Raw genomic sequence first — 70,984 nt, 5'->3', positions numbered from 1 at the left:
CATTTTTGGAGTCTCTTGCTATTACGAGAGACATAACTTCCAGGCCAAAGAATATATGAAAGAAAATAAAAACTTGCGGACAGGTTATACAGTTTCTGGAGAATTGTGACCAGTGTGGTGCCTTTCACCATGTTTTGAACTTTAACCTGGAAATTGAAGGAGTGATCTGCATGTTAGAGCCCAAGGAGAACAAAGTAGAGATACTTTCAATCTTTTCTCAAAAAACCGAAAAGAGAGTCTAATGTCTTCATCTTCTCTGGAATTGGCTTCCATTTATTGAGAACTCAAGTTCCTTACACCAAAGAGTGGAGAAAATGTCTGGACACAGAAAGCTTAGAGAGTGTTAAGAAATTCTGATTTCATTAACCCCCAGCTGACAGTGGATATTACTTCTACTGTGTTCTCTCATTTCTCTGAATAGTCTCTTGAAAATTCAGTCCTCTTTCTTTAGCCTAACATGTAAATTAGCACGAGTTGAGATGGTGGACATGTACAGAGTTTTGAGATGCAAATGGGCAAAGGACATGAATAGATACTTGACTAAAGGGGACATTCAATTTGCAAAGATACACATACAAATATGTTAATTCCCATTACTCATTGGTGGTGTTATTGTTTATTTGGTTGACTTTGTTTTTGAGATCTTTTCTTGGAATGGTTACAGAATACCTGGCCATATTTTCTGGAAAACATTTTAAGCACTTTCACGGAATATTTTTTCTAAAACATATATGTTTAATACAACCTGTAGTGTGGTTTGTTTGTTTTTTCCATGAATTTTCATTGTGCATCACAGTAATACAGAATCATTGAAAGCTGTAGTAGTTTCTCTGTGCAACACGCTGTTCTGAGCAAATAACCTGAGAAGCTGTACTAACTGAAAACTATGACATCAAGATTGAAGGAAGCCAGGTTCATAATCCGGCACATGCAAATGACATAAAACTACATGTTGCAAGACAATATGACTTGTAGAACTTACTGATAAAGAGCAGGGATTACTGCCTTCACTTTAGATTAAAATTCAATGTAAAGAAAATTAAACTCCCTAATATGGGACCAATGGAAAGTATCAGGATAAATGGGGATAATATTGAAATTTGGAAGAAGTTCATCTCTCTTGGATCTACAATCAATATTCATGGAAGCTTGACTCAATCAACTGCTGCATTTAGTTGAGGAAACCTGCTGCACAGACCTCGTCAAAGGTGAAGAGCAAGGAAGTCTCTTTGAAGACTCAGATGTACCTGGCCCAAATTATGAGGTTTCCAATTGTCTCATGTGCATGTCAAAGTCGGACAATGAATGAAAAGGATGAAAGATCAAACGATGTACCTGAATTATGGTACTGGAGAATAATTTGATGGTAGGATGGACCACCAGAAGAACAAACAATTGTATATTGAATGATGTGCAATGCTTAATAGAAAGAAGGGAGGAGGTGATTACTTCATCTCAAGTACTTCGGACATTTGTTAGGAAAATCAGAACTTGGATAAGGACCTAATGCTTTATGAAACATAAGGTTATTAAAAAAGGTAACCTTTAACAAGCTAGATTGGCACAGTAACTGCAAAAAAGGCCTCATACATCACAACTGTGAGAATGAAGCAAGACCTACGCTTCATTCTGTTTTCTCTAGTGTTGCTGTGGGTCCAAATTTATTTGATAGGACTTAAAACAGCAAAATGCAAGGTCAATGACAAACATTGAACTCAATGCAGAGTAAGTGAAGGCATTCACCTTTCAAATTGGAATCAGATAAGGCTATCATTAAATACCAATCTTAATTCGTATTGTGCTGAAACTGTGGTAGTTAAATAATCTGGTGTCAGCTTGAGAATATTGAAAGTGAAGGGGTGGAATTTAGCCTGTCAATCGGGTCACAGCTTGATGACCTCATTTGGTAATGCTATGGAAATAAATAGCTTGCTGGAGGAGGGATACACACTCACTCTAGTTGTGGGATACAAAATGCCCCCCAGCTTTGTCTCACACAAATTTCTGACAAACAGAGGTTATTTGAAAGCTCATGGTGGGAGGTCAGATGCTTAGACATATTCCTCCTGCAGGCATCTGTTCCACTCTAGGTGGGGTACCCACCCAACTGTTAATGGTTTCCATGGAGAGCCAGGAAACAGGTCAAACCTGCTTGGTGACATACAAAGTTAGGCTGCCATCCTGAATCTAGGATCCACCCATCTTATCACATGTAAACCCTTAATCCCTCCTCTTCCTATAGTGTATGTACCCCTATATCACCCCCCCCCGTACCACTACTGTATTACCTATTCCACAACCCTTTTCTCTGATGTATGTCTTTACCTGTAATTCGGGGGCTTACATGCCCCACCCAAAAGAAGATATATAAGCCTGGGTTAACAATATAAAGCCCTCTCCCCTCACTCTCCCTGGCTCTCAGCTCTCCCTTCATCTCCCTCCATCCTTGCTCCCCTGTTCCCTTTCCCATTGTCCTCCTTCCTCTCCCCCTCTCTCCTGCCCTCCTGTCTCCCATCTCCACGTGGACCACCAAGTGGGGCTGAGGTGAGCATGCTACCAGGAAATGTGTCTGACTCCATTATTTCAATCTCTCTTCTAATCTCTCCGTATTCTCTAGGACTTTATTATAATCTTTATATATCTCAACTGTACTATTGTGCCTATCAAACCTGCAATTAGTTGTGGGAGGCTGACCTTTACCTCACACTCCCTGTGACACGTTCCTGCTGATAAGACACATGGAGCTACACTAGATTCCTGCAGCTGGAGGATCCTGTAGAGACCCCTGCCAGCATTGAGAGTTTCCATTGCCTCTGGATCCACAAGTCTTTCCACCTACTGGCCTGCGATCTTCCTGTATCCAGGGTCATTGCATGTGTTGCATGAGTCTGAAGCGGTATTTTTAGATTGGTATTGGACATATGGGTTAATATAGGACGTATGGACTTGGATAGGATGTTTTCTCAATATACAATTGCTCTTTTATGTAAAGGTCTTTCTTAAACAGATTTGAGTGTCTATGAGTTTGTTTCTCTAGTCCACCCTGACTAACACAAACTTTGAACAATAGCTATCAGTCAACAAATGAAAACCAAATGCATCCTAAATGGCAACAAAGAGGTAAAACTCTCTATAATTGCTGATGACAACTCTCTGTAATTGCTGATGATTTTCTAAACATAGAAAATCCAAAAGCCCTAGAAGAAAATTGTTGAAAGCTCTGAAAAGGAAATCAGAAAATAATATCATTTACAATAGCTACCTAAAAGATAAAATAAATGGAATAAACCTAAGAGAACCAAAGTCTTGTAGAAAGAAGTCTATAAGAAAAACACTACTCCAAGTTACCAAAAGAAATGCAAATAATGAGACTAATGGACCATGTTCATGAAGCAGAAGGCTCAGCTTTGTGAAAATAACACACTCTAAGCAATCTATAATTATAATGCAATTACCATTATAATTAACTTCTGACCAAGATCCCAGTGTCTATCTTCAAGGACATGGAAATTACTGACCATATTTTAAAAGAAATGGGAGGAGATGAGTCACTCAGGGTTCAGTGTAGCAACAATGAAAATCAAAACCTTCCTCTAGTGCTTGAACGCTTCCTCCCCTCAATTCTCATGATCCCAATTCTGCCTTGGGGACCTGGTTAGACCAGAGGATGCACAGCGGTGCAGTAAGGATCTGGAAACAGGGAATCTAGGACGGATGAACCCCTTAGGACCAGCGGTGAGAGTGGCGACACCTGGAGGGAAGGGGGTATAGAAAGGGAGAACCGATCTAGGGGATCTACATGTAACCTCCTCTCTGGGTGATGGGAAACGGGAAGGAAGGTGAGGGGAGAGACCGGACAGTATAAGATAAGATAAAATAATAATTTATAAACTATTAAGGGTTCATGGGGGAGGGGGGAGAAAAGAGGGAGGGGTAGGGGAAAAAGGAAAATGAGATGATTCCAGGAACCCAAGTGGAAGGCGAATTTTGAGAATGATGAGGGCAATGAATGTATAAGGATGCTTTACTCAATTGATGTATGTATGGATTGTGATAAGAGTTGTATGAGCCCCAATAAACTGATTTATTAAAAATTACTCTTCAACTTAAAAAAATGAAACAAATCCATCATAAAAAGGCCAAAACTACACAGACACTCCATACCTAGGAGATCCAGTGGTGTTGTAGATTACAAAATAGACTACTATTTGCAAGTTCTGCAGTTCAAGACCATCATCTAATCCTCAGGAGAAAGACAAAGCTTTCTGATCATGGAAGGTTTTACAGTCTCAGAAATCCAAAGGGGCAATGATGGTTTGTCCTGTACAGTTTCTATGAATCTTAATTGATTCAACAGCAGTTAAGTTGGGTGTTTGGGGGTGGGGGGACAATCCCTATAACTGCACCTGAGATTGACCTATGGGAAAACGGACAATCACAGTTTAAGTGGATCATCGCTAGACTTGTCTCTGAGTCCCTAAGACAGTCTTCTCTGGAAATGTCCACCTGGAAAAAAAATCACTCACTTGTGTCTCAGGTATTCTGGATGTGAATTAGCTAGTTTCTAGAGAATATACTAGAACAGATTGATCCATATATAAAGCCAAGGGTCACACAGCAGAATATGTTTCACAAATCCAGGCAGATGAACTACCTCAAGAAATGATTTCAAAATACTTTCCCTATGCAAATGAATGGATTGAAATTGAGGACACAACCTTGTATGAGTGTGCAAGATAAAAACAAATTTTAAAAAAATGTCCCCAAACAAAGCAACACACTCAGGGAATTAAAATAGAGATAAAATGACTCCAGGTGGGAATACACAGTTAAAATGGAGTCGGCATAAGTCTAAACATAGGACAAGCTACTAGAAACTTCTTCAGAGGAAACAGAAATTTACCTTTGGGCAATAAATAAGCAGGAGCAGCTCCCACACTCCCCCGGCTTTGTAAAAATTAAAGAAACAACGCAAAATTCTTGAAGAGTGTATGTGGGAAGGGAGATCTTCCGTACTTGGCTCTTGCCCTTCTATCGAGACCAATACGCTTTCCCAAAGAAAGACTGGCCTTCACTTTGGCTGAGTTCCTGCTCACTGAACCCCATCTTTGTACAGCTGGGCCTGTCTCTTTCTCCTTTTACTTGCCACCTGCCAGACTGTTGACTGATAGCCACCAACCTGGGTCACCTCGCTTGAGGCCTCCAGTCCTGGAAGGACTTAGCCCAGCTACCTGGGAATGCCAATCATGTCTCAGTGCGCCGTGCGTGCGCTGGAATATCACTTCAACAACCTCAAGGGTGGGTGTACTCCCCGCAGACACCCTACTGGCTGGCAAGGAGCCAGGGCATTTCCAGACCTGGGTTCTCCCCCCGCCCCGCTCCCCGGGGAAAGTTACTGCACAGGTCACAACATTGGGCAAACCTCAGGAGGAAGCCCTAACGTTCTGTGCACCAGCTGCAACCACTCGCTTCCTGAATAGCGTTCACTTCTTCATAGCGAGAGAAGAAAGGGACCCGGGGCTCATCTTTGAGCTGAAGATGTTCCAGGAGTCTCGGGGAGGTGGCACACTGTATGGAGACAATGCAGGGGGCTTAGGAGAGACCTGCAAAGCGACTAATCGGGAACACAGACGCCCAAAGCCAGTCTGGGATCCCCCTTTCTCCAACAGGTTTCTCGCAAGGAATTCCAACCAATCCCCAAACAGGGGGATGGGACCAGTCTCTGGGACACCCTCCCACATCTCACCGTACAAGGGGAGAGGTACTGGATAAGAGGAGGTGAGGGGAGAAGGGTGCTTGCACCCGAGCCAGGCTGCTGTGTGCGGCAAGGTCACCCCAACTGGTCACCAACACGACCCCAACGTGGGCGCGCCGACTACACAGAGCTCAGGCTGCAACACTTCTCTGGCTCCACACCGTGCACAGCAAGTAGGAACCTAGCTATGACCCTCACTTCCGGCTAGGACACTGCCACTTCTGTCCTGTCTCAGCGTGACCCGGAATAGGAGAAGCATAGTCATGGGTGTGATTGGGAAACACATAAGTGAAAATTCAGTCAGGACAGACTTCATTAAGCACAGATATTCAGGAAAATATGGATGTGGTAGAGGTTAATATGGATGTGGCAGAGACATCAAAAACAGTAGTTCCTGGTGCTTAAATTCCCACCAACGTATCTGAAAGTTTGTTCTTCATAACACTGACCATACAGGAAATAATTCAGATGAGTTGGAAATAATGCAATGTGTAGGTCTTAGTGGGGAAAACCCCCCCACCAGATTCTTATCCTGAAAAACGGTTAGATTAGTATTACATGTATGATCAAAGTCACATATCCCATACAGCACTGAGCTAAAAGCACCAACCTGTGACATTCAGTATCCACATCGGAAAAGGTGACGCCTGAGTCACTGTGATAGTGGGTCAGGATGTCATTCTCTTACAACCAGAATCTCACAGCTGTGCTCAGGGCCTCATAAAACAATTAACAATACACTTCTACCATATCGACACAGTTGTATACAAAATAAACTGAATATGTTCTTCAGCTCTTGGATAGTCGAGTACATTTTAACTTCCAGGTGGTGCTTATACATGTCTGAGACTGAGAAAATCAACCACTGCATCACCTGTCTAGTTTTGGACTATTGTCTATAAGGACACTACTTGCTGTGGTAAAGATGAAACATGTTCTATAAAATGTAAAACACAAAAGCCTAAGGAGCTGTTTCTCTGCTCTCTGTGGTTCTATGAGTCAGAATTCACACAACAGCTCTGACTTTATTGTTCTTTTAAATGTGTTTTCTTATTCCATATATGTAAAACCTTTAGAGTTTTGTGTATTTGCAAACCGGAGGCAAAAACAAGAGGTATATCACTTCAACCATGGAGCTTGGTAAACAAGAGGAAAACTTTTTAGATTGAAAGAGGCTGAGACAATGGGCTCAAATATAAGAACAATTATGAGGACGGTTTAGGGCAAGCCAGTGTTTCTCCCTGTGGTGATATGGTCACTATGATTTGGAACTAACTTAGTGACACCTAACAACAACCTCTCTTGTACAGGGACTGTATGTACAATAAGTACTGAAATGTTAGAGTGTTTCTTTTTAAAATAAGCAATAAAGTAATAATCATTCCAGAATCTTGTTGAAAAAAATATAATCATGGTTTTAATATGTATACCTGCAATATGAATCAATAGTAAAGGACAAAATTGAATAAATATAGATTTGTACAAGAAACCTTTTTATTAATGCATGAGAAACTTTAAAAGAAAATTTTATGACTACAGAGAATATGGGGTAAAATTATTTATAAAATACACTCTACAACAGAATATATTATACTAATATTTTAACAATAAAGGAACATATTTGATGATTACATAACTATTGGTTTAGGTGAGTGAGTAGATCATACATCAGACCAGTTTATCTTTACATTTGTGGAAATGGGATGGATTGAGTTAGAGAGCGCCTATCCCTGACTTTGAGTTCATATTTCAACTTGATTAAGTGGGATTATTACCAGGGATACAAGAATGTTTCGATATTAGAAAAAATTAATGTAACCAACCACATAAATAGGACAAATAATAAGAACCATATCATATTAGTAGATGCGTAAAAGGCATTTGACAATATCTACTACCTATTCCTGATAAAAACCCTCAATAACATAGAAATAGAAAGGAGAGACCTCAACACATGAAATATATTAAAGGAAACATTCTGTGTAGGACAATTAGTTGACTGTAACTTGGTCGAAATAGACACTTGTTCACATAGAAAGGTTTCATAAAAACCTATGTAAACATAAGAACCCACAGATTGGGGGGAAATAAATCTTAAGCAGTGCGGGGAGAGAGAGAGAGCAAGGGAGGAGAAGAAGACAACAGGATAACTGGCATTTTCAGGGATTCCCCATCTTGATGCTCACCTGATCATACACAGGGAGCAGAGCCTGAAGCACAGGGAGCAGAGCCTGAAATCAGTGTCTGAGTTTCAGAGGCGTCCAGGTGAAAAGCAGGAGAGATGTGGTCAGGTGGAGCAGATGGCAGCAGATGCTGTCAAGTGTGTGTCTCTGTGGCCCTAGCTGCTGGAGTGTCTCTTGGGGAAATTCCCACTTGGGAAGCATGCCTTCCACCCATCACTTTTCTTTCAGTTTGTCTTTGTGCCTGGACTTGTGTGGTGTTGGGATTCAAATGCAAACGCTTTTCAAATGCAAGCTGGGCCACCCAAAGTGCTCAGATTTCAGCAGGGCTTCCAGACTAAGAAGAAACTACTAAGAATGAATCCTTTGCCTTGCCAGGCCCTGAGCCTCACCTCCAGGAACCTCCCTCCACGACACCCTCATTACCTCCAGGCCCTGCCCCTTCCCACAGAGACCACCCCACCCCCTCCCCAGGTGATAGTTTCCTGCTGAACCCATTTCCTCTGAGTGAGAAGGATCCAAGAGTGCGGCCCAAGAGCTTCTGTGGGTGAGTTTCTGTGTTTCTGTGCTGATCCCTGGCGCGGAATCCCCTGCAGGCCTGGAGTCCCAGCTGTGTCCGGGTTCCCGTGGACGTTACACTTCCCGCACCCCATACAACAGTGTTCCAGGTCGCCGCGACCCCCTGGGACATTTCCAGTTAAATCCTTATTGAATTGGTTGCAGGCCTTTGCCTTCGGGCGCGGGAATACTCTGGCCGCTTTTTCTGCTCAGAGCTCCTCCGTCCAGAAAGGCGCGATTGCGTGTTTTTTTTTTTTTTTTTGGGGGGGGGTTGCCTGGGGCCTGTCCCTTCGTGTCAGGTCGCGGGCATGAGAGCATGGGGACCCCAGAGTGGCCTTTACTGAAAGGAGAGGCAGCCTTGCAGTCATCAGGCCACCCCACTGATGACCGAGGTCTGTATTAGAGCTTAACTTCTCAGCACCCTGCTTTGCAAAGGGGTACCAGAGCAGTGACAGCCCCAAATCCCCGCACAGATCTGGTCCTTGCATAGATTGCAGAGCCCCACATGGAGTGAGCCTCTATTGAGTGGTTTCTGCCCAGGAACCAAGGTAGTAGGTAATCTGGCCCTCAGGCTTTGCAGGGTGGCTTTGCTTCACCTCTGCAGGCAGCCCATGGAGAAGCAGTTTCTCTTGGAGGTTTGCCTGAGTGTGTGTCCTTGATGGAGGTCACCAAACTGGAGACAGTCCAGGGGACTCCTAGTCAGGAGCCACTTGCTTTTAGCCTTTCCCTGACTGCATTGGTCAGGAGGCCCTGGACCCATTTTGTAAGCCTGCTATCTAAGGATGGAATGTCTGCCATTGAGATGCATGCTTTTGTGAGTTTCCTTTGCCCCGCCCCTCCCCCACACCCTCTTTGGCTCACATCTCAGTTGTGAACCTTGGAAGCCATTTCCACCTCCTGTTGGTGGCTTCCTTCATTCAGATGATGTGTTTGTGCCCTTGTGCTGTCTTTGTCTCATAAGATTTAATAGATGTTCTCTTTAAACTATATTTAAAACGCGGTCTCCTTTTTACTCTACTGCATGTTCTTAACCATTTCTGCCCATCAAAAACTAGCTTGTGCTCTGATTTGGACTACAAAAGGAACTCCAATCTCAAATATAATTTACGGAGAACATTTATTAATTATTAAAAGAGACAAAGAGAATACAAAGACACGGACCCATCACCGGATGGAGATCATAGTGCAGTTCAGGGAAACAGTCAAGTCGGGAATCGAATGAAATAAGATTGCAACAGAGGAAACGGTCACACGTTTCTGATTGGTGGAGCATCAGTACAGCATGTTATAAATGGGACTACAGAAGCAGGGACAGGACTGTAACTGAGCCACCTTCATTGCCAGATAGAGCATTTTACAAGATTGTTCCAAGTCCTTCTGACCCAGGCAGTCAGGGCTCAACTGCTAAGGCATTTTGGGCTCCTGACTATAGGACCCTCTGCATTACCTGGAGATCAGTGAATGGTGTTCACCTTCCCAGTTCCTCTGTCCCTGGGCCAATTTAATCTATTTCCTTGCTTGATGATCAGAAAGAATTCAATGGAGGCTTAATCTACAGCCATCTATCCTATAGCGCTTTACTCACTGGAGTGCTAAGACTTTAATCTCTAATACAGCTCCTGAGATTTGTGTCTGCGGATGCTGGACTTTTCCACTTGGAGTGTGAAGAGCCCCAGGGGGGGATGTTTCCCCTATAAGCCTCATCTCAGAGATTGGTTGCATTGATGGCTCATCTCTCTTTAAACTGCCACTTTCCCCCCTGCCGCCACCCTCTTATGATCCTTCTTGGCTCTTAGAGCTTGCTGGCCCAGATTTAATATCCACTCATATTTTTAATAGGGAGTTTTGGTTTCCTTTTACATCCTTTTGATTTGCAGGACCCAGCAATTATTTTACTTACTTATTTTCAAGTCATTTTATATATTAATGTGGAGAAATAATAGGTCTTCCCCTGTAGTGTTTCAGTTTTGAAAATCCACAGGGCAGTTCTACTCTGTCCTCGGGGGTCACTGTGAGTCAGAATTGATGTAAGTTAGTGGCACATGTGGTCAAGGTCAGCACTTTTTGGTAATTTCAGTTATTTTATTTTCACAGTGACATAGATTGAAATCCATCATTTATCCTACTGGATACAGAAAGCGTTTGAAATATCCTGATGTTTATTAATTAACCAGATGAATTTAGCTTCTATATTTTCCAGCTTATGCTTGAGTTGGTCCCCATCCTCCCCAACCCCCTCTCCCCACATGATTTATTTTGAAATCATTAATAGTGGACATACATCCACATCCTAATGGCTGCATACTGTGACTGAACGACCCTAAGTCTCATTTGCTAACCTGCTGACACTCGCCTCTATATTTCCATTGCTTAAGCTTGCTATTTCTGCATTGGTCCCCGGACCCACCAGATTCAAAATGTTAGTGGGCTGCTGCCCATGCCCATGTTGGATATCAGCAGGAAGTTCCCTAGCTGCTCCACCCCCCTTAGTCAGCGTGTACAGTTGTGATCGGAGGAGAAAAGTATTCCCGACCGTTCGTGGTTTCTTGCTGTATAAACCAGAGTTCAAGTAGTGCGCTTGGGGCCCGATGGATTGAGCGCCAGCTGTTTCCTGGCGGCCAGCTCCAGTGAAGCTTTGCATTTGATCCTTTTCCCTGTGGCCCTGATTAATCTTTTGATTTACTTTTTTTTCATATGTTAGCTCTTCAATTTGTTTGCATTTGCTGTTCAAGAACAGAGTCCTACTAATAGCTCCTCCTTTTAAAATTTGTGTCATGATTATTTCTAATAGAAGGCAACCTCCAGATATATAACTGTTATATATAGTAAGATAGCATGTTATTTTCTCTGTGCCCCACTGCATGGTAATGCTTGAATGTTCTAGCCTTTTATCCACGCGTTCTTGATAAGAGGCTTGTTTTGTCCACTGCGCTACAGTGGATTCTGTGAGTGATGTCACAGCACCTTCCACTCCTCGTTGGGGTTTCTAGGCTATAATCATGCGTTACCAGATGGCCACTTCATGGAGCTGCCAGTCCTTTAACCACTGGAGCAGTGGGGCTTCTTCACGGACTAATTTAGATGGGCCACACTGACATGTTATTCATTGCAGACATGGTGATTCTTAATGGGAATTATATTTGTTTTTGATTTAGTCATAATTTCAATGTAATATCCATGTGTATACATAGACAAGAATATGTGATCATGTTCAATTTCCTCTTTGGTTAGGTGTCATGGAGTTAGTTCCATCTCATGGCTATGTCATGTGTTATAGAGCAGAACTGTTCCATAGTTTTTCTGGAGCATCATGTTTGTGGAAGCAGATCTCCTGTTCTTCCACAGTAATGCGGGCTGTTTACCCCCATCAAGCCTCAGGGGAACAGTCTAGTGCAAGCTGTTTGTGCCACCTAGAAACTTTGTCCCACCCCCCAAAACAAACTCACTGCCACACAGTCAATTCTGACTCATAGTGTTCCTCCATAGGTATCTGATAACAAAATCTATACAGAAGCAACCAGCCTCATTTTCCTTTTGCAGATGTGCTGGTGAGGTTGAACTGCCAGCCTGCAGAGTAGCAAATGATACCAGAATTCATTTTTCCCCCAAAGGAATGAACCAAATCAAGCATCTGCCATCAAACCCACACCAACTCCTGGGGACTCCATGTGAGTCAGAGTGCAGGGATGTTGCCGAGGGGTTTCAGTGACTGGTTTCTCAAGTGCATCACCCAGGCTTTCTTCCCTGGAGACTGAGTAGACACAAACTTCCAGCCTTTCCATGAACACCTATCCATGGTAACCATTATCATGCTCAGGGACATAAAAAACTAAGCAAGACACACATGTGTGTATGTACACACATGCCAGAACCTATGAAACCTGGCAATCTATCAAAGAAGGAAAATTCAAAACTACAAGGAGATTGAGTTTCTAACTATAACATGAAAAACCACACAGTTGAATTTGTAAAATTTGCAGGACCCAGAAAAATAAAGTCATTCTGTAAATTTTCAGCTCTCAAGTTTTTATGTGTATCGTACATATATACGGTAACCTAACTGGTCTCTTTACCATAGATAGAGAATAAAATTAATATCAGCTTTAATAGATCTTTAAGAGAGATGCTATATGTAAATAGCTTAGTATTCTTTCTGAATTATCATGGAAGATGAACAGGGATCCTAAATACTTTAAAGATGTACAATATTTGAGGAATTTAAAAAGATTTATGACATTATTCTATTTAGCATAATTTTGCACTGTTTAGCATAATCTATTAGGAAAAGATATGCAGTAGCTTCCAAATGGAAAAATTCCATTATTTTTATTCCATTTTCCCATGGCCTTTTTCAAAAACCCCTTGTGCATTCATGGCATGAAGGATTGGCTACCAATGAGCTCCTTGTATCTCAATTAAGTAATACTTGTTAAATATCAATCATTTTGCCTACCATTGGGTTCCATATGGTGACCGTATGTGGTTTCAGAGTAAAACTATGCTCCGTAAGATTTTCATTGGCTAACTTCAGAAGTTGTTGATTTCTTCTAAGGTTGCCTTCAGTCTCTAATCATTTGTTTGGTAGCTGAGCACTCTGTTGCTCACACTACTCAGGGACTCCATTTAGGGACCTGCATCTTGAAGTGTGAGTGCTTGCAGGCAGAGCCCTGTGTAGCCTGATGTGTCAGGAATTAGCTTCCCTTACAAATTGGTGGGCCTTTCTGGAGCTGCTTTTCTTTTTCTGTAGGTCTTTCATGAGTTCCTGTAATGATACTTTATTGTATGTGGGACACGTGAACAAAGGAGTCCTTTTGTCCAGTGGGTTAAATATTGGGCTGCTGACTGCAAGGGCAGCTGTGCACACTCACCAGAAATGTGCAGAGAAGATGAGTCTGCCTGCTCCACTAAAGATGTGCAGGCGTGGGAGTCCTACAGGGAGTTCTGCTCTGTGATAGCTCTGCTGTGAGTTGGACCAGATGTGGTGGCAGGGAGTTATGTGCGGACAATGCCAACCCTTGTTCTTGACCCCTTATTAGCTATTTGAGGCTAAATGCAATTTGATTCACATTTTTTGTGGACTCTTGTGAAGTGCAAAAAATAGAATATTTTTTGTTGACAGTTTTGGGAACTGATATATTAGTGGAGGAGAGTTTTTTGGAACATGCTATTTTTTTTAATCATTTACGTTGGGCTCAGACAACTCTTATCACTATCCATACATCCATCCACTGTGTCCGATGTCTCCCTTCACCCACTTTTCTGTTGTTCATCCCCCATTTGTCTTTAGTGATCTTATAGGGAAAGTGAGCACACAATGGTATGAAATTTTGGAACATGCTACTTTTTTATTGATTTCAATCTTTTTGCATTTCTTCATTGAAATCCCAACGACACACCTTTCTGACTTCCTTTATCCTTATAAAAATGTATTTGTTCAACCTGGGCTTTGACTATCCTTAAAACATAGCAAGTACATTTCTTCCTAATACCCTGTGGTCTGGTATTTTCTCCTCTAGGAACAAACTCTTTTGGACTACCCATTAGTTAATCCCATCACATCCTTCAAATCACTGTTTTCAATGAATGCAATTGATTAGACTACTAAGGGCAGATAAGGAAAACCACTTGTAAACAAAAGGGCCCCATAGGCAGGTACACAGAATGATTTCACAATGAAATCAGCTGAGAGAGTACCTGTTTTCACCGCCCCTCTGTATTGAGGACAGATGTTTGCTCTGGGTCCTAACTAGAGTAATTAATTAGAGGCATTTAAAAGGATGCTTTTCTTGTTGTTAGTTACCATCTAGTTTTCTCCAATTTATTACAACACTGCACCCATGGTGATGTAGTGTGCTATGCGTTGGGTTGGTACCCACATGTTCAGCCATTCAAAACTGCTCACTGGTCCACAGTAGAAGATGAGGCTTTCTACTCCCTTAAAGAGTTGCAGTTTCAGAAACGCGCAGGCCCTGTTCTACTCTGCTCTGTGGGGATGCTTTGAGTCAGAATTGACTCAATGACAGTAATTTTTTAAAAAAATGTACACCAGAAAGAAAAACATGCCCTGTGACCTCCGTACTCTGACTTCAACATGGTCAGCTTTTATCTCTGAGACTGGAATGGTGACTTTGAGCTCTTCACATATTGGTCATAAACCTGAACGTCCTCATTTGCATTTCTTTTAACTATTGCCTCTTTTGTTTTACTTTCTTGCTGGTGCTTCTTCATGCTCCACTTATTTTCCAGTGTGGGAAGTTCCATGAATGCTTATTGCTAACGAGCTTTTCATTTAGTGGCTGACCATGGAGCTTCCCTCTCCGGCCCCTGAAGACCTGGGTGCTCTTTGACTCCTTAGCCTGTATGTTTGAGAAACGGAAATCGAACTGAGCATTTGCAAATTCATCACAGAACCTTCCCATGTTGTTAGAATTTCCTTATCATGCCAGGGTTCTCTGGCTAGTGTTTCCTAAAGTGATCATTTTATTTCTCCCTACACTAGCTCACGAAATGTAAATATGTATGTGTTAATGCTTAGACTCCACCTCTGTTGCATTTCTCATAAGAGTTATTATCATTTGGCCTTGTGCTTTTGTTCTTGTTTTTTACTGTGGAGTGTTTTCAACTCATAGCCACCTCATGTGTCCAGGGTTGAACTGTTGGTTTTGGAATGGTGTGCCCTCTCAGAACACATTGGTCTGGTTTTGTTCTGATTTGCTCAATGGTTTTTTATTTGCTCAATCAATCTAATAATTTCTTATATGCAAGAGCCAGTTGTACGGCCCTGAGGTAAGCAGTATTGTCTGAGGGTCCTGGCTTTTCCAGGACAATGCGTTCCAGTTATCTGAATTGAATAGATTGTTTTCTTCGTCTCCTCTTTGTACTACACAGAAGATCCAGATCATCTCTGTAACTGATGACTGACAGAATAAAAAGCTCTGGGCATATGAACAGAAATGTAATTGCCAGGCATTTAGTTGTACACACATGGACCTGCATGCTGACCTGGTTCAACAAGTTTTCATTTGAGCAATACTGAAATTGTGAGTAATGTTGGTGACTTCAGCTCTATCCCATTGGGAGCAACATCTGCTTAAAAGTGAGTGACAAGAGGACTAAATGAGCCAATGTGGCCAAATCTTTTTGGAAATTGCCTCAGAATCGTGGTTGCTGAATAAATGCAGTGTTTTATCATGAACATGTTGTGTGAAAGAGGCCCTAGTGGTTCACTGGTTTAATCGATGCCGCTGGCCAGACCCTTTGTGGCTCCAGCATTCCAGGCCCATCAAGGGAGGCCAAGGAGGCTGCATGGGCCCGTGAAGATTTACAGACTTGGAAACACTAGCGAGCAGTTCCACTCCCTGTTTTATGGTCAAAATGAGTTAAAATGTACTTGACCGCAGTCCATTTGGTTTTGGTTCATCATGAAGGAATGGGAAGGCTTTAAAACCCGGCACCCGATGCACTGCTGTGGATGAGATTTTGAAAGGCTTATTGGATCGACACTAGGTTACACTGTTGTAGCAGAATTGTGGAGTGACCGTGATAGCTCATGCGACTTTATGCCATAGCTAGTTGGCCATGCTGTGAAATCTTAGCATAAAGTGCAACCTTTTCTATGTTGTTGTTAGGTGGCTTCGTGTCCATTCCAGCCCCTAAAGCCCTCTATGTAACAGCGCGACACACTGCCCTGTCCTGCACCATCCTCACATGTTCCCACGTTGGAGCCATTGCGACAGCCCCTGTGTCGATCCATGTTGGCGAAGGCCTTTCTCTTCTTTGCCTCTCTCTCCCTCACCAAGCACCATGTCCTTCTCCAGGGACTGGTCTCTCCTGAAAAGATGCGGGAACAAAAGTATGACAAGTCATGGAGGCCAGTCCCACAGCTGAGAGAATGCTAGTGGTCATCATGTTCAGCTAGTCGTCCTTCCATGATCTGCAAATGTGAAAAAATCTTTAAAAATCTAAAATGTGAAAAACATCTCAAAGCCTGGTATGTAAGTCCTAGTATCCTAACAGTTTAACATTGAAATGCACTGAAGTTCAGTCAACTTATAAGAAAATTGGAACCTAAGTACATTTTCCCAATCAGCAAAAAGGACATGCTATTATGATACTGAATATATTGTGCTCTTTTGTCAGTATATCCTATGAGCTTAGTGTGTATTGATGTGCGTATCCAGTATTTTTTGAGGGGAGCAGTCCATAATAATTACATGACAGTAGCTTTGTCTCAGTGGGAAAATTTTCAAGATATCTGCATATATTCTTTTTTTTAATCATTATATTACAACTCATCACAATCCATACATCAATTGTGTAAAGCACATTTGCACATTCATTTCCATTATCAATATCAAAGCATTTGCACTTCACTTAAGCCCCTGGCATCAGCTCCTCATTTTTGCCCCTCCCTCCCCACTACCCCCTCCCTTATGAACCCTTGATAACTTATAAATTATTATTTTGTCATATCTTATACTGTCCAAAATGTCCCTTCACCCACTTTTCTGTTGTCAATCCCCCAGGGAGGAGGTTATATGTAGATCCTTGTAATCAGTTCGCTCTTTCCACCCCACCCTCCCTCCATCCTCCTGGTATCGCCACTCTCACCACTGGACCTGAATGGATCATCCACCTTGGATTCCTTGTTTCCATGTTCCTATCTGTACCAGTGTACAGAGGGTATCTATATTCTATTGTTACCTTTCACTCTTGCCCGGTTTCCCTTTTCAATAGCTTGTCCTATCTCATTGAAAATACAAAATACACAAGCGTGCAACTGCAGAGTGACTGGAAAGTAGGCGAGTAACATAGACACTCTATAGAAAATTTCATAATTCCCCAAATAATCATCTCTATCACCAGGTAACACGTCAGCTCTTGATCACGTAGAATTCTCCAAGAGGATACCATGACTCCAGGGCTTTGGGTCCCTACTTTGTTAGTTCATACCAGCAGCTCTCCAATGGCTAAGGAGGGGCGACAGGGAGAAGCACAAATTCTGCAGTGTTTCCTAGTTGTCATCTTCCTTTCACCCTGTGCTTCCTGTTCTGATAAATATTCTAATTTCAATCCTCCCTCCAATGGAAGAGAGGATATGAATTTGGAATCGAGGCTTTTATTTTTGATCATTCATCTGATTTATGTGTTCTGACTGTTCTCTATTCTGAAACAGCTAGATAGAAATAAGGCTGCAGTTGGTCACAGACAAACTGTACAGAGATAAACTCATTATGCTAGAAGCATGCAGTCCTTGGGATAACATGTAATTAGTGAGGGAGTGTGTCTAGTGCAGTGGTTCTCAACCTTCCTAATGCTGCAACCCTTTAATACAGTTCCTCATGTGTGCTCACCCCCCAACCAAAAAATTATTTTCATTACTGTAATTTTGCTACTGTTATGAACGGGAGAACCCTTTGAGAGGGTTGTTCAACCCCCAAAGGAGTTGCAACCCACAGGTTCAGAACAGCTGATCTAGTGGGTGAAGTGGGTTAGCTAAACCCTGATGGAAATCCTTAGAGCAAGACCCCTGTGTCTAATGCCCATGTGAAGTCTCTGTTTCCCCAGGACTGTCTTCTTCATCCTTTCACATAGTGGAATGCATGGTACCTTGCCAAGCCAGAATATACGGGATGTTTTAGGACACTGTGGCTGTTGAGGAGGTGGCTCTGAATTTCTCCGAGGAAGAATGGGCATTGCTGGACCTTTCTGAGAGGAAACTATAGAGACACGGGATGATGGAAACTTTTAGAAACCTGGCCTCAGTAGGTATGAATATTTTCATTAAAAACGGAAAGATGTGTGCGTGCGTGTGTATATGTATATTTGTGTATGTTTCATACTCAGTGATGCTATTGCAGTATGTGAGCTGAGTAATGGGAATACTTTGTTATATAAACAAGTGTAGTACTTTCCTCTCAGGAGCATGATGTCATGTTTCCCCATGAATATAAGGCTCTTAGTGTTATACTGATTTCTTATAGCAAGTGTGACTATGAGTCTACTAAGTTTCCTTACGTGTTATAAATGTGAGTGTTGACCTTTGGTGCAGAGAGGCTATGTGTGCATTGTGCCTTGTAAGAGCTCTGTGTTTTTTCAAGGTTAACATGATAGCTTTATCTATTTATTATCTATTTATCCATTGTGTGTCAAGCACAGTTGTACATGTGTTACCTCATCATCCTCAAAACATTTGCTTTCTACTTGAGCCCTTGGTATCAGCTCCTCAATTTCCCCCCTCCCTGCTCACTGCCTCTCCATCATGAACCCTTGATAATTTATAAATTATTATTTTTTCATCCTTACACTGTCCGATGTCTCCCTTCACCCACTTTTCTGTTGTCCATCCCCCAGGGAGGGGGTTTTATGTAGATCCTTGTAATGGGTCCCCCCTTTCTGCCCCACCTTCCTTTCACCCTCATGATAGCACCACTCTCACCACTGGTCCTGAAGGCATCTTCTGTCCCAGATTCCCTATGTTTCAGGTTCCTATCTGTACCAGTGTGCATCCTCTGGTCTAGCTGGATTTGTAAGAGAATTAGGTTCATGATAGTGGAGGGGAGGAGGAGCATTTAGGAAGTAGGGGAAAGTTGTATTTTCATTGTTTCTACACTGTACCCTGACTGGCTCGTCTCTTCCCTATGATCCTTCTGTAAGGGGCTGTCCAGTTGCTGACAGACGGGCTTTGGATCCCCAATCTTCACTCCCCTTCATTCACAATATGCCCGATACTGATCCCATCGACACCTTGTAATCAATCCATAGGTTGTGTGCTTTTTCCATGTGGGCTTTCTTGCTTCTAAGCTAGATGGCCACTTGTTTACCTTCAACCCTTTAAGATCCCATATGCTATATCTTTTGGTAGCTGGGCTCCATCAGTTTTCTTCACATTTTCTTTGCACACAGTTGTCTTCAGCTATCATCTTAGGAAGGTGAGCATCGTGGAATGCCAGGTAATAGAACAAAGTGTTCTTGCATTGAGGGAGCACTTGCATGGAGGCCCAATGTCCATCTGATACCGTAATACTAAACCTATTAATATATGCACCTAGATCTATTTCCCCACCCTAATATAAATATATTTACATATGCACATGCTTGTATTTAGACTTCTGTAAATGCTCTTTGTCTCCTAGTTCTTTCCTCTATTTCCTTTTACTTTCCTCTTGTCCCACTATCATGCTCTGTCTGTAGTTCAGTAATTTCAGGGTTTCAGTAATTCTTCTCAGTTACATTGCCTTGATCAATCCCTACCAGGCATCTTACACCCTCCTTGCCACTTATTTTGTGTCAGGGGAAAGGCCAGACCCTAACACATCACAGCGGGTCGGTTGGTGCAATTGTACAGTGATAATAAATAAAGATTATAGTAAAGTCATAGGGAGCATGAGAGATAGAAGAGGGATTGAAATAATGGAGGCAGACACATTTCATAGTTGCATGTTCACCTCAGCCTCACTTGGTGGTCCACATGGGGAGAGAAATATTTATTGCTAACCAAGGCTTTTATATCATCTGGGGATGTGCAGGCCCCCTAATTACAGGTGAAGAAATCCATCACAGGAAAGTGTTGTGCTATAGGTAATATAGTAATGGGAGTGGGATGCTGTAGGGGTTCATATGCTGTTGGAAGAGGAGGGAGTAAGGGTGTGCATGTGACAAGATGGGCGGACCCGAGATTCAGCATGGCAGCCTAACTTTGGATGTCACTGAGCAGGTTTGACCTGTTCTCTGGTTCACTGTAGAAATCATTATCAGTAAGGTGTACTGTAAACCCACCTTGCAGGGTCTAAATTGAAGCCTTTAGGGGGAAGTATCCCATTGTCCTTAACAGCAGGGATGGGCCCTATATGTGGTGGGACTAGACAGTCCTCTGACAGCTGATTGCCTTCAGGGAGGTAACTTGACAATTATTTACCATTAATTGTGAGCAGTGTCCTAAGTCTAACATATATTTGGGGGAGATGACTTGGAGAAATCTTTCTGTTTCCCACTATTTTGGATCACTTATTGATTGTTCCCTTTTCCCTGGGTTGGTTAACACCACTTTCTTTCCCCCACCTCCCCTTCTCCCATGTCATGCTCCCCGCCCCAACCATGGGTCCTGTTGCTTTCTCCTCCAGATTGTTTATCTGGCCTATATTATCTAGTTAGAAGTGCAGATATAATATGCACACACACACACACACACACACACACATACACACACACAAGCACACATACACACAAAAGAGCAAAACAAAATGACAAAAGAAAACAAAACAACAGCAACAAGAAAAAAAGGGAAAAAAGAGAAAAGCCTGTAAAAAGTTAGAGGTCTCTATGTTGACCTTTAGGAGTGCTTTTCTGTGGAGTCTGATGGGGTGCCACGCCCTGGCCCCCGAGTCTAATTTTGGTACTCTTGGGACTTCCTTGCTCTACTTCCCTTGCTGTTCTGTTGCACAACACCCTTAGTGTTTTGCCTGGGTGTGGTGGGGTCAGATCGGATGCAATTCCCAAACTGTCTCCAGTGTTGTCCCCTATAGGGCTATAGGTCAGTGAGGGATGTCATGACTCATAGTCGGGGCAGCCATAGTGCTTCTTTTTGCATGGGCTGCTCAGAGCAGGCATATTGTCCTCAAAGCTTGGTGGGCCAGGATGTGTGCTCCACTCTCTCTTCCTCCCCCTTCATTTTCTCCCGTGTGCTCTGATCAGACATGTCCCTTTCCCTGAGCTGTAGCTTCAGTGTTGTCCTCTGAAGTAAATTCTTCTGGGGGAAGGGGCAGCTGTCCTCTTAGTTGGGATTGGGGCTGGCCCCTCTGATATTTTTGTTATAAATAGATTTTCTTCCACCAAAATTCCACAGACCTAGAGGAGCATAGGACTGGCTCAGTGTCAGGGAATTGTTGATTATCTTTTCACACTTTCCTTGTGATGTGTTTTTCTCCAAGAGCAGCATGTCAGGTACACCTTTTCGCCCTCATATGACACTAATGTGATGGGGTTCTGCCTTAGGCTGGGTTCTCTAGAAAAATAAAACTATAGACACTGACATATGCATAAGAGAGAGCTTTTCATCAAGAGAACATCCCAGCCCAGTCCAACTGAAGCCCATGGGTCCAATGCTACCTAGAGCATCCATGGCTCAGTGTGTTCAAGTCCCCAAACTTCAGTTTTTGGGTGAGCATCAATCCTATCTGTTGTCCAGCTTGATATATGTGTGTGTATCACATACATATATGTGTGTGTATCACATACATATATGTGTGTCTATATAGTCACTCTAATATTATATGTGCACACGAATGCCTTGGTTTAGTTTATTAATTCATCAGTATATGAGGACCTTCAACACTACAGAAAACTACAGGACTCTAAATTCATGCTTTCATCACAGAATGGGTGGAAACAAATTCCCTGTTTCAGGGTTTTAATCTGAATACATTTGTACTTCCTTTTCTGTAAGATAAATGCTATAATTTTGATCATGCTGTATTTCTTTTTTTATTAAATCACTTTATTGGGTCTTGTAGAACTCTTATCATAATCCACACCTCCATCCATTGTGTCAAGCACATTAGTACATTTGTTGGCATACTCATTCTCAAAGCATTTTCTTTCTACTTGAGCCCTTGCTGTCAGCTTCTCATTTTTATTCCCCCCTCCTCATGAACCCTTGATAATTTGTAAAGTATTATTTGTTCATCTCTTACACTGCCCTATGTCTTCCTTCACCCACTTTTCTGTTGTCTATCCCCCTGGGGAGGGAGTTATACGTAGATCATTGTGATAGGTTCCCTCTTTCTCCCCCCACCTTCCCCTTCCACTTCTGATTAACAATTAATAGTTAGGGAGTTAAGTACCAAGAGTTATTTCAGCGTGTTTAAATGTAGCCTACAATGTTTTAGCATTTATTAGCTATTCATGGCATATCGTGAATATTTTATGGATATGATAATTAAATTATGATTAAAGGAATTTTTATGTCTTTTTGGAAGCCTCTTCCTTAAAAAAAAGTGAACCTGGTAGCTCTAGTTAGAACATACAGTCAATTTTTAATATCACTGGTAAAAGTGGACATTTATGGTTGTCCTTTTTCTGACGTGGGGTGATGTTTTTTCAAGTATGACTTTTTCTTTTTAGGAATGTATATTAGCATATTAACATTTTGAACTATATTTGTTTTATGTTAGATTTGTAGAGTTATTTTTCCTTAGCATGAAAAGTCTTTGACTTTGTTTAGTAAGTTTTGTGTCTATTTAGATTATTAATTCTTTTTTACATTAATTGGTATATATTACAGTGCTCATTTTCTTATATTAAATCAACTCTAGGATAGATTCTACTTAATTATCATGTGTAATTATTTTCATGTGTTTTCTGACTCTATTCCCAATGTTTTCAAGAACTTTTTCATGTAGATCCATTATCAATATTGCTCTACAGTTTTCTTGAAGTATCATTATCTGACCTTGTTTACAGGTTATTACTGGTCTCATAGAAAATATTAATAAGGTTACTCTGACAATTATTGTTATGTTTCACCCAATAACGTGAACTTAGACAAAAAGAATAAAGCGTCTATTCATATTGCGTGAATACTCTCCTGTCTAGCTGCCAGAATCTTCAACTTTAATCTGTCTTACAGTTAGCCTTGAAGTTTCTCATGGAATTGAATTGTGATTCAGTTGATTGTAAACTTTCTGAACATCCTGAAACCCACTCGACTCTCATAGATCACTTGCTCTGGCTGGATCCTCTAGAGTGATAAATGATTTACACCCCTCTTGACGGGACAAATCGTCACTCACACCTGAGACTGTGGATGGGACATCCTTGAACCCAAGCCAATAAGCCCACTACTACAGTGTGTGTTGTTTGCCATCAGTCAGCATTACCTAGAAAGCTTGGAATCCAGAATTTAGGTCAAGATGACAAAATGGTTTGATCAGTCATCTCTTTTCTGGATCCATCTTGCATTTTTAAGCATCTTCCCTCACCTTGGCTCTTACCATGACCCCTTGCCATTCCATGACTGTAAGCTGCAGTCTTTCCCAAAGGCTTTAAAATCGGACATCTGTAAACACAAGAGCTTAAGAGAGTAGCAAATAAGGATTCCCCTGGCTTGTTTTCTTGTTTAGAATATCTCTATCTTGGCCAAGGTACCTCTAGGATGTGCTATTGGTGTCGCTCTGTCTCTTGTTGTCCACCTGTACAAAAACTTTCTCTAGTTACTACACTATTGTGCATAAATGGGCTACCCAACCATAGGGATTTCTTCACACAATAGATATTGTAAAGAATACCCAGGATGCAAGGGGATTGGAGTAGGTTTTACTTAATGAGAAGCTCAGCCTGAGTTGGAGTGGCAGATATGAGCGTGATTCAGCTTGATCACTTTCACCAGATATGTCAAGGGTTTTGGTCTGAGGTTCCGTTATGGGCTTTTAAAGAACATTCTTCATAAAATATTCCGTTCTTCAGTTAGATTGCTGGTGAAAAGAAGATATTTACCTTCAATGGAGCTTGAGAAATTTGAGGCCTTAAGTACTTCCACTTTGTGGATCCAAAGTTGATCATGATATTTGGGAAATTAGTAAAATTGCTCTGCAAAGATAGAGTGGACCCTTGTTTAATGCAAACCCTCAGCTTTGAGCAGGATTTTGATCCCAGGTGGTGGGGGTGGTCACTATTTAGCGCAAGAAGTACAGGCCAAGAAAGTGATATGCCTTTTTCAACATTGCCTCCTCTTCTGTTTCAGAACAAAGATTTGCCACAGAGAAATACAGTCCAGTCTAGGGAGCTAGAAATCTGGTACTAGTGTCTTGCACATTGAAGCATGACAAGGAAGGACTTCAACTTCTGACTGGGTCGTGAACCAAATCCATTCACCTGACTCCAAGCAGGGTGAGCATCCCTGGGGTTCCTGGGGTCAGCACTGGGCAGAGGAGTTTGAGGGGAAGCAGGAGGGATCTGAGCTTTCTGGGGTCTGAACCCAGGAAACACCAGTGTACAAGAACCCAGGCTGCCCCATTGGTCGGGGTCCGAGCAATTTGCGCATCTCCCGGAATGATAGAATTTGCTGATAATGTAACCATGTATAATTGTATTAGAACTTAAATTGTGAGCACTCCAATTTGCAAAAGGCGGGTGGCATAGTGGTTACAGATTGGACTGCTAACTGCAAGGTCAGCAGTTCAGAATTACAAGTCACCTCTGAGGAGAAAAACAAGGTTTCCATTCTTGGTAAGAGTTATAGTCTCCGAAATCCACAAGGGGCCATTCCACCTCCCTTTAAAGGGTCACTGTAACCAGAATCCACTCTGTGGCACTGAGTTGGGTTTAAGGTTTGCATTGCTGATGACAGTGACAACTCTGTCCATTTGCTGCCTCCCCAGTTTGATTAAGCCTCCATTGAATTCCTTTTGATAATTAGCCAAGAATGTAGATCATCTTACCCTTGCGGAAAATGCCTTACAAAATAGATTGCCTGCACTCCTCTCCATCCATCCCCCTCCAAGGGCCTGCCTAGATGTATCCTTGATGGAGCTCACCTAAGCGAGGACAGCACAGGGGCCATTGTTATGAGTCTGGCCTTGATTGCCTCAGTTTGAAGGCCCTGGACCAATCTTTTAAGTCTTTCTATCTAATAATGTGCATGTCCCAATTATGGTCCCATTCCTGCTGCTGCAGTCCCACCTGTATCTGATGTATTGCTTTGCCACCAATCATGATCTGTGACATGGCCTTTTGTTCTGTGTCCTATTTATCTAGGGTCCCGACTCTGAATCCTCAGTTGCATTTGAACTGCTAATGGCCTCCCTTATCCATATGATGTGTGTGCGTATCTTTTGTTGTCTCTTAAAGTTCAATAAATGCTCTCCTCAAATTATGTTTGACAAAGAAGTCACTTTTCCACCCTAACACACAATTTAGCATCATCAGTGCCTCAAGGTACAGTTCTCTGGGACAGCATCTTGACAGCCGTACCTGCAGGTGAGGTCAGGCCCTACAACCCCCTGGCTTCTGTCCTAAATGTACAAAAATTACAAAGTTCTCTTAGTTCTGCGGATAAATTCTCTCTCTGCACCTTAGCCTTATACCAGACACACTTAGCTCTATGTGGGTTGGCAAATCTAGTTCCCCAGATAAGAACTCAAATGTACCCCTATTTCACCTCTAACCTCCTGCCCAAAGGCACTTAGCTCTCTTGTTCTGTGGTCTGGGAATGCCACTGCTCTGTCTCAGGCTCTTGGTTCTGCTGCCACCATGTCTCTGTTGCTGCTTCTTCCCTTCATGTCCACTCTTGTGTCACAGCTGCCTGTCTGCTGGATTGAAGAATTTCTGTGAAAGAATCTGGGATCTAAAGGCCCCTACTCCTGGTTCTTTTTTTTTTTTAAGTCATTTTATTAGGGACTCATACAACTCCTAATACAATCCATACATATATCAATTGTGTAAAGCACATTTTTACATTCGTTGCCCTCATCATTCTCAAAACATTTGCTCTCCACCCAAGCCCCTGGCTTCAGGTCCTCAATTTTTCTTCTCCCTCCTCACTCCCTCCTCCCTCATGAACCCTTGATAATTTATAAATTGTTATTTTGTCATATATTTCTGTGTCCCATTTTTCTGTTGTATGTCCCCCAGGGAGGAGGTCACATGTAGATTCTTGAAATAGGTTCCACTTTTCCAACCCAACCTCACTGTGCCCTTCAAATATCACCACTCACACCACCAGTCCTGAGGGGATTATCTGCCATGGCTTCCCTGCATTTTCAGTTCCCATCTGCACCAGTGTACATCCCCTGGTCTAGTCAGACCTGCAAGTCAGGATTCAGACCATGACAGTTGGAGGGGGGAAGGAAGCACCCAGAAACTTGATCAAAGTTGTATTTTTCATCGTTGCTACATCACACCCTGACTGTTTCATCGCCTCCCCAAGACCCTTCTGTAAGGGAATGTCCAGTGGCCTACAAATGGGCTTTGGGTCTCCACTCCACACTCCCCCGCTGATTCACTATGGTAAGATTTTTTGTTCTGATGATGCCTGATACCTGATCCCTTGATACCTTGTGATTGCACAGGCTGGTATGCTTCTTCCATGTGGTCTTTGTTGCTTCTGAGCTAGATGGCCGCTTTTTTACCTTCAAGCCATTAAGATCCCAGATGCTATATCTTTTGATAGCTGAGCACCATCAACTTTCTTCACCACATTTGCTTGTGCACAAATCTGTCTTCAGTGATCATATTATCGAGATGAGCGTGCAATGTAATGACTCTTCTCCATCTATCTTGATTGATAATTTGGCTTGGTAGCGTATTCTTGGGTTTGCATTGTTTTCCTTCAATTTTTTGAAAATGTTACTCCACTCTCTCTTCTTCATAGTTTCTGCTGATAGGTCTGATCATATTCTTATTTGGGAACCTTTATATATGATTGCTTGTTTTCCCCTAGCTGCTCTCATGATTTTCTCCTTTTCCTCAAAGTTGGATAATTTAACTATTATGTGCCTTGATGACTTCTTCTTGGGATCCAGTCTTGCTGGGATTCTTTCAGCTTCCTGAATGGTTGCCTTGTTTTAATTCACTAAGCTGGGGAAGCTTTCCTCCAAGAATTCTCTCACTACTGTTGCAGATGACTTCTTTGTTGTGTCTTCCTCCAGTAAGCCAATACTTCTAATGATGTACCACTTCATAGCATCAGACTTAGTTCTTAAGTTTTCTTCAGCTTCTCTGATGATCTTATTAGATTTTTGTTCTCGTTTGTTGAAGTCTGCTTGGCTGTCCTCCAAGTCACTGATGCGGGCCTCTGATTCTTCCAGTTGCTTGTCGAGGTCCATGAGTGTGCTACTGGTTTTTGTTATCTCCTCCCTAAGCTCCTGTATTTCTCTTTGATTTATGGTTTTTACCTTTTCTATCATTTCATCATTTTTCTGTATTGTTTCCCTCATATCCCCTGACTCCAAGTAACATTCTGAAAATTTCTTTCTGTGGCAGCTCAATGTCTGCTTCCTCTATGCATGCATTATGTTCAGGACATCTTCTGGCTTTGCCTTTTGTTCCTCTCCTTTTTTTGTTGAGGTTTTTGGGGCTGATGGCTGCTTGTGTTGCGTTGTTTTAGATTAGCCAGGTGCCATTTTCCAGGGAGTCGAAGAGCACTGGCTCTCTCTGGGAGACTTTGAACTGCCTATAGCTTATTTCACTATGGAATTAACCTACCACTTTGTCCTCCTGTGGCTTCCCTCTCGGGGGAGTGACCCAGAAGGGTTGCCTGCTTTGGTGTTGCAGAGGTTGGGCAGAGGCTCCTGCAGTAACTTTTGTTGAGGAGTGTTGGCCGAGCTGCCTTATGCCCCACAGGCACAAAGGCTGGAAGGAGTTCCCCAGTCAGAAGTTGAGCAGAGTATCCCCTGTTGGGGGCCAGCAGGGATTTTTCCAGCCTGCTAACTACACAGGGTGGAGCTCACCTAGCTGCGTGTGGCTCAGGTGTAAATGCCCTAAGCTAAGGGAGTGGTCTGGAGGTTAGCAGTAGAGTGTGAGAGACCAAGAAAGAGGAAAAGAGGAGAAAAAAAAGTTAAAAAGCAAGCCAAATGTGCCCATGAGGGGTGGGGGAGGGGGAATATAGTGAAGAGATGGATAGAAAGCAACAATGTAGCTGAGCCCTTATCCAGGCCAGAGGAGCTGCAAGGGTTTAATCCTTGTTCGGAGGTGGTAGCAGCAAGCTGTGGCTGTGTTGAGAAAAGGCTGCTGCACAGCCCTCCAAGACTGATAGGGTGACAGAGAGGAGATGCAAAGGTCTAGTGCCTGCCCCAAGGCAGGTGGTGGCAAACTGTGGCTGTGTTGAGACCAAGCAGCCCTACAGGCTCCAAATGGTCCTGGCTCTGGCAGAGACAGTGGCGGGGCAAAGGTCAAGCCCCAGCCGGCCTCCACTGAAGTAAACCAAAAGCCCCCAGCCCCTCAAAACCCCATGGGTCTGTGCCTACTTGTCTTTATGATGCTCCTCCTGCATTCCAGCAGTGTTCAGTTATCTCTAAGTAACTCTCCTAGCTTGAATTCTGTGGAGTTCCTCTGGTGTTTGTTACTCCTTCGCCATCTTGCCGGAAGTCCCCCTGGTTCTTCTTTTTTGTTGGTAGTGAGATCCCAATTTCTGTCTCTGAAATAACTCAATTAGTTGTAACATGAATTCCAAAGTAACTAATCTGTAGGTTAGGTTTCAGACAGTTTATTTACATAACCACAAGGCACAACGGTACCAATGTATTGTTGGCCAAGCTGCCCGATTGTCTTATATGACAGCCCCAGTGGGTTTCCAAGACTGTAACTTTATAACGGAGTAAAAAGCCATGTCACTCATGCTTTCGAGGAGAAATTGGTGGTTTCCAATTGCTGACCTTGCAATTAGCAGCCTGACAGTAACCACTATGAGGGACAACTTTTCCTCGTTCACATTGGCAGGCGACAAACCCAGGTAAATAATTTGGAGGAAGTTAAGGGGGCATAGCTAGACTGTGTACTTGTATAGACCTCCTGTCTGACTCAGTGATTCTCAACCTTCCTAATGCTGCGACCCTTTAATGCAGTTCCTCATGTTGTGGTGAAGCTCCAACCATAAAACTACTTTTGTTGCTACTTCATGACAGTAAGTTTACTACTGTTATGAATCAGGCAACCCCTGTGAAAGGGTCCTTCAACCCCCAAAAGGGTCTCAACCCATAGGTGGAGAACCACTGATCTAACTGCATTAGGTACTACAAATAATGGTATATTAAAAACATTATCTATATTGGGATTCAAAAGTGCACTCATTATTGGGGGATATATACTTCTTCATTTACATTTATATGTAATTTATATATGTATAGATATAAATTTCAATCTAATAAATGTCATATAAATGTTTATTATGGAGCCTTGTTTTTGACATGTGTTAAGTGTTGGACTTCTATCCTCAAGGTCAGAGGTACACACCCATTAGCATCCTGTCATGGCTTTAGAATCTTGGAAGCTCTGTACAGCAGTTCTCCTGTGTCCTATCGGCAGCTTATATGTCTAACTCTACTTGATGGTGAGTTTAAAAGTGTTTCTAAAGTTATTTTACAATTTATAGTTCTCCTATAAAATAATCTTTAGTTTATAATAGCTCTTTATATATCCCATGTAAAATGTTTCCAGATGCTTTAATTAACATAATCATCTTAAAGGTTCATTGATTTGTCATTCTCTTTGAGAGTCACACAGTAAGGAATTGGTAGTTTGTATGCTGTGGGGTAGGGATCCAACTCTTTGTTTATTTTTTTATATTTATATTTGATTGCCCAATCTCTATTTGTTATAAAATAATCTTTTATTCACATGTGTGAACATTATGAGTTTTAGATTTTATTGCTCATGGTATAAGCATGTTTCCCATTACTCAGTAAGGGCACCGTTAACAGTATTGGGGACTTTGGGTGTTTAGAAGAAGGAAAGAACAGTAACAGCACCTGGACCTATTGGTTATGTGTTACACTGTATTCTCCCATCAGCCTGCCGATGGTGCATCACCAGCAGCTTAGAGGAAGGAGGAAGAGTGCCTTGTATTATTACTTTTGGGATTTCCTCACGAGAGATTGAAATTTGTGAGCATCATTAGAGCTGATCCAGATAAGACAGAGCATCCCAGTTGCCTGTAGTGTCCTAAGGACCAAAGAAAATGGCCAAGGCTCAGGTGCTTCTGATGTGTTTTATCCTTTTCTGTATTTTCTACTGGAATTGTAGAAGCCTGTATAATACTGATTCAGTTCATTGGAAAAGCAGAAATTTGAAATAGTAGAACTTAGAGCTAAACTTTTACTCTGATTTCAACATTTGGCTGGAGAAGATTAGGAATATATTGATCATAGGATTAACAATAAACTATTGACATTGAACATAATATAGCACTGAGGATTCTTTGGATAACATTATCTTCCAGCTCATAATTTATTATTCTATGGCCAGCATATCTTTCAAATTATATGCTATACATGGTTTTTAAGGAGAAATAAAATCACTTCTTTAGGAGAGTTCAGTAGTCCATGGGATTTTTGTTTGAGTAACTTTCTTTAATGCTTATTTCTGAAGGTGATATGTTAAATACTCTCCCACACAGCAGCATTCTCATCAATGCATCTAAAATGGGTCTTGTTGCATTAGTGGTTTAAAAATGAGACAGCATCTCACCTCCTCTAACTAGAGATGCAGGAGAGAGAATTAACTGTCAACATCAGCTCTGATTCATATGAGGCAGAGCTTAGACAGACCTGTACCCTCCAATGGTTTTCCAGTCTGACACCAGTATCTTTGCCACACTCCTCTCCTACTCAGCTTATTCTTTTTTTTTTTTTTTTTTTGCAGTGGCCATGGACTAATTACAGTCCAGAGTCACAGGTACAAGTTTTACTCAGTAACAGAGTATAATTTGGTATCCGAATTAGTAGGCTACACATTGACTTTCATATTAAAGAACCATGTAGGCACATTTGCTCTTCTTTAGGGAAGGCCTGTTTTCCCTGTCCCCTATCAGACATTTTTCCTTCTAAAGATAGGCTCATTTCTTAGTTCCATCTTTATATGGTCCTCTCAACTACTTTTGGATATCCTCTTCTTGATCTTGCCTGCCTGTCCCACTTTCTTGGCTGAAAAGCCCTTTCTGGACCTGACACCATTGGCTCTGTCACTCCTGTCCCTTCTACCCTGGTCATTGTCTCCATTGGTGCAGCTCTTGACCCATGAATAGTACAGTTCATTTTGCAGGAGCAGCAGTAGACCCATCCCTATGTGGTAGAGGTTCAAGATGGTCCATGATTTGCTCAGCAACATCTCACAAAACTCAAAAGTCATCAAGTAAATAAATCGCACTTCAAGATGTGGAAGCTGGTGAGTTCCAGATCTATATAAAGGTCAGGAATCAGTCTGTAGGTTTTTCCTCATTGATTTGTTTATAAACGCTGATGAACCAGATCATCAGGTCAGACCACAGTCCACTGCCTCACAAAGAGAAGTTGTTGAATCTCGTCAGCTAATAGGTTGCAGGGGCTGAGGAACCCAAATTGGAAGGTCAGACAGCAAGCTAATGGCTCATAGAGTGGAGGAAGCTCTCAAGTCAGGTCACACAGGCAGCTCATAGTTGCCATTCAAGGAAATGCCACATTAATTTTTTGGAAGCTGCAAATCCCTAATCCATGGGTTCATTCTGAACTGTGTGGCTGCAGGGGCTAATAAACCCAAATCAACAGCTCAGATGACAGGATAATGCCTCACTGTCTCCTCTCAAACCATGCCTGCAGGCAGTTCTCTCTCTCCCTCTTAATATGTTGGCTTCTTGGGCCAACCCAGCATCTTCCCTGCCTAGGCAAGATTAGGAAGGCTCCAGAGATCCACCCAGCAGAATTAGGCTGGGGGCGCCTTGGAGAGCATGTGGTGAAAGATGGCAAGTTCAAGAGGACCTTGCAATTAAAGTTAAGATAATTCACTCCAAAGGTGGCTGAGGAGAATTTGTCCTAAGGTTGTCAAGAGGAGCTTGTCCTAAGGTGGCCTTTAAGAGCTTAGAAAGTTGTTCTGCACTCAGTAAGGGAGATAATGTCTATGAACATTCTGATCTTGGTTCTGACTTATAGCTTCTTGTTCCTGATCCCGAGTTGTACCTTGTTCATTAATAGACCACTTTGATCTATTGAGTGTTGTGTGACCACAGCAACAGATTATCAAACCCAGAAGTGAGACAGAGTGGTGTGGAAGGATTGACTTGTTTTAGAGTTGACAAAAAGTGTTGGAGAGTTGAGGTATGTTTGACCTCCCCCATCTGCACTGTTCCCAGTACTTATTGCCACTGAAGGTACCGAGCCTCTAATAATGGTGATGCTGGTAGAAACCCTAATGCCATTTAATAACAAATAGGTCTTTATCTACCTTGTGTGATTATAAAGCTGAGCTATTTCTAGAACATTCAGATAATGTCACTGGAACTCAAAATTCTAATGTTAAGAGTGGGTGCATTATTTTCAGGCACTGGGGTCCCCAACACTCCAAAAGTGATCCTCAGGAGTGACATTGCAATTGTGAAAATATTAAAAGACAGAGAGCAGACAGCTGGACACAGGGGCTCTCTTCCCATGTCAGGCCTGAGAGAGTGAATATATTTTCCAGTGGGTATATATAATGGAGCTTACAGGTCTTTCCATAAGGCGTTCGTGTCATGCAGTTAGCATGTACATAGTTAATGGGTCATATCATAAGCGGGTAAAATTCTAAACAAGCAAGATGCTGAGTTACCATCTTGACCTAGTGTTAGTTGACTTCAAACCGGCCCTGTGCCCTCCCCAGGTGTTTGCTACATTTATGTTGGGCTGGCTCTAGAACCTGATTGCTCAGATATACAGATAACCTTCAGGCATAGTGAAGTAGCCAGGTACAGAAATGATTCCTCTACTATGGGAGCTCCTTTAAGCCTGCTCCTTAATGTGGAGCTAGCTATTGTGGGGGCACTGTATTTGACCTGGAGAATGTATTTGAAAACATTTATTTCTCAGAACACTGGAGATCTTTCTAAAATTAGGGCTAGTTTTCTCGGCTGATGGTCGTGAATGTAGAAATAAGGTAAAATATTTTGTACCAAGTCCTCAGTTAATGAGGCATTATGGAATGAACTACCACAATAGTTTTTATTATTGTTTTGCTTTTTTTACTGTAAGATATATTTTTTTTAAATCTTCAAATGGAAAATACTTCATTAAGTAGACCCCTCTTACTACAGGAACCACTGACATTCAACGATGTGGCTGTAAAGTTCACCCGGAAGGAATGGCAGCTCCTGAACTCTGCTCAGAAAACCCTATATCAGGATGTGATGTTGGAGAACTATCGCAACCTGGTTTCCATTGGTGAGGAGAATTCTCAAGTCATTGACCTCGTCACTGGCTTTTCCTGTCTTATATGTTAAAAACTTTGCGGTGTTTGTGGTATTCTCAAAGAGGTAGATTCTCATTGCATTGTCTCATCCTAGGTTAGTGGGTTAGGTCTTCTACCCTTGAAAGAATGCTATTTACTTTGTTCCTTTGAACATTATTTTTCTAGAAATACAAAACTGCAGTCTTTACAAACTTTACGTTAATTTTGGTGTGTCCATGATTCTGTAATTTCCCATAAACAGGTTATCTAATTGTCACCCCAGAAGCTTTCTCTCAGTTGGAACAAGAGAACTGTGTTTGGTATTAGAAGCAAGCTATAGTGGAATTTTCTCAGATGCATGGTCAAAACACCTTAAGGGGAATTGGCTGGGGTAGTTGATTGAACAGGGAGAAGGCCTCATATCTATGAAAGGTGTCAGAAAATGCATAAAAGTGTGTGCTACTTTGTATGTGAGAGTTCACTTGTCCAAGATGTTGAGGGAAGTACACCTGTAGCTCTTATGAGATTAGATTTCCATTTTCTTGTTTTACACTATGTGTGTTTGCTTCCATAATTTTCTTTAACATTCTGAAATTTTCCCTTCTTTTATGTTTCCACTTTACTATGAAAATCTGTCTTGCACGCTTCTCTCCAAACAGAGAACTCTGAATTAGTAACTGTCCTCTGAATACAGCACATTCCTCCCCTACTGAGTAAGAATGGATATCCATTTGCAGTATGCAGCACCATCTTGCATCTTGAGCTCCCACCATAAACGGGTCTCCTTTGTGCTTCCTTAGCTTCCCCCCTTGGAGTTTCTCTAAAGATTTGGTGTCCATATTCTCATTTGGTGTCCTGTTCCTTTAAAGTTTTCTTCATGCAGGTGATGTCAGTTCTTTCTGTTTTCTTAGAGAGATGGTCAATTTGCCTTCTCTGTTGGAATTCTTTAACAGACATATTTCCCAATATTTTACTCCTTTTGGTGAAATATATTTATGACTTCTGTTGTTTCCAGGTATCTAAAATCATCTTCCTAGCAAGAAAATTATCAGCTTTAAAGTATACTTTAGCACTGTACCTTACATTTTTTTCTACCTGTAAGATTTTTTTAAGTTGTCTGTTCCTCCAATAATTTTTGTAAGTGGAAAGGGCATGTTTTTTTTTTAATTAAGCAATGTCTGCTATATATTTCTTACTATGTAGTGTCCCTTCCTTAGGCCCACCCCTTCTTAACAGGTCCAATACACGAAAGATGACTGTTGCTGCTTCTAAAGAACATTTTTGCAGTATATTCCAATAGGTTTTATTGCTGTTATTCAAACAATGCATAGTACATTCAATATTGCTCTCTTTTCTTTTCTGTCTCTTGAGTAGCCTTTTGGTTTCCATGTGTAAGTTGCCTTTCATGTCATCCCACATCTCATCTGGTCTCTGTCATTAGTCTTCAGTCAGACTTTTATTCCTCATGTTTATTCTTTACATAGTCTCTAAGCTGTGCTCTAGCTACTTTGGCTAGCTTCTACTTGGATTTGAGCAATTTATGATCTGTTCCACAGTTAACCCCTGGGCGTGTTTTGACTTATAAGCTTCTCCACCATTTCTTTCTGTAGATGTGGTTGATTTGATTTTCATTTGTTCCATTCCGGAAAATCCATATGTGTAGTTTCCATTTCTGGTGTTTAATAAGGAATTTGCTATGAATTCATCATTAGTCTCAAAATGTTATCAGTGAACCTGTGTGTCATTTCTGTTACTAAGGTCACATTTTCCAACTACTGCTACTTTCCCCAAATTTTACACTTATCAGTGTGTATGATTGTTTGGTTGATCAATGTCAGGCTGAAAAATTCATGTGAAAATTTCAATATATATTTTTAAATATTTTATTGGGAGCTCTTATAGATATCATAACTTCCCATAGTTCAATTACATGGAGCAGTCCTGTACAATAGCTACCACAGTTTGAAAACTTTTTCTTCTTTAATTCCTTGATATCAGCTCTCCTTTATCCCTTCTCCCCTCAATTTCATTATTGTGGTGGTAAACAGAACCTGGATGAAAGTGTGAGCAGCAGCCTTATATCTGTACTCCTGACCACAGGGCTTGGAAGACCAGTTCTAGTGTTGGAAGAAAACCCCCACAAGTCCCAAAGCTAGAACTGCTAATGAGCAATCTCCAGACAGAGATTTCCCCCCAACTGCCCTCCAGGAAGATGTTAGTATACAGCTGCTACAGGTGCCTGACTTCTTGCTTCTCAGCTGAAAGATGCCTAGCTTTGAAAGCAATCAGGTTCCCTTTGTTGCTGTCACTTAAGGAATCAATTATCTCTTTCTCTCTTAAATGCCCACTGGATGGGTCCTAAAGGACTGGTGTGTAATTGAAGGGCAGAAATAAAAAGGCTTTGCATTCTTTCACCAATTTATATAATCTCAGGGCATGCAGCTCCCCCGCCTCCCACACAAACACAGGCAGACACCTAGCTACCTAACAAGGTAGGCAGGATCTTTAGCCTCGGGATCCCTGAAATAATTGGATGAGCAACTTAAGACCAGTGCTGAGGGTAGGTGGAGTGGAGTAATTGTCTCCTGAGCGGGGAGAACAATAACAACAACATGTCTGCTCTTGTCGTTAAAGCTGCTGGCAGATAGTAATTAGCCATGCGCTTGTATGAGATATCATTAAGGTGGCACTACAATGAAAGGATAGTGTGGCGATGATATTTAACTAAGAGTATGTGACTGGGACTCTTCTCCAACTTTGTGAATGCTTCTATGTTTGCTTTAATTGGTGCACAAAACTGAATAACACTTGTACTAACTGGTCTTGCTTGCAGGCATATGAATATTAGCCTACCACTGACAAAATTATACATCAGGGAAGATATTGCAGTGTGCTTTTGGATAATGAATATGATGCCAATCTTCTTGAATTTGTCGATCTCAGCCTTATAAACCACTTGATTATCTAATTAAAAATAGCCAGTACCAGTCTATTAAAGTTGAATAATGCATACACTATCAATTTTTACCATTCCATTTTGTTTTGACAACTTGCAATTTTTCATGATAATATTGCATGTATGCCATTTTCCATTTACTAGAGGATATTAGCAGCTCTTTTTTCTCATTTTCAGTCATGCCATGTCAAGCACTGAAGGTCCCCAAAGCTTTTCCTCCATCTACATCATTATGGTTGACTGTACTTTGAGGATTTAGTACTTGTTCAGTGTTATTTCATTGCCATTAAACCTGAGGGGTTCATGTTCCAGAAGTCGATCACCAGATCTTCCTCCCAGTCCCTATTTCTGGAGAATCCACTAAGACCTGTGCACCATGGGTGGTCCTGCTTGTATTTGAAACACTGGGTGGCAGTGCTTCTGGCATCACAGCAACCTGCACGCCACCACAGGACAGCACTGTAAGAGGAGTGCTGTGAGCTAAAATACAGGCTCCACAAACATAAGGAATGTGTTTCTGTACCATAATCCCTTTCATATATACCTGTAAAAATGGTTTTCTCCCAAGTAGAATATTCGCCATGTTTCGCATTCCCAACTTTATCTAGCACTTAGTTGTCTTTCAGTAAAGATTGATTAAATGAATACATTTAACCTCTACCAAATGGAATTAGCAAGTCATATCACTCCTGTGGTCTATTGGTCTCATGTCTTCCTTCTGTTATGTTTGTTGTATGTATTCATGTACCTCTTTAAGCAAATATCAAACCTGTGTCCATTTATCACTTTCATATCCAACCTGATTTCTATAGTAACTATTTTTACCATTTGAATTGTTTACATGATTGTATTTCGTCCAATGGGCAATAAACATTAAGCATAGTGTTTTATTTATAGTCATAAAAGAGGGTTGTCACTAAAGATCTACTTTATATCAATGTGTATTTTATGGGGTCCATTGAAAACCAAGATATTTAAAAGAGTCAATGTTGTGTTCTTTTATAGAAATCCAGAAAGATGATGATCATTTGCTTGAGCACTTGCAATGTGAAAGATGCATTGACAGAATGGAATGGTGCTACAAATGTAATACATATTCTCAGCATAAAAATAATTTTCCTCCAAAGGAAACTTATGAGATGTTTGGATTACATGAAAAAAATGTAAAATCAGATTTAATCATTCTGGAATTAAATCAGAACAGAAGCAACAAAATACAGAAGTCAGTTGTGCTCACTGAAGATGAGAAAACTTTTCTCCACAGTGAACAAGAGCAATTTAATACTGAAATGAAATTCCCTGAGTGTGAACCACCCAGGTTCATGAAGTCACAGTGCATTCAGCATCAGGAGTCTGATGAAATTGAGAAACCACACACAGGCGATAAATGTGGAACAACCTTCATTGAAGACTCTGTGTTCTATGAACACCAGATTATTGGTATACTAGATAAGACCTACGAATGCAGTCAGTGTGGGCAAATATTCAAGAAAATGTTCAAACTCAATGAACATTATCAAAAAAGTCATGAAGGACAAAAGCTAGGAAAATGCTTGCAATGTGGGAAAAATTTTCACAGTGTATCATACCTCAAGGGACATCAGGAACCTCATGTGGCAGGAATGTCCTATGTATGCAGTGAATGTGGGAAAGGCTTCACTAGGCAGAGTGATCTCACTGCTCATCAGCAAACTCATACTGGAGAGAAACCCCACATATGTGGTGAATATGGAAAAGCCTTTATCAGGAAGACTCTTCTCACTTTTCATCAGCGAACTCATACTGGAGAGAAACCCCATGTATGTGGTGAATATGGCAAAGGCTTTAGCCAGAAGAGTAAATTTACTGTTTATCAGCGAACTCATACTGGTGAGAAATCCTATGTATGTGGTCAATGTGGAAAAACCTTTCTCACGAAGGATGTTCTCACCGTTCATCAGTGAACCCATACTGGAGAGAAACCCCATGTATGTGGTGAATGTGGAAAAGCCTTTATTCGGAAGCATGCTCTCACTGTTCATCAGCGAACTCATACTGGAGAGAAACCCCATGTGTGTAGTCAATGTGGAAAAGCTTTTATCAGAAAGAGTAAACTTACTGTTCATCAGCGAACTCATACTGGAGAAAACCTCCATGTATGTGGTGAATGTGGAAAAGGATTTATCCAGAAGACTGCTCTCACTATTAATCAGCAAACTCATAGTGGAGAGAAACCACATAAATGTGGTGAATGTGGCAAAAGCTTCATTCGTAAAGGAAATCTCAAAACTCATATAAAAATTCACAGGAGTAAAACCCTATATATGTGGCAAAGGCTTTATCCAGAAGATTTCTCTCACTGTTCATCAGCTAATTCACACTCGGGAGAAACCCCATGTATGTCATGAATGTGGAAAAGCCTTTATCTGGATGGCTTCTCTTACTGTTCATCAGTGAACTCATACTGGAGAGAAACCCCATATATGTGATGAATGTGGAAAAGCTTTCAGCCAGACACAATGCCTTACAGCACATCAGAGATTTGACAAAAGGAAAAAAGCCCTTTGCATGAATTAAATGTGGAACATCTTATATGTGGGCATCAGATCTCGTTAATCATGAGAAATTTTCATCAAGAAAAACTTTCATTGGAGTTAGTGTAACAAAGCTTTCAAAACAAAGGAAGAGGTGCTGGAGTTTGGCCTGGGCCAAGTGTGTGAACGGACAGTTGTGACTTACCATATGGGTACCCGTGTTCTGTGTTGCTGTCCCTCTACTGACATGGCCCACCATTTTGGCGACAGATGACCTTCCAGACTTCCACAGAGTGCATGTTCTTCCTCAGATGCATGAAGGTTCCCTAGACTATACACGGTAGTCCCTGGAGAAGTGCTGACAAGGTGGGGAAACCACAGCTTCTGAGAGGAAAGCCTCACTGCCTTCATTCCCTTGTCTCTGCTGAAACTGAGTTTGTGTCTGGGCTCACACTGAGTTCCCATCACTGTGTAACTTGCACAGTAATACATGGCCGTGACGTCAGGATTCACAGAGCTCAGTTTTAAATTAACCTGGTTCTGGGATGTATCCCTGGTGATGCTGACTCAGTACTGGAGAGCTAGATTATAGTTTGTGCCCCCCATTCTCCCATATTATCCCAATCCACTCCAGATCCTTTCCTGGAGCCCGGTGGACCCAGGTCACATGATAGCTGGTTAAAGACAATCTAGAGACCGCACAAGTGAGAGATAGGGTCTGTGAGGGCCTCACTAGTCCAGGGCCTGACTCTTGTACCTGCACCTGGGCCTATACAGCTGGGGATAGAGAGAAACCCAGTGAGTCATGTGCCCCGATTCTTCACTCCCAGACTTCATGTCTGACTCCCTGAACCACTCACCACCCTGAGTTGCCAGAAAGAGGAAAACCCACACATGCTTCATGTTCATGTGGATAAGATTCGTGACACCCAGAAAATGCTCTCCAGGTGAGAAGGAATATGAATTTAAGTCCTTGCATGTTGTGGTTTTATTTGGGTTCTTGTCAGGCATTTGCGTGTGGGAGGTGCATGGTATGTAAAGGTGGAAAGGGCTGAATGGGGCCCCTGCCTCTGGGACTCACACTAGAAAAGTGATGCTGGTGGAGTCCTTGAGAGAACACAGCCCTCTCTTTGAGGTCTTCCCTCTACCAATCATGTGGACATCTGTGTAGATTTTAAGTTTAATGTAGCTTTACATCTATTACCATCAGAAGTACACAGATGATCTGGTGAAATTAAAGACAATCTCTAGGCTTACCATGCAATGGAATCAAGACTAGGCCTACCTGAATCTTTTCATTCCTTTGACCACGTAGGGAAACAAGTATATGTCTCCCTAAAACTCCTTTCCCCTATAACATTTCAGAATATTTGGGAAAGGATAAAATATACTGCGTTATAGTCCATGTTTAATATTGGAAAAAAAGTGTTTCCTACCAACAAGGTTATTTGTGGGGAAACAGGAACCCACAGAAGTCTTAAGAAGGTCATATTTCTTCCCATGGATTAGTACCCTCTGTGGGTGATGGGTATTCTGAGCCCCCTGCTGACAGCAACCCATCACATACAGGAGAGGTGTTTCCTGGGCTTACACAGTCTTCCAACTTCTGTGGGGCACACAGTAACATTTTCTCTGGTCATAAGCATTCAGATTGTTGGTCAGGAGTGTTACCTGGAGTTGTCTCTGCAGATTTCCAAACACGGGCACTGGAGCTACCATAGTGGTCAGCACAGCAGCTCTAACTACAGTCTGTATCCAGGCTCCTGTGGGGCCTAAGCACCCCTGCAAGTCAACTTTCTCCCAGAGGTTATTTTTACCTCTGGTCCCTCAGTGGGAAAAGCTTTAGAGGTAGAGAGTGCTACAAGTTGCAAACACTGTGAGCTGGATACAGTGAAAGGAAGTATGATCTACAGACATAGCTCTTTATACAGATTTTGATATTGAGATATAAGCCACAAAAAATACTGGTAAAGAAAATCTGGCTCAAAGACAAAGATATTCTACAGGATTTAGGCTGCCTTCTTTACAGAGGAACGGGGAAGTATTTAAATCAGGCTTCTATTCAAAATAATTGAAACTGGAACGTTTTAGTTAATTATTTGATGTTAAGGGGAAAGTTTCTAGTCAGAATTATTTTGGGGGTGGTTTTCTGTTATGTTTGATGGGAAATTTTGCAGATGTTTTTAATTGTTGAAAACAATACTCTAATGCCACTGAACTACACCTGAGAAGAATGTTGCAAATAGTATTTTGTTGCATGTTTCATGAGAAAAATATGTTCCAATACATGACAGAAAGTTTTGCACACATAGCTGCAAACGGACAGAAATTCTTGCCAGTACAATATTTCAAAAACTTTAAAATATTGAACAGGAAAAGGGATTGTGATATAAACCAATAACTGAATTTACAATAAAAAATTTCATAATGAAATAATCTATGTTTATTATTTTATTTGATTATTTGTTTTTTGCCCAAACCATCTTATAGTTAGCTGTGGTCGTCATATAATCATTTGTCAATTTCACAGGATTAAGAGTGAAGGGGTGGAGTCTAGCCAGTTAATCAGATCATAGCCAATGTGGCCTCTGTGTTGGAGTGGCCTCCTGAGGATTCTGGGAACTCCTTCATTCCTCCTTGAATGTAGGAGTCTGTCTCTCTCTGTCTCTTTCTGTTGACTTCCTGGGAGACATTGCAGCTGACAAGACATGTGGAACTATGTGAGTGCTCTCAGCTGGAGAAATCACGTGGACCCATGCGAGCGCTGAGATGCTTACAATGCCACCAGATCCAGAAGACTTCCCACCCACTGGCCTGTGCTCTTGCTGCATTTGGCATCATTGCATGTGTTTTGTGAGTCTGAAGAAGACTTTAAAAATAGGTATCGGACATATGGTCTAAGATTGGACTTAAGGAATTGATCTGGACTGGGCTGGGATGTTTTCTTGATATTTGAGTTCTCTTGTACATAAAGCTATTTCTCAAGGACGTGAGTGTCTATGAATTTGTTTCTCTAGTCTACCCATAGTAACATAGATATCATATCATCCCACAGTTCCATCACATCAAGCAGGAGGAAAACATCTTTCTTGAACTTTTTAATATCGGCTCCCTTTTACCCCACCCATTGCCCCACTGTATCTCCAAGAAATCCTTGTTTGTCTTGCTGCCTCTATACATTTATCAATTCTGGGTTCGTATACTGTTAAACAGAAAGACACATAACAAAACTCAAGAGAATTACCCCCAATTGCAAAATACATCTGAGGTGAACCCAAAAGGAATTGCAAGTTGAGGAAGAAGGCAGTCCAAGTGTACTCTTCTGTCCTTCCCTGGAGTCCAGGACTGAACCAGTTGTGTTTAGGATCAATTATGTCAGTCTGGCTCCTGGGATGTGGTGACCTTGCTGGATCACTGCCTTTCCAGGGCTTCTGTGTTCAAACATACTCTTTAGGTCTGGTGTCCTACAGCCTGCCCCTTCTACCTTTGGTTGAACACATGCTAACATTCCCCAAACTGATTGTTAAATATATTACAAGGAATACAAACGACGACGACAAAACTAACTCCCTGCCTTCCAGTAGATTCTCCCTCATAGCACAGCCCTATTTTGTCATCTTTGCTGGTGAGGAGGGAACACTGTTCTTTTAGCAGCTCAAACGAAGGATGCTTACAAAACAACATCCCTGCACTGGTCGCAAAGTGAGACTGCTGGCTGGGGGTAGTGAGACCCATTACTGATGAGCCAGCTCCATCTCTTCTCTGTGTGTGCAAAGTACTGTTGCATGCAGTGTTTGTTGGTAAACTGTGCTTTTGCTGGGGACCGCAGACAATGGTTTAACAGATTCATGCTGTTAAGTTGACCTTACATTACAATAGAGGGGGATACTATTGGAAGGAAGAATAAGGCTATTTTTGTACATCTACCTTTAAATTGAAGCAAAGCAAGTGAAAAAATATATTTAAAAGGAAAGCTAAGTGTTGGATCGGCCCTGTGAACAGCTCACTGCTGTGGGATTGCCAAATTTGCAGGTAGGTAGCTGGGTTGGGGCCTGGGATATAATACCAGGTGTCCTTTAAATTGGTTTATCCACAGAGAGCACAGCTGTGCTCTCAATCATGCCGTCGGAGTTCACAGCACCTTCCTGTGCTTTGCTTCCCTTGCAGATGCTGTGGCAACTCCCGGCCGAACTGTTGATACTTCAGGATCATCCCACAGAAGCCTGCAGAGACAACTGGAGGCTTGATGCTGAACCACAAGGTCTGCAGAGGGAGGAGAGCTCCCACTGGTGATAATCCCTAGCTATGCCCAGCTCCTTCCTGCAGATGATTAGATCAGGCCACGTGGAGAGAGTCTCAGCACTGGGGAAACAGGAGTGCTTGGAATCTGCCAGGAGCAGGGCTAGGTGTCGGTGGAGGTGTTTCTATATTGCTTTGAGAAAGGAATCACAAAATGCCTCACCGTGCTAGTAGAAATAGGACCTGGTATTTCCAGGTTTCCGGCACTTGTCCTGCACAGGCCAGGTACCTTTCAGAACTGGTGCCCAGACTGTAGCCTGATCCACTTCTGAATGTACACTCCTCCCTGGGCCATTCATTGTAATAGAAAATTGACACCCCAGGACCACGCATAAACAGCGGATAATTCTGAGCTGTTTAGGAAACCACTGTTATAAGCACAATAAAAGTGCACTCTTCTAAAAATAATTCACAGGGTACATAAGGGACTGTAGTGGATTGATTATACTCCTCCCTTGCCCCAAACCACAATAACCTCTGGAAATACAGACTGGTATCTCTCATGAATATAGATGCCAAAATCCTCAACAAAGCCCTGGTCAATAGAATCCAACAGCATATAAATTTATTTTAAAAGACCAATATTCTCAGGTCAATGAATCAGGACAGAAAACCCAACAATAAAAACATCCACATACAATTGATTTTTACATTGGCCCAAAAGACATTAAATGGGAAGCAGGTGCCCTCCTCAATAAATGGTGCTGGAAAATCTGGATAACTACCTGCAGAAGAATGAAATGAAATATCTCATTCTATGTACTAAAATAACTCCAGGTGGATTAAAACCTACATGTAAAATCCAGAGCTAGCAGGATCATTAGTCCAGGGAATACATGGGTTGGCAGAATTAACAAAAGAAACATACTCCATAGAAGGTAACATAGATGAATGGGACCTATGAAAAAGAAAACACTTGTGTAAATCAATAGAGTTTATTTAATAAAAGAGTAAAAAGAGAGCCCCCAGACTGGAAAAGGATATTTAGTAATGACACATCATATAAAAGACTGATGATTAAGATCCACAGAATTTTACAAGGTTATAGCAAGAAAAAAACTTGGTAAGATGGGCTAAAGACCTGAACAAACAATTCGTACAAGATGATAGATAAATGGCTAATAAACACATGTGGAAATGTTCTAGGTCTGTAGTCATTCAGGAATTGGAAATCAAAACAACAATGTGATACCAACTAAAGCCCAGTAATGTATCCCAATTTAAAAACAAAACATAACAGAACAATAAAGGGTGGACAGGGTCTGGTGGGATAAGGACTTTTGTACAACTGCTAGTAGTCATGTAAATATGTACAGCCACTATAGAAGGCGATATGGCGATACCTAAAACATATGGAAATTGAACTACCATCTGACTCACCAATACCATTACTGGGCATATACCCCAAAGAAATAAGAAAGAGATGATGAACAGACATGTGTTCCCCCATGATCATTGCAGCACAGTTCACAATAGCACGAAGCTGGAAACAGCCTAAATTCCCATCAAGAGAAAAGTGGATACATTAAAAAAAAACCAACTCTGATGTAAACACACAAATAATATGAATCCCTAAAAAGCAGCATTGAAACACTTCAAGTCGTGGAAGGATCTGGAAGACATGCTTAGTGAAGTTAGTCAAGCACAAAAGGACAAATGCTATTTAAGTTCACTCCACTTGGAAAAAGTCGCAGAAAGGGCACAAACTCAAGTTTGCACGTCATCAGGCCCTCTGGCTAGGAGCTAGATCGCCTGGGAAAGAGCTGGACCAGTGCCATGAACCACAAATCCTCTGGTTAAGGTAAGTATAGTGGAGGTCATTTGGCCAGAGGACACTTCCTGATCTCCTGATAGCTGGGATCCATTGGTGGGGGAAAGGGGGCAGGATGCTGAGTAGTAGCAATATGGATCTGGGGTGAGGTCCCCTGGAGAGGGTGGTGGCCCTCTCAAAGGGGTGAGGCTTAGTGATGGTAGGGCGTGGGCAGCACTGAAGAGGGGAGATGGAACAGTCAATTTTGGGTGAACGTAAGTGCATGTCTGCTCGGGTGTGGGAAAGGAGAGCTGACAGCCAAGTGGAGTAAGGAGAGACTGCAGGTGCTCTTCGGATCAAAAGGTAGGGAGGGTATTTCATGACTTGCACTCGGAGAGCAGAGCTGACTTAGGACTCTGGGGTTACCTGGGAAGCCAGGTCAGATGTCACAGAACAGTGGGAAACTGAATCCTGACTCTCAGAGTACAAGTCATGCTGCAGAGCTGCTTCTGTGGGATCCCCAAATGGGAACTCCACTGGGGGAACTGGATTCTACCCCAGACTCACTATAACCTGAGGAATTAAGCTGGAAAACACATGGTGTCTGGGGTTGAAGAAAATAGCTGTACCAAGAGCTGTCTACTATTGGTTGTCTAACAAACAAGTCTTGGTACAGCAAGTGTGCTGTGTTAAGACGTATTATCCTGGCAACTGTGTGGCTGTTCTGTTGCAGTCTGCTTATACTCATCTACATTAGGCTGTTTCTCACAGGTGTGCCGCCATTGGAGCTCACCGTCTTGAAGCAGTGTAATTTGTTTGGTTATTTTTCAGAAAATGAAACCTAGGGATGTTGTGCCCACAGGGAAAGAAAGCATAACAAGGTTTTAGGGTGCTTGAAGGGTGGAGGAGAAAAAAGGGAGATGATTTCAAGAAGTCTAGGAAGGAACCCTATCATTTGGAAAACATGTATGAGTATGCAAGAAATTGCACAATTCGTTTTGACAGAATTGAACTATGGAACAATATGACCTATACAGTGGTTCCCAAGTTAAATAATTTTAATTTTATCAAATAAAAGGTAATAAAGTAATAGATCAAAGAATGGGTTTGGGGCTTGCACTAAATCCTATCCCCAATTTAAGGACTATCAGTTCGAGCCCACAGGACGATGGCAACGTAGTGACACATGCCAGGGGGACTCTGCAGAATCCAGCCCAGGAGAGTTGCTTAGAGGGAAATTCAAAGCTGCTGGATCGCAGGAGGTGCATCATAAAGATAAGTATGCACACATCCACTGGGTTTTGAAGGCCTGTGGGTTTTGGCTTACATCACTGGAAGCCGCCGGGGGCTTGACCTTAGCCCAGCCACTGTAACTGCTGGAGCCCGGACCATTTGGAGCCCAGCCAATGTATCTGCCGGAGCCGGGGCCATTTGGAGCCTGTAGCAGGGCTTGGTCTAAACACAGCCACAATTTTCCCCTGCCTGCCTCAGGGCAGGGACAGGACCCTGGCAGCTCCACCAGCAGGGATCAGGATTCAGCTACATTGTTGCTTCTGTTTATATCTCTGCTCTCTATTCCAACACAGCCGTGGAGGGCTGCACAGGAGCTTTTTCATGTCATGGCCACAGCTTGCGGTGCCTACGTGGTCTGAGCAGGGACTAAACCCAACACCCCACAGCCCAACAGGCAGGGATCAGGGTTCAGCTACACTGCTGCATCTGTTAACATCTCTGCTCTGTGTCCCCCCACTTCTTTGGGGGCTGCTCAGCAGCTTTCTTGCGACTCTTGGGGCTCAGCTGTGGATAGCAGCTGGGGCTTGGGGCAGGGAGTAAGCCCTTGCAGCTCCACAGGCAGGGAGTGGGACTCAGCTACATAGTTGCTTTTGCTTCCCTCACTTCCCTATACCCCTGCAGAGTCTAGTCTAACATTTTAATTTTTCTCCCCCTGCTCTTTATTCCTACCCTGCTCTCTCATGCTCCATTGCAGACATATGGGGCACTCCCATTGCCCTAGGGCATTTGCGCCTTGGCCACACCCAGCTAGGTGAGCTCCACCGTGCATAGATAGCCAAAGGCTAGGGAAAGGCCTGCTTGCTCTCCAGGGGATACTCCTCAGACTTCTCACCAGGGAGTTCCTGCCTGAGTACCTGGGGACATAAGGCAGCTCAGCCAACACTTTTCAACATTCAAACCAATAACAGGAACATCAGCCCAGCCTGTGCAACACTGGGGCAGGCAGCCGACCTGCCATCTGGGGTACTCCCCTGATAGGGAAGCCACAGGAAGATAAAGTGGTAGGTTAATACCATAGCAAAATCAGCTGTAGGCAGTTCGAAGAAGCATTCCTGTAAGTCTTCCAGAGAGAGACTAGAAAATGGCACCTGGTCCCTCTAAAATAACTCAACGCAAAAAGCCATCACCCCTAACGACTTCAACGAAAAAAACAGGAGAAAAAAAGACAAAGGCAGAAGATGTCCTGAACATAACAACATACATAGAAGAAGCAGACATTGAGATGCCACTCAAAGAAATTCTCAGAATGCTGCTTGGAGCCATGCAGGATATGAGGGAAACAATACAGAAAAAGGATGAAACGATACAGGAGCTTAGCGAGGAGATAATGAAAAACAATAGCACAATCATGTTCCTTGAAAATTGATTGGAGGAATCAGAGAACCCTATCAGTGTCTTGGAGGACAGCCAAGCAGACTTTAATAAACGTGAACAAAAATCTAACAAGAGCATCAGAGAAGCTGAAGAAAACCTAAGAGCTATGTCTGATGCTATGAAGCAGAACATTAGAATTATTGGCCTACCGGAGGAAGACACAACAAAGAATCATCTGCTACAATAGCGAGAGAATTCTTGGAGGAAAACTTGCCCAGCCTAATGAATGAAAACCAGGCAACCATCCAGGAGGCTGAAAGAACACCAGCATGACAGGACCCCAAGATGAAATCACCAAGGCACATAATAGTTAAACTATCCAACTTTGAGGAAAAGGAGAAAATTATGACAGCAGCCAGGGAAAAACAAGCAGTCACATATAAAGGTTCCCACATAAGGATATGCTCAGACCTATCAGCAGAAACTATGAAAAAAAGGAGAGAGTGGAGTGACATTACTCCAAAAATTGAAGGAAAACAACGCAAATCCAAGAATATCTACCCAGCCAAATTATCGATCAAGATCGATGGAGAAGTAAAAGTCTTCCCAGACAAGGAAAAACTCAAAAATTACATTACAACAAACCCAGCCTTACAAAAGATCCTCGCCGACTCAGTATGGGCAGATGAACAACACTCACCAAGCACAAATAAGAGACCAATACATAGAACAACTTCACCCAGAGCACAACAAGGAGAAAAGAGACCCCAAGATAGCATTGGTTTAAGGATGGAAAGAAGTCAAGAATGATACACACAAAAAACACACACTAATGAGAAAGGAAAGTAGGAAAACTCCCAACACAAAAGGTATAAAATGGCATCACAGAGTCCACAGATGGAGATAATAACCCTGATTATCAGTGGCCTGAACTCAGGCATTAAAAGACTGAGACTAGCAGAATGGCTTAGAAAACACAACCCATCCATTTGCTGCCTACAGGAGACACATCTCAAGGCTACAGACAAAAATAGGCTGAGAATCAAAGGCTGGAGAAGGACCTACCAAGTACACAGCAATACAAAAAAAGCAGGGGTTGCAATCCTAATCTCGGAATAAATTGACCTCAAAGTACAAACCATAAAAAGAGATAAGGAAGGATACTATCTAATGCTCAAGGGAATCATAGACAATGAACCACTAAGCATTGTAAACATATATTCCCTGAATGAGAGACCAGCTGAATATGTCAACCAAACACTCCAAAAGATTAAGAAAAAATCACAGACCCGACAATTATAGTGGGTGACTTCAACACACCACTCTGAGAAAGATAGATCACAGGGAAAGAAACTCAACTATGATGCACATACCGGCTTGGGAGGAACTGGAGGAAATCATGCTAAGTGAAGTAAGTCAGGTACAAAAGGAAAAGTAAAACATGATCCTGCTGAGGCAAATATTAAAAAAAAATGCTAATGTGGCATAGGGGAAAAAGTTACTATATACTCACATTTTTGGGTTGAAGACTGTGTAGTATGGCAGAGACCAGATCAAAACCAGGGATGCACATAGTAGACAACTGGGGAGGAGGTGGGGAAAGAAAAATAAAAGGATGAATATAAGGAAGAAAAGGTGAGCTGGGGCATGGGGCACTAACCCACCCAAGGGGAGGGTATTGTTTATATCTCCACAGGGAAAGTGGGACCAGACTTCCACCCAGTGCCGCGAGGTGTGAATGCAGCATTCCGGAGTGGAGTAGGGAACCAGTGGAGAGGTCTGGGAGGCTGGCCCCAACACCAAAAATTAAGTGGATTCCTGCCCCTCCCCCAAGAAGAATTTGTTTCAAAGGACGACATTGATTCTACAGCTCGGGCAGAAGGATATATCGGATCAGAGCACACGGGCGCAGATGAAGGGGAGGAGGAGAGAGTGGAGCACAGACTTGCCCACCAGGCCGTGAGGATGATGTTCCTGATTAGAGCAGCCAGTCCACAGAGAGGACAACATGGCCCCCACTATAAGACATGAAACCCCTCAGTGACCAATGGCGCTACCGGAGAAAGCATCAGAGACACAGTGTGCAGATTGCACCTGACCTGATCCAACCACACTGAGGCAAATCACTGGGAGAGTTCAGCAGAACAGCAAGGGAATGGAGTGGCAAGGTCCCCAGGGAATGCTGAAAGTGGATTTGGGGCCAGGGCGTGGTGCCCATACAGACTGGACTGGAAAACACTCCTAAAGGCCAACAAACGAACCTTGAACTAACTACAAGCTTTTCTATCTTGATGTGTTTTGTTTTGTTCTTTGTCAGTGGTTTGTTGTTGTTTTGTTGTCTGGCTGTATACTGTTGCTTTGTTTTCCTCTGTCTTATTTTTGTGCATGTTATTATCTCCACAGGTTTGTCTACATAAGACAGGCTGGATGAACTATCTGGAGGAAAAACAAAGGGACCGACAGTTCTGGGGGTACCTGGGATAGGGGGAGATTGGGCGTAAAGAAGTGGTGTTAACAAACCCAGGGACAAGGGAGCAACATGGGATCCAAATTGGTGGCGAGGTGGGGAGTGGCTGGCCTGGTAGGGAATGATAAGGGCAAGGTTACTTAAAGAAGAGGTATAGCTGTAAGCCAGGTGGGGATGGAGCATGATAGTGGGGCAGGAGGAAAGTCAAGGGAAATAGAGAAAAGAACTAGGAGGCAAAGTGCATTTATAGAGGTCTAGACAAAGACATGTACATGCAAATATATATATATGAGGATGGGAAAATAGATCTATGTGTCTATATTTATAGGTTTAGTATTAAGGTGGCAGAAGGACCTTGGGCCTCTACTGAAGCACTCCCTCAATACATGAATAGTTTCTTCTATTAAATTGTCATTCTATGATCCTCACCCTCCCGACACAATTGCTGAAGCCAAAGCATTTGAACAAGTAAATATGAAGAAAGTTGATGGTGCCCGGCTATCAAAAGAGATAGCGTCTGGGGTCTTAAAGCCTTGAAGGTGCAAAAGTGGCCATCTAGCTCAGAAGCAACAAAGCCCACATGGAAGAGCACATCAGCTTGTGTGATCACGTGGTCCCGATGGGATCAGTTTTCAGGTATCAAAGAGCAAAAAATCATATCATTGGCTGCACAGCTCCATGATACGATTGTCGAGGACAAACGGGTGCATAAGCAAACGTGGCAAAGGAATCTGATGATGCCCGGCTATCAAAAGAGATAGTGTCTGGGGTCTTAATGCCTTGAAGGTGAGCAAGCGGCCATCTAGCTCAGAAGCAATAAAGCCCACACGGAAGAAGCACACCAGCTTGTGTGATCACGAGGTGCCAAAGGTATCAGGAATAAGGCATCATCATAAAAAAAACAAAACCCAAAAACTTAACATCGTGAATGAAGGAGGAAGTGTAGAGTGGAGACCCAAAGCCCATTTGTCGGCCACTGGAGATCCCCTCACAGAGGAGTCTAGGGGAGGAGATGAGTCAGTCAGGGTGCGATGTAGCACCAATGAAGTATACAACTTTCCTCCAGTTCCTAAATGCTTCCTCCACCCCACCCCCCAACTATCATGATCTGAAATCTACCTTGATAGAGCAGAGGTTGTACACTGGTGCATATAGGAGCTGGAGGCACAGGGAATCCAGGGTGGATGATACCTTCAGGACCAGGAGTGTGAGGTGCGATACTGGGAGGGTAGAGGGTGAGTGGGCTGGAAAGGGGAAACCGATTACAAGGATCTACATGTGACCTCCTCCCTGAGGGACAACAGAAAAGGGGTGAAGGGAGACGCTGGATAGGGCAAGATATGACAAAATAATAATTTAAAAATTATTAAGGGCTCATGAGGTAGGGGTAGCAGGGAGGGAGGGGAAAAAAGAGGATCTGATGCAAAGGGCTTAAATGGAGAGCAAATGCTTTGAAAATGATGAGGACAAAGAATGTACAGATGTGCTTTATACAATTGATGTATGTATACGTATGAATTGTGATAAGAGTTGTATGAGTAATAAAATGTTAAAAAAAGAAAGTAATCTAAGAAGTTGTCCTAAATATAGAAGAGCACGGAAATAATATTTGTGAAAGCCTTATTAATTCCCTGTAGTGTGAAGATGCCTTAATACTGCATGCCATAAGGTAGTCTGACTTGAAAAACGTACTGATGAAGATCAGAGACTGGTGCCTTAACTACAGAATACAGCTCGATGAAAGAAAACCAAAATCCTCACTATAGGACCAATACAAATTACCATGAAAAATGGAGATATCATTGAAGTTGTCAAGGATTTCATTTCACTTGGACCTCAATCAATATACACAGAAGCCATAGACAAGTGATGTGTTTCCCTGGGCATATTTGTTTCCCAGGACCTCTTTAAACATTTAAAAAGCAGTGTCTATTTGAGAACTAATATTTACCAGATCCAAGCTATTTTATTTTTAATTGTCTCATATGCCACTGAAAGTTGAAAAATGAATGAGGCTGTTTAAAAGTAAAATGATGCATTTTAATTATAGTGCTAGTGAAGAACTTGATAGTTTGATGCACTGTCAATTGTAGCTTAGAAGTTGTACAATTATAATGCTTGTCATAAATGGATACTATGAAAATTCATTTTAAGTATATTAGAAATTTGTTGAGAGATCTGTCCATTAAAGGACATCATGCTTGATAAAGCAAAATATCATTGAAAAAAGGATGAACTTCAACAACATAGAACATCACAGTAACTGCAACTAAGCCCAAACTTGACAACTGTGAGAAGGAAGCAGGACCCATATGTGTTTCATTCTTTTTTTTCTCTAACATTTCTATGAGAGTGACATGATTTAATTTGACTTAAACAGCAAAATGCAATGCCAATGACAAACATTTTGCTTGATGCATAGTTAATTAAATTTTTCCCTTTACATATTGGCACCTGATAAGGATACCATTTAATACCACTTTTATTTAATAATATGCTGCAAGTCTTTATGGCAGTTATTGATCAACAAGTGTCTAATAAAAGCTGACAATGGTAGCAAAGATGTAAAACTGTAATTGGAGATGGTATCACTCTAAACATGGACAATCCAAGGCCCTACAAGAAAATCATTGCATCCAAATGAAATGTTCAGCAATTTCACACGCCATAGGTCAATATAGAAAAGTCCATTTGGATTCCGTGTACCAACAGAGAACGCCTAGGGGAGCCCGAGCCTAAAGCCTAGGGGTGCCCTAGCCTGAAGGCTAGGGGAGCGCTAGCCTGAAGCCTAGGGGTGCCCGAGCCTGAAGGCTAGGGGAGTCCTAGCATTAGCCGAGGGGAGCCCTAGCCTAACGCCTAGGGGTGCCCTAGCATGAAGGCTAGGGGAGCCCTAGCCTAAAGCCTAGGGGTGCCCTAGCCTGAAGGCTAGGGGAGCCCTAGCCTTAGCCTAGGGGAGCCCTAGCCTAAAGCCTAGGGGTGCCCTAGCCTGAAGGCTAGGGGAGTCCTAGCCTTAGCCGAGGGGAGCCCTAGCCTAACGCCTAGGGGTGCCCTAGCATGAAGGCTAGGGGAGCCCTAGCCTAAAGCCTAGGGGTGTCCTAGCCTGAAGGCTAGGGGAGCCCTAGCCTTAGCCTAGGGGAGCCCTAGCCTAAAGCCTAGGGGTGCCCTAGCCTGAAGGCTAGGGGAGCCCTAGCCTTAGCCTAGGGGAGCCCTAGCCTAAAGCCTAGGGGTGCCCTAGCCTGAAGGCTAGGGGAGCCCTAGCCTTAGCCTAGGGGAGCCCTAGCCTAAAGCCTAGGGGTGCCCTAGCCTGAAGGCTAGGGGAGCCCTAGCCTTAGCCTAGGGGAGCCCTAGCCTAAAGCCTAGGGGTCCCCAAGCCTGAAGGCTAGGGGAGCCCTAGCCTTAGCTTAGGGGAGCCCTAGCCTAAAGCCTAGGGGTGCCCTAGCCTGAAGGCTAGGGGAGCCCTAGCCTTAGCCTAGGGGAGCCTAAAGCCTAGGGGTGCCCTAGCCTGAAGGCTAGGGGAGCCCTAGCCTTAGCCTAGTGGAGCCTAAAGCCTAGGGGTGCCCAACCTGAAGGCTAGGGGAGCCCTAGCCTCAGCCCAGGGGAGCCTAAAGCATAGGGGTGCCCTAGCCTGAAGGCTAGGGGAGCCCTAGCCTTAGCCTAGGGGAGCCTAAGGCCTAGGGGTGCCCTAGCTTGAAGGCTAGGTGAGCCCTAGCATTAGCCCAAGGGCGCCTAAAGCTTAGGGGTGCCCTAGCCTGAAGGCTAGGGGAGCCCTAGCCTTAGACCAGGGGAGCCTAAATCCTAGGGGTGCCCTAGCCTGAAGGCTAGGGGAGCCCTAGGCTTAGCCTAGGGGAGCCCTAGCCTAAAGCCTAGGGGTGCCCTAGCCTGAAGGCTATGTGAGCCCTAGCCTTAGCCTAGGGTAGCCTAAAGCCTTGGGGTGCCCTAGCCTGTAGGCTAGGGGAGCCCTACCCTTAGCCTAGGGGAGCCTAAAGCCTAGGGGTGCCCTAGCCTGAAGGCTAGGGGAGCCCTAGCCTTTGTCTGGGGGAGCCCTAGCCTAAAGCCTAGGGGTGCCCTTGCCTGAAGGCTAGGGGAGCCCTAGCCTAAAGCCTAGGGGTGCCCTAGCCTGAAGGCTAGGGGAGGCCTAGTCTTAGCCTAGGGGAGCCCTTGCCTAAAGCCTAGGGGTGCCCTAGCCTGAAGGCTAGGGGAGCCCTAGGCTTAGCCTAGGGGAGCCCTAGCCTAAAGCCTAGGGGTGCCCTAGCGATAAGGCTAGGGGAGCCCTAGCCTTAGCCTAGGGGAGCCCTAGACTAAAGCTAGGGGTGCCCTAGCCTGAAGGCTAGGGGAGCCATAACCTTAGCCTATGGAAGCCCTAGCCTAAAGCCTAGGGGTGCCCTAGCCTGAAGGCTAGGGGAGCCCTAGCCTTAGCCTAGGGGAGCCCTAGCCTAAAGCCTAGGGGTGCCCTAGCCTGAAGGGTAGGGGAGCCTTAGCCTTAGCCTAGGGGAGCCCTAGCCTAAAGCCTAGGGGTGCCCTAGCCTGAAGGCTTGGGGAGCCTTAGCCTTAGCCTAGGGGAGCCCTTGCCTAAAGCCTAGGGGTGCTCTAGCCTGAAGGCTAGAGGAGCCCTAGGCTTAGCCTAGTGGAGCCCTAGCCTAAAGCCTAGGGGTGCCCTAGCATGAAGGCTAGGGGAGCCCTAGCCTTAGACTAGGGGAGCCCTAGACTAAAGCTAGGGGTGCCCTAGCTTGAAGGCTGGGGGAGCCCTAACCTTAGCCTATGGAAGCCCTAGCCTAAAGCCGAGGGGTACCCTAGCCTGAAGGCTAGGGGAGCCCTAGCCTTAGCCTAGGGGAGCCCTAGCCTAAAGCCTAGGGGTGCCCTAGCCTGAAGGCTAGGGGAGCCCTAGCCTTAGCCTAGGGGAGCCCTAGCCTAAAGCCTAGTGGTGCCCTAGCCTGAAGGCTAGGGGAGCCCTTGCCTTAGCCTAGGGGAGCCCTAGCCTAAAGGATAGGGGAGCCCTAGCCTTAGCCTAGGGGAGCCCTAGCCTAAAGCCTAGGGGTGCCCTTTTCTGAAGGCTAGGGGAGCCCTATCCTTAGCCTAGGGGAGCCTAAAGCCTAGGGGTGCCCTAGCCTGAAGGCTAGGGGAGCCCTATCCTTAGCCTAGGGGAGCCTAAAGCCTAGGGGTGCCCTAGCCTGAAGGCTAGGGGAGCCCTATCCTTAGCCTAGGGGAGCCTAAAGCCTAGGGGTGCTCTAGCCTGAAGGCTAGGGGAGCCCTAGCCTTAGACTAGGGGAGCCTAAAGCCTAGGGGTGCCCAAGCCTGAAGGCGAGGGGAGCCCTAGCCTTAGCCTAGGGGAGCCTAAAACCTAGCGGTGCCCTAGCCTGAAGGCGAGGGGAGCCCTAGCCTTAGCCTAGGGGTGTCTAAAGCCTAGGGGTGCCCTAGCCTGAAGGCTAGGGGAGCCCTAGCCTTAGCCTAGGGGAGCCTAAAGCTTAGGGGAGCCCTAGCCTGAAGCCTAGGGGAGCCCTAGCCTGAAGGCTAGGGGAACCCGAGCCTGAAGGCTAGGCCAGCCCTAGCCTAAAGCCTAGGGGAGCCCTAGCCTGAAGGCTAGGGCAGCCCTAGCCTTAGCCCAGGGGAGCCTAAAGCCTAGGGGTGCCCTAGCCTGAAGGCTAGGGGAGCCCTAGCCTTAGCCCAGGGGAGCCTAAAGCCTAGGGGTTCCCTAGCCTGAAGGCTAGGGGAGCCCTAGCCTTAGCCCAGGGGAGCCAAAAGCCTAGGGGTGCCCTAGCCTGAAGGCTAGGGGAGCCCTAGCCTTAGCCCAGGGGAGCCTAAAGCCTAGGGGTGCCCTAGCTTGAAGGCTAGGTGAGCCCTTGCCTTAGCCCATGGGCACCTAAAGCTTAGGGGTGCCCTAGCCTGAAGGCTAGGGGAGCCCTAGCCTTAGCCTAGGGGAGCCCTAGCCTTAGCCTAGGGGAGCCTAAAGCCTAGGGGTGCCCTAGCCTGAAGGGTAGGGGAGCCCTAGCCTTAGCCCAGGAGAGCCTAAAGCCTAGGGGTGCCCTAGCCTGAAGGCTAGGTGAGCCCTAGCCTTAGCCCAGGAGAAATTAAAGCCTAGGGGTGCCCTAGCCTGAAGGCTAGGTGAGCCCTAGCCTTAGCCCAGGGGAGCCTAAAGCCTAGGGGTGCCCTAGCCTGAAGGCTAGGGGAGCCCTAGCCTTAGCCCCTGAGAGCCTAAAGCCTAGGGGTGACCTAGCCTGAAGGCTAGGGGAGCCCTAGCCTTAGCCCAGGGGAGCCTAAAGCCTAGGGGTTCCCTAGCCTGAAGGCAAGGGGAGCCCTAGCCTTAGCCAGGGGAGCCAAAAGCCTAGGGGTGCCCTAGCCTAAAGGCTAGGGGAGCCCTAGCCTTAGCCTAGGGGAGCCTAAAGCCTAGGGGTGCCCTAGCTTGAAGGCTATGTGAGCCCTAGCCTTAGCCCAGGGGCGCCTAAAGCTTAGAGGTGCCCTAGCCTGAAGGCTAGGGGAGCCCTAGCCTTAGCCTAGGGGAGCCCTAGCCTTAGCCTAGGAGAGCCTAAAACCTGGGGGTGCCCTAGCCTGAAGGCTAGGGGAGCCCTAGCCTTAGCCCAGGGGAGCCTAAAGCCTAGGGGTGCCCTAGCCTGAAGGCTAGGTGAGCCCTAGCCTTAGCCCAGGGGAGCCTAAAGCCTAGGGGTGCCCTAGCCTGAAGGCTAGGGGAGCCCTAGCCTTAGCCAAGGAGAGCCTAAAGCCTAGGGGTGCCCTAGCCTGAAGGCTAGGGGAGCCCTAGCCTTAGCCCAGGGGAGCCTAACGGCTAGGGGTGCCATAGCCTGAAGGCTAGGGGAGCCCTAGCCTAAAGCCTAGGGGAGCCCGAGCCTGAAGGCTTGGGGAGCCCTAGCCTAAAGCCTAGGGGAGCCCTAGCCTGAAGGCTAGGGGAGCCCTAGCCTTAGCCCAGGGGAGCCTAAAGCTTAGCGGTGCCCTAGCCTGATGGCTAGGGGAGCCCTAGCCTTAGCCCAGGGTAGCCTAAAGCCTAGGGGTGCCCTTGCCTGATTTCTAGGGGAGCCCTAGCCTTAGCCTAGGGGAGCCTCAAGCCTAGGGGAGCCCTAACCTGAGGGTAAGGGGAGCCCTAGCCTTAGCCTAGGGGAGCCTCAAGCCTTGGTGTACCCTAGCCTGAGGGCTAGGGGAGCCCTAGCCTTAGCCTAGGGGAGCCTCAAGTCTAGGGGTGCCCTAGCCTGAGGGCTAGGGGAGCCCTAGCCTTAGCCTAAGGGAGCCTCAAGCCTAGAGGTGCCCTAGCCTGAGGGCTAAAGGAGCCCTAGCCTTAGCCTAGGGGAGCCCTAGCCTTAGCCTAGGGGAGCCTAAAGCCTAGGGGTGCCCTAGCCTGAAGGGTAGGGGAGCCCTAGCCTTAGCCCAGGGGAGCCTAAAGCCTAGGGGTGCCCTAGCCTGAAGGTTAGGTGAGCCCTAGCCTTAGCCCAGGGGAAATTAAAGCCTAAGGGTGCCCTAGCCTGAAGGCTAGGTGAGCCCTAGCCTTAGCCCAGGGGAGCCTAAAGCCTAGGGGTGCCCTAGCCTGAAGGCTAGGGGAGCCCTAGCCTTAGCCCAGGAGAGCCTAAAGCCTAGGGGTGACCTAGCCTGAAGGCTAGGGGAGCCCTAGCCTTAGCCCAGGGGAGCCTAAAGCCTAGGGGTTCCCTAGCCTGAAGGCAAGGAGAGCCCTAGCCTTAGCCGAGGGGAGCCAAAAGCCTAGGGGTGCCCTAGCCTAAAGGCTAGGGGAGCCCTAGCCTTAGCCTAGGGGAGCCTAAAGCCTAGGGGTGCCCTAGCTTGAAGGCTAGGTGAGCCCTAGCCTTAGCCCAGGGGCGCCTAAAGCTTAGGGGTGCCCTAGCCTGAAGGCTAGGGGAGCCCTAGCCTTAGCCTAGGGGAGCCCTAGCCTTAGCCTAGGGGAGCCTAAAGCCTAGGGGTGCCCTAGCCTGAAGGCTAGGGGAGCCCTAGCCTTAGCCCAGGGGAGCCTAAAGCCTAGGGGTGCCCTAGCCTGAAGGCTAGGTGAGCCCTAGCCTTAGCCCAGGGGAGCTAAAGCCTAGGGGTGCCCTAGCCTGAAGGCTAGGGGAGCCCTAGCCTTAGCCCAGGGGAGCCTAACGGCTAGGGGTGCCATAGCCTGAAGGCTAGGGGAGCCCTAGCCTAAAGCCTAGGGGAGCCCGAGCCTGAAGGCTTGGGGAGCCCTAGCCTAAAGCCTAGGGGAGCCCTAGCCTGAAGGCTAGGGGAGCCCTAGCCTTAGCCCAGGGGAGCCTAAAGCTTAGCGGTGCCCTAGCCTGATGGCTAGGGGAGTCCTAGCCTTAGCCCAGGGGAGCCTAAAGCCTAGGGGTGCCCTAGCCTGATTTCTAGGGGAGCCCTAGCCTTAGCCTAGGGGAGCCTCAAGCCTAGGGGAGCCCTAGCCTGAGGGTAAGGGGAGCCCTAGCCTTAGCCTAGGGGAGCCTCAAGCCTAGGTGTACCCTAGCCTGAGGGCTAGGGGAGCCCTAGCCTTAGCCTAAGGGAGCCTCAAGCCTAGCGGTGCCCTACCCTGAGGGCTAGAGGAGCCCTAGCCTTAGCCTAGGGGATCCTTAAGCCTAGGGGTACCCTAACCTGAGGTCTAGGGGAGCCCTATCCTTAGCCTAGGGGAGCCTAAAGCCTAGGGGTGCCCTAGCCTGAAGGCTAGGGGAGCCCTATCCTTAGCCTAGGGGAGCCTAAAGCCTAGGGGTGCCCTAGCCTGAAGGCTAGGGGAGCCCTAGCCTTAGCCTAGGGGAGCCTAAAGCCTAGGGGTGCTCTAGCCTGAAGGCTAGGGGAGCCATAGCCTTAGACTAGGTGAGCCTAAAGCCTAGGGGTGCCCAAGCCTGAAGGCGAGGGGAGCCCTAGCCTTAGCCTAGGGGAGCCTAAAGCCTAGGGGTGCCCTAGCCTGAAGGCGAGGGGAGCCCTAGCCTTAGCCTAGGGGAGTCTAAAGCCTAGGGGTGCCCTAGCCTGAAGGCTAGGGGAGCCCTAGCCTTAGCCTAGGGGAGCCTAAAGCCTAGGGGAGCCCTAGCCTGAAGCCTAGGGGTGCCCTAGCCTGAAGGCTAGGGGAACCCGAGCCTGAAGGCTAGGGGAGCCCTAGCCTAAAGCCTAGGGGAGCCCTAGCCTAAAGCCTAGGGGAGCCCTAGCCTGAAGGCTAGGGCAGCCCTAGCCTTAGCCCAGGGGAGCCTAAAGCCTAGGGGTGCCCTATCCTGAAGGCTAGGGGAGCCCTAGCCTTAGCCCAGGGGAGCCTAAAGCCTAGGGGTTCCCTAGCCTGAAGGCTAGGGGAGCCCTAGCCTTAGCCCAGGGGAGCCAAAAGCCTAGGGGTGCCCTAGCCTGAAGGCTACGGGAGCCCTAGCCTTAGCCTAGGGGAGCCTAAAGCCTAGGGGTGCCCTAGCTTGAAGGCTAGGTGAGCCCTTGCCTTAGCCCATGGGCACCTAAAGCTTAGGGGTGCCCTAGCCTGAAGGCTAGGGGAGCCCTAGCCTTAGCCTAGGGAAGCCCTAGCCTTAGCCTAGGGGAGCCTAAAGCCTAGGGGTGCCCTAGCCTGAAGGGTAGGGGAGCCCTAGCCTTAGCCCAGGGGAGCCTAAAGCCTAGGGGTGCCCTAGCCTGAAGGCTAGGTGAGCCCTAGCCTTAGCCCAGGGGAAATTAAAGCCTAGGGGTGCCCTAGCCTGAAGGCTAGGTGAGCCCTAGCCTTAGCCCAGGGGAGCCTAAAGCCTAGGGGTGCCCTAGCCTGAAGGCTAGGGGAGCCCTAGCCTTAGCCCAGGAGAGCCTAAAGCCTAGGGGTGACCTAGCCTGAAGGCTAGGGGAGCCCTAGCCTTAGCCCAGGGGAGCCTAAAGCCTAGGGGTTCCCTAGCCTGAAGGCAAGGGGAGCCCTAGCCTTAGCCCAGGGGAGCCAAAAGCCTAGGGGTGCCCTAGCCTAAAGGATAGGGGAGCCCTAGCCTTAGCCTAGGGGAGCCTAAAGCCTAGGGGTGCCCTAGCTTGAAGGCTAGGTGAGCCCTAGCCTTAGCCCAGGGGCGCCTAAAGCTTAGGGGTGCCCTAGCCTGAAGGCTAGGGGAGCCCTAGCCTTAGCCTAGGGGAGCCCTAGCCTTAGCCTAGGGGAGCCTAAAGCCTAGGGGTGCCCTAGCCTGAAGGCTAGGGGAGCCCTAGCCTTAGCCCAGGGGAGTATAAAGCCTAGGGGTGCCCTAGCCTGAAGGCTAGGTGAGCCCTACCTTAGCCCAGGGGAGCCTAAAGCCTAGGGGTGCCCTAGCCTGAAGGCTAGGTGAGCCCTAGCCTTAGCCCAGGAGAGCCTAAAGCCTAGGGGTGCCCTAGCCTGAAGGCTAGGGGAGCCCTAGCCTTAGCCCAGGGGAGCCTAACGGCTAGGGGTGCCATAGCCTGAAGGCTAGGGGAGCCCTAGCCTAAAGCCTAGGGGAGCCCGAGCCTGAAGGCTTGGGGAGCCCTAGCCTAAAGACTAGGGGAGCCCTAGCCTGAAGGCTAGGGGAGCCCTAGCCTTAGCCCAGGGGAGCCTAAATCTTAGCGGTGCCCTAGCCTGATGGCTAGGGGAGCCCTAGCCTTAGCCCAGGGGAGCCTAAAGCCTAGGGGTGCCCTAGCCTGAAGGCGAGGGGAGCCCTAGCCTTAGCCTAGGGGAGTCTAAAGCCTAGGGGTGCCCTAGCCTGAAGGCTAGGGGAGCCCTAGCCTTAGCCTAGGGGAGCCTAAAGCCTAGGGGAGCCCTAGCCTGAAGCCTAGGGGTGCCCTAGCCTGAAGGCTAGGGGAACCCGAGCCTGAAGGCTAGGGGAGCCCTAGCCTAAAGCCTAGGGGAGCCCTAGCCTGAAGGCTAGGGCAGCCCTAGCCTTAGCCCAGGGGAGCCTAAAGCCTAGGGGTGCCCTATCCTGAAGGCTAGGGGAGCCCTAGCCTTAGGCCAGGGGAGCCTAAAGCCTAGGGGTTCCCTAGCCTGAAGGCTAGGGGAGCCCTAGCCTTAGCCCAGGGGAGCCAAAAGCCTAGGGGTGCCCTAGCCTGAAGGATACGGGAGCCCTAGCCTTAGCCTAGGGGAGCCTAAAGCCTAAGGGTGCCCTAGCTTGAAGGCTAGGTGAGCCCATGCCTTAGCCCATGGGCACCTAAAGCTTAGGGGTGCCCTAGCCTGAAGGCTAGGGGAGCCCTAGCCTTAGCCTAGGGGAGCCCTAGCCTTAGCCTAGGGGAGCCTAAAGCCTAGGGGTGCCCTAGCCTGAAGGGTAGGGGAGCCCTAGCCTTAGCCCAGGGGAGCCTAAAGCCTAGGGGTGCCCTAGCCTGAAGGCTAGGTGAGCCCTAGCCTTAGCCCAGGGGAAATTAAAGCCTAGGGGTGCCCTAGCCTGAAGGCTAGGTGAGCCCTAGCCTTAGCCCAGGGGAGCCTAAAGCCTAGGGGTGCCCTAGCCTGAAGGCTAGGGGAGCCCTAGCCTTAGCCCCTGAGAGCCTAAAGCCTAGGGGTGACCTAGCCTGAAGGCTCGGGGAGCCCTAGCCTTAGCCCAGGGGAGCCTAAAGCCTAGGGGTGCCCTAGCCTAAAGGCTAGGGGAGCCCTAGCCTTAGCCTAGGGGAGCCTAAAGCCTAGGGGTGCCCTAGCTTGAAGGCTATGTGAGCCCTAGCCTTAGCCCAGGGGCGCCTAAAGCTTAGGGGTGCCCTAGCCTGAAGGCTAGGGGAGCCCTAGCCTTAGCCTAGGGGAGCCCTAGCCTTAGCCTAGGGGAGCCTAAAACCTGGGGGTGCCCTAGCCTGAAGGCTAGGGGAGCCCTAGCCTTAGCCCAGGGGAGCCTAAAGCCTAGGGGTGCCCTAGCCTGAAGGCTAGGTGAGCCCTAGCCTTAGCCCAGGGGAGCCTAAAGCCTAGGGGTGCCCTAGCCTGAAGGCTAGGGCAGCCCTAGCCTTAGCCCAGGGGAGCCTAAAGCCTAGGTGTGCCCTATCCTGAAGGCTAGGGGAGCCCTAGCCTTAGCCCAGGGGAGCCTAAAGCCTACGGGTTCCCTAGCCTGAAGGCGAGGGGAGCCCTAGCCTTAGCCCAGGGGAGCCAAAAGCCTAGGGGTGCCCTAGCCTGAAGGCTACGGGAGCCCTAGCCTTAGCCTAGGGGAGCCTAAAGCCTAGGGGTGCCCTAGCTTGAAGGCTAGGTGAGCCCTTGCCTTAGCCCATGGGCACCTAAAGCTTAGGGGTGCCCTAGCCTGAAGGCTAGGGGAGCCCTAGCCTTAGCCTAGGGGAGCCCTAGCCTTAGCCTAGGGGAGCCTAAAGCCTAGGGGTGCCCTAGCCTGAAGGGTAGGGGAGCCCTAGCCTTAGCCCAGGGGAGCCTAAAGCCTAGGGGTGCCCTAGCCTGAAGGCTAGGTGAGCCCTAGCCTTAGCCCAGGGGAAATTAAAGCCTAGGGGTGCCCTAGCCTGAAGGCTAGGTGAGCCCTAGCCTTAGCCCAGGGGAGCCTAAAGCCTAGGGGTGCCCTAGCCTGAAGGCTAGGGGAGCCCTAGCCTTAGCCCAGGAGAGCCTAAAGCCTAGGGGTGACCTAGCCTGAAGGCTAGGGGAGCCCTAGCCTTAGCCCAGGGGAGCCTAAAGCCTAGGGGTTCCCTAGCCTGAAGGCAAGGGGAGCCCTAGCCTTAGCCCAGGGGAGCCAAAAGCCTAGGGGTGCCCTAGCCTAAAGGATAGGGGAGCCCTAGCCTTAGCCTAGGGGAGCCTAAAGCCTAGGGGTGCCCTAGCTTGAAGGCTAGGTGAGCCCTAGCCTTAGCCCAGGGGCGCCTAAAGCTTAGGGGTGCCCTAGGCTGAAGGCTAGGGGAGCCCAAGCCTTAGCCTAGGGGAGCCCTAGCCTTAGCCTAGGGGAGCCTAAAGCCTAGGGGTGCCCTAGCCTGAAGGCTAGGGGAGCACTAGCCTTAGCCCAGGGGAGTATAAAGCCTAGGGGTGCCCTAGCCTGAAGGCTAGGTGAGCCCTAGCCTTAGCCCAGGGGAGCCTAAAGCCTAGGGGTGCCCTAGCCTGAAGGCTAGGTGAGCCCTAGCCTTAGCCCAGGAGAGCCTAAAGCCTAGGGGTGCCCTAGCCTGAAGGCTAGGGGAGCCCTAGCCTTAGCCCAGGGGAGCCTAACGGCTAGGGGTGCCATAGCCTGAAGGCTAGGGGAGCCCTAGCCTAAAGCCTAGGGGAGCCCGAGCCTGAAGGCTTGGGGAGCCCTAGCCTAAAGACTAGGGGAGCCCTAGCCTGAAGGCTAGGGGAGCCCTAGCCTTAGCCCAGGGGAGCCTAAATCTTAGCGGTGCCCTAGCCTGATGGCTAGGGGAGCCCTAGCCTTAGCCCAGGGGAGCCTAAAGCCTAGGGGTGCCCTAGCCTGAAGGCGAGGGGAGCCCTAGCCTTAGCCTAGGGGAGTCTAAAGCCTAGGGGTGCCCTAGCCTGAAGGCTAGGGGAGCCCTAGCCTTAGCATAGGGGAGCCTAAAGCCTAGGGGAGCCCTAGCCTGAAGCCTAGGGGTGCCCTAGCCTGAAGGCTAGGGGAACCCGAGCCTGAAGGCTAGGGGAGCCCTAGCCTAAAGCCTAGGGGAGCCCTAGCCTAAAGCCTAGGGGAGCCCTAGCCTGAAGGCTAGGGCAGCCCTAGCCTTAGCCCAGGGGAGCCTAAAGCCTAGGGGTGCCCTATCCTGAAGGCTAGGGGAGCCCTAGCCTTAGCCCAGGGGAGCCTAAAGCCTAGGGGTTCCCTAGCCTGAAGGCTAGGGGAGCCCTAGCCTTAGCCCAGGGGAGCCAAAAGCCTAGGGGTGCCCTAGCCTGAAGGCTACGGGAGCCCTAGCCTTAGCCTAGGGGAGCCTAAAGCCTAGGGGTGCCCTAGCTTGAAGGCTAGGTGAGCCCTTGCCTTAGCCCATGGGCACCTAAAGCTTAGGGGTGCCCTAGCCTGAAGGCTAGGGGAGCCCTAGCCTTAGCCTAGGGGAGCCCTAGCCTTAGCCTAGGGGAGCCTAAAGCCTAGGGGTGCCCTAGCCTGAAGGGTAGGGGAGCCCTAGCCTTAGCCCAGGGGAGCCTAAAGCCTAGGGGTGCCCTAGCCTGAAGGCTAGGTGAGCCCTAGCCTTAGCCCAGGGGAAATTAAAGCCTAGGGGTGCCCTATCCTGAAGGCTAGGTGAGCCCTAGCCTTAGCCCAGGGGAGCCTAAAGCCTAGGGGTGCCCTAGCCTGAAGGCTAGGGGAGCCCTAGCCTTAGCCCAGGAGTGCCTAAAGCCTAGGGGTGACCTAGCCTGAAGGCTAGGGGAGCCCTAGCCTTAGCCCAGGGGAGCCTAAAGCCTAGGGGTTCCCTAGCCTGAAGGCAAGGGGAGCCCTAGCCTTAGCCCAGGGGAGCCAAAAGCCTAGGGGTGCCATAGCCTAAAGGATAGGGGAGCCCTAGCCTTAGCCTAGGGGAGCCTAAAGCCTAGGGGTGCCCTAGCTTGAAGGCTAGGTGAGCCCTAGCCTTAGCCCAGGGGCGCCTAAAGCTTAGGGGTGCCCTAGCCTGAAGGCTAGGGGAGCCCTAGCCTTAGCCTAGGGGAGCCCTAGCCTTAGCCTAGGGGAGCCTAAAGCCTAGGGGTGCCCTAGCCTGAAGGCTAGGGGAGCCCTAGCCTTAGCCCAGGGGAGTATAAAGCCTAGGGGTGCCCTAGCCTGAAGGTTAGGTGAGCCCTAGCCTTAGCCCAGGGGAGCCTAAAGCCTAGGGGTGCCCTAGCCTGAAGGCTAGGTGAGCCCTAGCCTTAGCCCAGGAGAGCCTAAAGCCTAGGGGTGCCCTAGCCTGAAGGGTAGGGGAGCCCTAGCCTTAGCCCAGGGGAGCCTAAAGCCTAGGGGTGCCCTAGCCTGAAGGGTAGGTGAGCCCTAGCCTTAGCCCAGGGGAAATTAAAGCCTAGGGGTGCCCTAGCCTGAAGGCTAGGTGAGCCCTAGCCTTAGCCCAGGGGAGCCTAAAGCCTAGGGGTGCCCTAGCCTGAAGGCTATGGGAGCCCTAGCCTTAGCCCCTGAGAGCCTAAAGCCTAGGGATGACCTAGCCTGAAGGCTAGGGGAGCCCTAGCCTTAGCCCAGGGGAGCCTAAAGCCTAGGGGTGCCCTAGCCTAAAGGCTAGGGGAGCCCTAGCCTTAGCCTAGGGGAGCCTAAAGCCTAGGGGTGCCCTAGCTTGAAGGCTATGTGAGCCCTAGCCTTAGCCCAGGGGCGCCTAAAGCTTAGGGGTGCCCTAGCCTGAAGGCTAGGGGAGCCCTAGCCTTAGCCTAGGGGAGCCCTAGCCTTAGCCTAGGGGAGCCTAAAACCTGGGGGTGCCCTAGCCTGAAGGCTAGGGGAGCCCTAGCCTTAGCCCAGGGGAGCCTAAAGCCTAGGGGTGCCCTAGCCTGAAGGCTAGGTGAGCCCTAGCCTTAGCCCAGGGGAGCCTAAAGCCTAGGGGTGCCCTAGCCTGAAGGCTAGGGGAGCCCTAGCCTTAGCCCAGGAGAGCCTAAAGCCTAGGGGTGCCCTAGCCTGAAGGCTAGGGGAGCCCTAGCCTTAGCCCAGGGGAGCCTAACGGCTAGGGGTGCCATAGCCTGAAGGCTAGGGGAGCCCTAGCCTAAAGCCTAGCGGAGCCCGAGCCTGAAGGCTTGGGGAGCCCTAGCCTAAAGCCTAGGGGAGCCCTAGCCTGAAGGCTAGGGGAGCCCTAGCCTTAGCCCAGGGGAGCCTAAAGCTTAGCGGTGCCCTAGCCTGATGGCTAGGGGAGCCCTAGCCTTAGCCCAGGGTAGCCTAAAGCCTAGGGGTGCCCTTGCCTGATTTCTAGCGGAGCCCTAGCCTTAGCCTAGGGGAGCCTCAAGCCTAGGGGAGCCCTAGCCTGAGGGTAAGGGCAGCCCTAGCCTTAGCCTAGGGGAGCCTCAAGCCTTGGTGTACCCTAGCCTGAGGGCTAGGGGAGCCCTAGCCTTAGCCTAGGGGAGCCTCAAGTCTAGGGGTGCCCTAGCCTGAGGGCTAGGGGAGCCCTAGCCTTAGCCTAAGGGAGTCTCAAGCCTAGGGGTACCCTAACCTGAGGTCTAGGGGAGCCCTATCCTTAGCCTAGGGGAGCCTAAAGCCTAGGGGTGCCCTAGCCTGAAGGCTACGGGAGCCCTAGCCTTAGCCTAGGGGAGCCTAAAGCCTAGGGGTGCCCTATCTTGAAGGCTAGGTGAGCCCTTGCCTTAGCCCATGGGCACCTAAAGCTTAGGGGTGCCCTAGCCTGAAGGCTAGGGGAGCCCTAGCCTTAGCCTAGGGGAGTATAAAGCCTAGGGGTGCCCTAGCCTGAAGGCTAGGTGAGCCCTAGCCTTAGCCCAGGGGAGCCTAAAGCCTAGGGGTGCCCTAGCCTGAAGGCTAGGTGAGCCCTAGCCTTAGCCCAGGAGAGCCTAAAGCCTAGGGGTGCCCTAGCCTGAAGGCTAGGGGAGCCCTAGCCTTAGCCCAGGGGAGTCTAACGGCTAGGGGTGCCATAGCCTGAAGCCTAGGGGAGCCCTAGCCTAAAGCCTAGGGGAGCCCGAGCCTGAAGGCTTGGGGAGCCCTAGCCTAAAGACTAGGGGAGCCCTAGCCTGAAGGCTAGGGGAGCCCTAGCCTTAGCCCAGGGGAGCCTAAATCTTAGTGGTGCCCTAGCCTGATGGCTAGGGGAGCCCTAGCCTTAGCCCAGGGGAGCCTAAAGCCTAGGGGTGCCCTAGCCTGATTTCTAGGGGAGCCCTAGCCTTAGCCTAGGGGAGCCTCAAGCCTAGGGGAGCCCTAGCCTGAGGGTAAGGGGAGCCCTAGCCTTAGCCTAGGGGAGCCTCACGCCTAGGTGTACCCTAGCCTGAGGGCTAGGGGAGCCCTAGCCTTAGCCTAGGGGAGCCTCAAGTCTAGGGGTGCCCTAGCCTGAGGGCTAGGGGAGCCCTAGCCTTAGCCTAAGGGAGCCTCAAGCCTAGCGGTGCCCTAGCCTGAGGGCTTGGGGAGCCCTAGCCTTAGCCTAGGGGAGCCTCAAGCATAGGGGTGCCCTAGCCTGAGGGCTAGGGGAGCCCTAGCCTTAGCCTAGGGGAGCCTCAAGCCTAGGGGTGCCCTAGCCTGAGCCCTAGGGGAGCCCTAGCCTTAGCCTAGGGGAGCCTCCAGCCTAGGGGTGCCGTAGCCTGAGGGCTAGGGGAGCCCTAGCCTTAGCCTAGGGGATCCTCAAGCCTAGGGGTGCCCTATCCTGAGGGCTAGGGGAGCCCTAGCCTTGGCCTAGGGGAGCCTCAAGCCTAGGGGTGCCCTAGCCTGAGGGATAGGGGAGCTCTAGCCTTAGCCTAGGGGAGCCTCAAGCCTAGGGGTGTCCTAGCCTGAGGGCTAGGGGAGCCCTAGCCTTAGCCTAGGGGAGCCTGAAACCTAGGGGTGCCCTAGCCTGAGGGCTAGAGGTGCCCTAGCCTTAGCCTAGGGGAGCCTCAAGCCTAGGGGTGCCCTAGCCTGAGGGCTAGGGGATCCCTAGCCTTAGCCTAGGGGAGCCTAAAGCCTAGGGGTGCCCTAGCCTGAGGGCTAGGGTAGCACTAGCCTTAGCCTAGGGGAGCCCTAGCCTAAAGCCTAGTGGTGCCCTAGCCTGAAGGCTAGGGGAGCCCTAGCCTTAGCCTAGGGGAGCCCTAGCCTAAAGCATAGGGGTGCCCTAGCCTGAAGGCTAGGGGAGCCCTAGCCTTAGCCCAGGAGAGCCTAAAGCCTAGGGGTGACCTAGCCTGAAGGCTAGGGGAGCCCTAGCCTTAGCCCAGGGGAGCCTAAAGCCTAGGGGTTCCCTAGCCTGAAGGCTAGGGGAGCCCTAGCCTTAGCCCAGGGGAGTATAAAGCCTAGGGGTGCCCTAGCCTGAAGGCTAGGTGAGCCCTAGCCTTAGCCCAGGGGAGCCTAAAGCCTAGGGGTGCCCTAGCCTGAAGGCTAGGTGAGCCCTAGCCTTAGCCCAGGAGAGCCTAAAGCCTAGGGGTGCCCTAGCCTGAAGGCTAGGGGAGCCCTAGCCTTAGCCCAGGGGAGTCTAACGGCTAGGGGTGCCATAGCCTGAAGGCTAGGGGAGCCCTAGCCTAAAGCCTAGCGGAGCCCGAGCCTGAAGGCGTGGGGAGCCCTAGCCTAAAGACTAGGGGAGCCCTAGCCTGAAGGCTAGGGGAGCCCTAGCCTTAGCCCAGGGGAGCCTAAATCTTAGCGGTGCCCTAGCCTGATGGCTAGGGGAGCCCTAGCCTTAGCCCAGGGGAGCCTAAAGCCTAGGGGTGCCCTAGCCTGATTTCTAGGGGAGCCCTAGCCTTAGCCTAGGGGAGCCTCAAGCCTAGGGGAGCCCTAGCCTGAGGGTAAGGGGAGCCCTAGCCTTAGCCTAGGGGAGCCTCACGCCTAGGTGTACCCTAGCCTGAGGGCTAGGGGAGCCCTACCCTTAGCCTAGGGGAGCCTCAAGTCTAGGGGTGCCCTAGCCTGAGGGCTAGGGGAGCCCTAGCCTTAGCCTAAGGGAGCCTCAAGCCTAGCGGTGCCCTAGCCTGAGGGCTAGGGGAGCCCTAGCCTTAGCCTAGGGGAGCCTCAAGCATAGGGGTGCCCTAGCCTGAGGGCTAGGGGAGCCCTAGCCTTAGCCTAGGGGAGCCTCAAGCCTAGGGGTGCCCTAGCCTGAGCCCTAGGGGAGCCCTAGCCTTAGCCTAGGGAAGCCTCCAGCCTAGGGGTGCCGTAGCCTGAGGGCTAGGGGAGCCCTAGCCTTAGCCTAGGGGATCCTCAAGCCTAGGGGTGCCCTATCCTGAGGGCTAGGGGAGCCCTAGCCTTGGCCTAGGGGAGCCTCAAGCCTAGGGGTGCCCTAGCCTGAGGGATAGGGGAGCTCTAGCCTTAGCCTAGGGGAGCCTCAAGCCTAGGGGTGTCCTAGCCTGAGGGCTAGGGGAGCCCTAGCCTTAGCCTAGGGGAGCCTGAAACCTAGGGGTGCCCTAGCCTGAGGGCTAGAGGTGCCCTAGCCTTAGCCTAGGGGAGCCTCAAGCCTAGGGGTGCCCTAGCCTGAGGGCTAGGGGATCCCTAGCCTTAGCCTAGGGGAGCCTAAAGCCTAGGGGTGCCCTAGCCTGAGGGCTAGGGGAGCACTAGCCTTAGCCTAGGGGAGCCCTAGCCTAAAGCCTAGTGGTGCCCTAGCCTGAAGGCTAGGGGAGCCCTAGCCTTAGCCTAGGGGAGCCCTAGCCTAAAGCATAGGGGTGCCCTAGCCTGAAGGCTAGGGGAGCCCTAGCCTTAGCCCAGGAGAGCCTAAAGCCTAGGGGTGACCTAGCCTGAAGGCTAGGGGAGCCCTAGCCTTAGCCCAGGGGAGCCTAAAGCCTAGGGGTTCCCTAGCCTGAAGGCTAGGGGAGCCCTAGCCTTAGCCCAGGGGAGTATAAAGCCTAGGGGTGCCCTAGCCTGAAGGCTAGGTGAGCCCTAGCCTTAGCCCAGGGGAGCCTAAAGCCTAGGGGTGCCCTAGCCTGAAGGCTAGGTGAGCCCTAGCCTTAGCCCAGGAGAGCCTAAAGCCTAGGGGTGCCCTAGCCTGAAGGCTAGGGGAGCCCTAGCCTTAGCCCAAGGGAGTCTAACGGCTAGGGGTGCCATAGCCTGAAGGCTAGGGGAGCCCTAGCCTAAAGCCTAGCGGAGCCCGAGCCTGAAGGCGTGGGGAGCCCTAGCCTAAAGACTAGGGGAGCCCTAGCCTGAAGGCTAGGGGAGCCCTAGCCTTAGCCCAGGGGAGCCTAAATCTTAGCGGTGCCCTAGCCTGATGGCTAGGGGAGCCCTAGCCTTAGCCCAGGGGAGCCTAAAGCCTAGGGGTGCCCTAGCCTGATTTCTAGGGGAGCCCTAGCCTTAGCCTAGGGGAGCCTCAAGCCTAGGGGAGCCCTAGCCTGAGGGTAAGGGGAGCCCTAGCCTTAGCCTAGGGGAGCCTCACGCCTAGGTGTACCCTAGCCTGAGGGCTAGGGGAGCCCTAGCCTTAGCCTAGGGGAGCCTCAAGTCTAGGGGTGCCCTAGCCTGAGGGCTAGGGGAGCCCTAGCCTTAGCCTAAGGGAGCCTCAAGCCTAGCGGTGCCCTAGCCTGAGGGCTAGGGGAGCCCTAGCCTTAGCCTAGGGGAGCCTCAAGCATAGGGGTGCCCTAGCCTGAGGGCTAGGGGAGCCCTAGCCTTAGCCTAGGGGAGCCTCAAGCCTAGGGGTGCCCTAGCCTGAGCCCTAGGGGAGCCCTAGCCTTAGCCTAGGGAAGCCTCCAGCCTAGGGGTGCCGTAGCCTGAGGGCTAGGGGAGCCCTAGCCTTAGCCTAGGGGATCCTCAAGCCTAGGGGTGCCCTATCCTGAGGGCTAGGGGAGCCCTAGCCTTGTCCTAGGGGAGCCTCAAGCCTAGGGGTGCCCTAGCCTGAGGGATAGGGGAGCTCTAGCCTTAGCCTAGGGGAGCCTCAAGCCTAGGGCTGTCCTAGCCTATGGGCTAGGGGAGCCCTAGCCTTAGCCTAGGGGATCCTGAAACCTAGGGGTGCCCTAGCCTGAGGGCTAGAGGTGCCCTAGCCTTAGCCTAGGGGAGCCTCAAGCCTAGGGGTGCCCTAGCCTGAGGGCTAGGGGATCCCTAGCCTTAGCCTAGGGGAGCCTAAAGCCTAGGGGTGCCCTAGCCTGAGGGCTAGGGGAGCACTAGCCTTAGCCTAGGGGAGCCCTAGCCTAAAGCCTAGTGGTGCCCTAGCCTGAAGGCTAGGGGAGCCCTAGCCTTAGCCTAGGGGAGCCCTAGCCTAAAGCATAGGGGTGCCCTAGCCTGAAGGCTAGGTGAGCCCTAGCCTTAGCCCAGGGGAGCCTAAAGCCTAGGGGTGCCCTAGCCTGAAGGCTATGGGAGCCCTAGCCTTAGCCCCTGAGAGCCTAAAGCCTAGGGGTGACCTAGCCTGAAGGCTAGGGGAGCCCTAGCCTTAGCCCAGGGGAGCCTAAAGCCTAGGGGTGCCCTAGCCTAAAGGCTAGGGGAGCCCTAGCCTTAGCCTAGGGGAGCCTAAAGCCTAGGGGTGCCCTAGCTTGAAGGCTATGTGAGCCCTAGCCTTAGCCCAGGGGCGCCTAAAGCTTAGGGGTGCCCTAGCCTGAAGGCTAGGGGAGCCCTAGCCTTAGCCTAGGGGAGCCCTAGCCTTAGCCTAGGGGAGCCTAAAACCTGGGGGTGCCCTAGCCTGAAGGCTAGGGGAGCCCTAGCCTTAGCCCAGGGGAGCCTAAAGCCTAGGGGTGCCCTAGCCTGAAGGCTAGGTGAGCCCTAGCCTTAGCCCAG

At 47.4% G+C, this 70,984-nt stretch overlaps 1 long non-coding RNA gene across 5 annotated transcripts; it reads left to right on the top strand.

The window, feature by feature from the left end:
* The first annotated feature begins 15,521 nt into the window (after positions 1-15,521).
* LOC142436262 (uncharacterized) lies at positions 15,522-51,951 on the top strand. 5 transcript variants are annotated; one of them, XR_012781833.1, is made up of 8 exons: positions 15,522-16,483; positions 18,088-18,261; positions 24,233-24,378; positions 29,425-29,536; positions 29,997-31,368; positions 33,245-33,371; positions 43,015-43,108; positions 49,200-51,948. It is a non-coding gene; the product is annotated as an uncharacterized LOC142436262 (long non-coding RNA). The 5 variants fall into 5 exon arrangements; XR_012781832.1 differs by having other exon boundaries at positions 43,015-51,951; XR_012781834.1 differs by lacking the exons at positions 43,015-43,108; positions 49,200-51,948 and adding an exon at positions 37,340-41,842 and having other exon boundaries at positions 15,523-16,483.
* The last annotated feature ends 19,033 nt before the right edge of the window (positions 51,952-70,984 follow it).

Source organism: Tenrec ecaudatus, unplaced genomic scaffold, assembly GCF_050624435.1.
Source record: "Tenrec ecaudatus isolate mTenEca1 unplaced genomic scaffold, mTenEca1.hap1 Scaffold_1876, whole genome shotgun sequence".
NCBI classification, from domain to species: Eukaryota; Metazoa; Chordata; class Mammalia; order Afrosoricida; family Tenrecidae; genus Tenrec; species Tenrec ecaudatus.
This window is presented reverse-complemented; position numbering and strand designations above follow the sequence as displayed.